The sequence below is a fragment of the Phalacrocorax carbo genome, chromosome 4, assembly GCF_963921805.1.
Source record: "Phalacrocorax carbo chromosome 4, bPhaCar2.1, whole genome shotgun sequence".
Classification (NCBI taxonomy): domain Eukaryota; kingdom Metazoa; phylum Chordata; class Aves; order Suliformes; family Phalacrocoracidae; genus Phalacrocorax; species Phalacrocorax carbo.
Genome location: NC_087516.1, coordinates 64,454,350 through 64,526,438, shown reverse-complemented (window position 1 = coordinate 64,526,438; position 72,089 = coordinate 64,454,350). Strand labels below are relative to the sequence as shown.

The 72,089-nt window shown below is 41.4% G+C and overlaps 1 protein-coding gene and 1 long non-coding RNA gene across 4 annotated transcripts; one reads left to right on the top strand and one right to left on the bottom strand.

Annotated features, from left to right (window-relative positions):
- Positions 1-29,069: 29,069 nt before the first annotated feature.
- On the bottom strand, positions 29,070-44,532 carry ZNF330 (zinc finger protein 330). Of its 2 annotated transcripts, none has more exons than XM_064450235.1 (10): positions 44,127-44,532; positions 39,324-39,453; positions 39,035-39,054; positions 38,850-38,920; positions 36,615-36,694; positions 35,171-35,297; positions 34,337-34,441; positions 31,735-31,781; positions 30,475-30,592; positions 29,070-29,805 (listed from the first exon to the last, which is right to left on the bottom strand). In XM_064450235.1, the coding sequence occupies exons 2-10, from the start codon at positions 39,441-39,443 to the stop codon at positions 29,531-29,533; spliced, it is 963 nt and encodes a 320-aa protein (XP_064306305.1). In that variant the 5' UTR covers positions 39,444-39,453; positions 44,127-44,532; the 3' UTR covers positions 29,070-29,530. The 2 variants fall into 2 exon arrangements, with proteins under 2 accessions (XP_064306305.1, XP_064306303.1); XM_064450233.1 differs by having other exon boundaries at positions 44,147-44,530.
- Positions 44,533-44,599: 67 nt separating this feature from the next.
- On the top strand, positions 44,600-69,310 carry LOC135313144 (uncharacterized). 2 transcript variants are annotated; one of them, XR_010372740.1, is made up of 6 exons: positions 44,600-44,740; positions 47,143-47,241; positions 49,337-49,424; positions 58,418-58,539; positions 66,854-68,088; positions 68,189-69,310. It is a non-coding gene; the product is annotated as an uncharacterized LOC135313144 (long non-coding RNA). The 2 variants fall into 2 exon arrangements; XR_010372739.1 differs by having other exon boundaries at positions 66,854-69,310.
- Positions 69,311-72,089: the final 2,779 nt, after the last annotated feature.

Sequence of the window (72,089 nt, the reverse complement as noted above, 5' to 3'; positions counted from 1 at the left end):
TATGTAACCTACAATGGAAGAAATAACCCCTCTGGTTTGAAAGCACTAGGGAAGTAATAGGATGCACCATGGCAGATGGAGATGATTAGCCAGAGGAACTGTAAGCACATGGAGCCAATTGTATCTCCTGGAGGACGTCAGTGCTGAGAGGAGTCAACCCCCAAGTTATCCTAGGGAAGAAAGGTATGATGCCTTTGGCTTTTGTATAGCTTAGTGGTTTGTTTCCTTAACAAGATGAGAACAAAAGTCAGCTTTGGGCCAGGAATGAACAAAAAGGAACATTTTGTATTGCTTTTCATTCTCAGACAGAAAGGAAATTCTCCAGGTTGTGCTGATGTTTTTGTTGTTGAGAGGCATAGATGTGGAAACCCAATGTCTACAGGGGAAAAGGGAGTAATTTGGGGAAGGTACAAGATAGTACAAGACAACCTTGCTCCTCTTCTTGTTACAGTGCCTGAGACTGTGGATCCAAATTACAATATTATGACACTATTCATAAAAACATTCAATAGGACTGACACATGGGGCTGTGGAAGTGAAGTTAACACATAACGCATGCCTTCAAGCCATGGTCTGAAGTTTCCCCTTTGTCTTCACAAGACCATACAAATCTGGGGAAGATTAATAAAACTGAGGCTGTGAATCTGCAGACACTCTACTGACTTGAGCACAGGCTGCTGCCAAAGAGACAGACCACACATTCTGACAATACTCTGCCCATACATTTGTTCAGGGTAACCAGGGAGTTATGTCCTCAGTTAATTCAGGCTTAGTTGTTAATAGAAAATAGGGCGTTATTCTTGTTTGCATGTAAAAAGAAGCAAAAGTCACAAAGGTAATGTTTTATAAGTCCCTAAGTGCATAGATAAGATTTTCTCTTCTAGGTTTAATTCTTTCAAAAACACTAAGGTGTTTGAGACAATCTCGTCTTACCTGCTACACCCAGTTTTTGCATAAATTTGATAGTGAACATCAGCCATCATAACAGAAAAAAAAGGGGAGGAAAGATGATACTGGTAGGTTCATTTAGCCACAGAAGCCTCTTGCTAATGGATACTATGCTTGCTACGCCCATGAGGAGAGCAGTTTGTGACACTGTCCTGTCACATCTGTCCTGCTTGAAAGTTCGCATCTTCATGGTACTGCCAGCTCAAAGGGATGCACAGACTTCAGGAGAGGTACAGACACAAGTTATTCTATAATTAGCATAAGAGAGGTACAAATCCAGAGAAATCAGACAAAACCACTCCAGATTACTTTACGTATTCCCTTGCATGAGTTTTTCACGCGCTTGTAGGGCATTCAGTAAATTTAAATCAAACTGAGGAAAATGTTTGTTCTCCTGATCCCTGCATGCACAGTTTCTTTTTTTTCTTGAAATGCAGTCTCGTTCTCCAGTACAACCAGTTTGTTTCTTCTCTGTTAATTGTCAACACACCCCACACCAGATCATTCTTTTTTCTTGGTAGTGTCTTTGATGGTATCCCCTTGACATCTTCAGGCAAATACCTGAAGTGATGCCTCCAGCTGATGAGATCTTTTGGTAAAAGCCTCTCAACATACAAAACATTAAAACAGCGTAAAGGACAGATGAAGGTGTACACACTACTGCTAACTATCCAAAAGATACACATTCTGTGATCGGTTGGGGCTTTATTTTGTCACCCCTTCTCCTGCCATTCCATTTTATACATGTCTGTATTTATCCATGTTAGATCCTTTTCTTTATTATCTGCCCAACACACTTGTACAAGTGTGCGTAGACAGAAAGCAGCACTATCGCTGATGGAAGGCTGTGCACTAGAAGGACTTGAGAAAGGAGTATGGGCAAAACAGATCTAAAGCAAGCACGAGACTAGTTCTGAGTAAAAGGTTGAAAGAGTGAGAGCCTGGGCAGTGTTTAATTCTGTGGAGCAATACCTATCCTAACAAAAAACCTTCCTAGAGCTTCTCTTTTCCTGAGAGAGGGATAGAGCTTGAAATAGTGGAACAGTATCATTAGGCACAACACCATAAATGCAAGCTAAATGGGTCACCACAAAGGAATTTAGGTCACTGGCTTTGAGGTTTGCAAATACAGTACATAGGAGAACTGCAGGCGCTCATGTGTTCCCTGTTTGTGGTGGCTGACTTGGTGAGGTTTCAAACAAAAGGAAATTCGTCAATGTTCTCTCTCTTCAGCTCTACTTCACTACACAAAGTGATTTTGCTTTTTCCACCTACAAAGTAGAATAAAATGGTTTTGTCCCCCTTTAACATTTTCTTTTGTGGTGATGCCTGAAAAAGCTCTAATAGCAGGCCACGTACCACAGAACGGCCTGCCTTACTGATCTCTGCTGTCTCGTGTTCTCACCATCTCTTGATTTGTGTTTTACGAAAGGTGTGAAGCAGAGATTATCTGCGTACAAAACCTAGCAGAGTATGGCTTTGATCTGTGACCACCTTTTATTATTAAACTCATTAATAATATCGTGGTATTCCTTGAGCACAGTTTTTTGTGGAATGCTGTTGCCAGAGGGAGTTAGCATATAATTTCCCCAGTGTCTAAAGGAGGCTGTCACTCAACAGGTGCACAAACAACATTCCTCTTTTCTTCCTGACAACCTACTTTCATGAAACATGCTGAAAGATAAACCACAAAAGACTTTTCCGTCTCTGTCAAGTTGAATTACAGCTGGCCAGAGGTTCAGAATGATGAAGGTGGGAATTGAGAAACACCAGAACAGTGACTTATGTTTTACCTTCAGACCCACTAAGCTAAAAATGCGCTGCTTTATTTCCAATTAAGGACGAATGAAACTGGGATGATACCATAGCAAGCAGTGTGCAGAACTAGTGTAAAATAGGCTACAGAGCAAAAGGCTACTATGCTGTAGGTGTAATGCTGTTCTGGGGTGTGGGACTCTGTTGTTGTTGTTGTTGTTGTTTTGGGTTTTTTTGTGTTGGGGTTTGGTTTTTTTTGAGTGCTGTGACCATGACTCTGGAAATTTTTTAGTCCTAAGATGTAGGCACCTCTTCAGCTTTCCTGCACAGTGTAATGCATTGCCAGTAGTGCATCTTTCTGTTAAGAGTGCAATATAGAAAAGTGAACATGCACATACGAAGTCTACTCTTCTGCAAGTGTGAATTCAAGACATTTTTCCTTTGCTTCTTCATGTTAAGTCAGATCCATGTTTCTGGAATTCTTGTGTTTCATATTAAATCCTAAAGTATTTATGGACAAGTCAGTGATGAGGATACCCCAAATCACAGCCCTTGTGAAAACCTGCTTCTCTCCATACCAAGTCACTGCCTTCATACTGAGCTTTTTTTGAAGAAAAATCTAGAGGAAGTAAAATGCGATCTCACTATCTCCACGTTTTCCCAGCTTCTCAGAAATAGTTCTATTAGAAGACAATAATTTCGGCAATTTAAAACCTGGTTTTAGGGGTTATTTGAAAGATTTGCTTTGCTTCATAAGAATGTGCTTCAAGTTCCTCATGCAGAGATGGGAGAAAAAAGTCATGCTGCCTCATAGTCTGCAGTACTGATCGAGCGAATGCTGAGGAGGCAGGCCAGCATTTTATGGTTTTTGGCTGGTTAATCAGCAATGGGATAACCAGTCAAGTAAACAAGTAATAATACTATTTTTCTATCTTGGTTAGATTTGGATTGGGTAGGGATTAAATAGGAAACACCTGAGCATAAGCTTTCCTTAAGTGCACGGCAGCCACCGATATTCACATTCTGTGCTCTGGGTGAGAGAAGATTTCCCATTTGTCATTACTACTGCAGTGCTCCTGTTGGCAGAGCAGCTGCATCTCTTGTCCCTCTACAGCAGTTGCAGCGTATGCAACAACAGCAGCCAGCAGCACTGTAACATAAATATGTCTAAAATCATACTTCATTTTAATTACCTATAAAACTTGTTCTATGAAAGAGGGGAAAAAAGAATTCACTATTGCTTTCCTTAAATAGATCAAATTTCAGTAATAATCCTGAAAGTTCCTTTCCCTTTGATTTAAAGAATGGAGGAGAGGCCTGGGTAGTCTCTAAATCAGCTGTCCACTAGTAGAAGGAGCTTGGTACTGCAGCAGAGATTCAGTGCTCTAATTAAAAAGTCTCAAGCTATTAGAGTTTTCCATTATGAAAACAGAATGTCTGTTTGCCTCACAATTATGATGTTATCTTCACTTGTCTCATGTATCACAGAGATATGGAAATTGATTTGGGAGAGGGAAATTTAAAATGTGTTCTTTTGCGCCATTCTCTTTTGAGAAGGTGGGGGAAAAAAGAGCACCGACCCTTTAAAGCTCCTAAAATTTGTTTCCAGTGCTTTTATATTGCATGCCGGTACCTGACTTTCTTTTTTTCCCCATCAGAAAAAAATAAATGCATCTGCATTTCTTATCTTCCTTAAGAGCTGCAATCCTGTAGAAGCTATAAAAGGCTTAAAATCTCTGCTTAGACTACAAAATATTCCAGTTTTCTGGGTGTAGGGCTCTGTACTATTGCCTGTATTTTCTCTGAGCAACATAGTCCAAGTTGGTTTCCATTCAAAAGAACCTCTTCCATTTGAAAGCATGGTTTCTTTTGTTCCTTTCTGAAAAATTCTTGGAGGTCATATCTCTAAATTATGTAGGCAAATCTCCACAGAAAAGGTAGATCCTATCAGGAATCAAAGTCATGGAAACAGTATTCTCTGCCAAGTGGTATCTGGGCACGTGACTGTTTAATAAAAGGGCTAGAAGGTAATACAGTCCCAAGTACTTAGGAAGTCCTGTTGAGAAGAATGGCAGAACTGAAGAATAGAGAAGCCATCTGATGATTGTGTTTTCAGCTGCAATCTGCAATACAAAATTCTCTTGCTGCATATCTTCTTTTCAAGGTCTATTATAGATATATATATAGTGTATATATAAAAAAATTTGTAAGGTATTGGAGTAAGCAGTAATTGGAGCATGGTGACTTGGCAATAATGATTACTGAGATTTAGTAAATGAGCATGTCAGAAGGTATTTTCACTCCTTTGTGAGCAAACCTCCCTCTCTCAATTATGAGAGGGCCTTTCTAAAGAAGAATAGAAACCACCCAGGTTAGACTCCTCTTCTGAATTCCCTTTCAGAGGAGCCCTTTTCTCTCTACTGAGAGCCCAGCCTCCTGATTTTGACATCATGATTAAGAATCTGAAATTGGAATACACCAGGATGAACATCCTTATAAACAGACACTTACGTGTGTAAGCCTGTGCATGTAGAAACCAATTCTGAAAATAAACTCTCCTGAAGCAGACATTGCTTTTTGTAGAGCTTATTTCATATTTTACAGTTCACTTCACCTGAAACCACCTTTTTCACATCTTCTGTGTGGTCGTTAATCACAGAAGACTGTTACAGACCTAGGCTATATCTGAATGGCAGAACTTGGGCATGGTCCCGCGCTCACAGAATTTAGCGCACATCCAGTCATATCCCAACTTATCTCAACCTAGAGACTGTCAATTTACAGTTTAGTTTCTGATGCAGGATTTTTGGCAAGTTTATGATTTGAGATTTAATTTGCTGATATCTTTAGTCTGAAATAACTTGATCTGCATTAGTAACTTCTTAAAGGAAATAGTAAATATCTTTGTTGTTAAATGTGGAGATAGTAGACTTAATTTTTCCCTGCATTTTTTTTTTTTTTTAACGTATGCCATTTCTTTTTTCATCCAATCTGAATTTTCTGTTTGGAAGAAAGGATTTCCACTTGTCTGCCACTGAATTGTCGTGAAGCTCATTACCTCCAATGAGATGAGCAGTGGTGTGGAATAATTAAACTTACTTCCTGCTTGCAAGAGGGAAATCTTTTCACCCTATTCCTTTTGATTTGACCTTTGACTAAACACTTTCCTCTTTGCTACATGGATAGTATTTTACCCCCTGGATGCAGTGTATTGCTTTATCCTAGATGAGGCAGTGATTTCTGCAGCATTGTTTTGAAAACTATGTTTGCAAGAAAGAAAATGTGATCTTTTAGATTTTTGAATGAAGACAAAATTTTGCCTGTGAAGATCCTTGTTATATAGCAACAAGGTCTGATTTTTCTGTCTATGTGAATTAATTTCCATAATGGAGTTTCAGTATTAATAGTTTTTAATGAAGTTGTGTTGCTTTGTTTATACAATGTAGTGTTTAATCATGTAAGAATATAAATCAGAGCTTTCTGGTGTAACCCACCATGTAAAGATAGCTCTTGGGATGCTTCACAGAGACCTGGGAGCTAATTGATACTGAAATGAGGAGGAATAGTGCTTCTATTATAAGTGTCTCCTTAGTTACCCATAAAAAACATCCAACATCTTAAAAAAAAAAACAAACCCTAGGCAAGAAAGCAATTTCCCTTCCTTGATTTCTCACTCTGACCCTATTTTCTTTCTCTTGTTTTTCAGTGGAGAAACTTGCCTGCCAGGGATAATAGTGGAGAATATGTGGGCTTGAGTCCCTCTGTAGCAGAGGACGGAGCATTAAACAATGGTCTGTCCAATTCTGAGGGTGTTAGCTCACCCAGCACTGATGGGAGCATTGCACTGCTTGTGATTCTCCAGCCCCAGCTGAAAAAGGCTTGTTTGCTGCTCAATTTTTGAAAGAAAGATGCTGGCACCTTTCACCTCTGGAGAATGGATGGAGGTATGTCACTGAAAATCCTACCTCTCCATGTCAGCTTTGCCTTCTGATGTGCACAGGCGTTTTCCTGGGGAGCATGGGGTACCATGCAGACTCTGCTCAGAGCTACCAACTTCAGCTCAGGTTGCCTGCCCACGTACCCCAGGGGCAGCTTGCACAAAACAAAGCTGCCTGCATCCTGTCTGGCTCTACTCTCCACCATTTATCAGCAGTCCTGGCTAACTGGGGAGGTCGCAGGCAACTGGAAGCTTGCTGATGTGATGCCCATCTCTAAGAAGGGCTGGAAGAAGGATCTGGGGGACTACAGGCCTGTCAGCCTGACCTGGGTACTCCAGGAGATTATGGAGTGATTCCTGAGTGCACTCACCACACATGTGCAGTGCAACCAGGGGATCAGGCCCAGCCACCATGGCTTCATGAAAGGCAGGTCCTGCCTGACCAACCTGATCTCCTTCTATGACCAGGTGACCCGCCTAGTGGATGAGGGAAAGGCAGTGGATCTTGTCTACCATGACTTTGGCAAAGCCTTTGACACTGTCTCCCACAGCATCCTTCTAGAGAAGCTGGCGGCTCATGGCTTAGACAGGCGTACTCTTTGATGGGTAGAAAACTGGCTGGATGGCCGCGCCCAGACAGTTGTTGAGTTAAATCCAGTTGGTGGTCGGTCACAAGGGGTGTTCCCCAGGGCTCAGTTTTGAGCCAGTCCAACTTCCTAACCTCCCCACCTTAAGAAAAAGAAACTAAAAAACAACAAAAAGAAAACCCTTTTTTTGCAATCCTGCTACACTTAGCTACTATTTACAAAAGGATTTTAGAGGTTCTTTTTGTTGTGCTTTGGGTGGGGTTTTTAAATTAAAATAACTTTAAATTAAAGATCAGTAAGCCTTGATTCAATCTAAAAGAAGTTTGATAAAATGATAATTAAATTTAGCTTTAAACAATTTAGTCCTGAGCTAGAGTGGCTTTTTAATGGAAAATAAATGGGAGCTTAAAAGATCAGGAGTTAAAAATGGAAGAGAAAGTCATCTTACGAGAAACACAAAGCACATAATTGACCTCTGACAGCTATTCAGTATTCAAAAAGATATGGACTACCTTAATTTACTAAACACTTTAAAAGGGATATAAATTCTCAGGCTTCAGAGTTAAGCCGATTTCTAATGAATGGAACAAAGAAAATAAACTTTCACTGTATATACCTGTCATTTCTTCATTGCCCATAAGGTAATTTATTGGGATTTTTCTCCAGGGCTAACCTCTGTTGGGAGCAGATTGCTGGGGCTGATTCTGGCTGGTAATTCAAGTTACACGTCTGCCATGCAGGTAACTGCAAAGTGAAGCAGATACGGTGCAGAAACAGAAAAGATGGGAAAAGAAAACAGAAATATTTCCCCCTTTGAGAAACTGGTTACAGCACCAGCATGTCTTTTAGGAAATCTTTGCACTCCTGCTGTCCTCCTAAGATGCCCTAGTTCAGAGACTGGAAAGAAGACACATCCCAAGTGACCCATTAGCAAAGAGAGGAGTTGGGAAGCACACACAGAAGAAAATAGGATCCCACAGGCCCTTTTATATTTTTTGTGTTTTGTGCAGAATTCACATCAAAGGGAGTTTTGCTTTAAAAATATATTTCTTGTTTCTATAAAACCTTCTTTGTGAGAATGCTAATATTCTGTCCATAGCAAGGAAACTTTATTTTTTTAAGCTTTGGCCAATGATCCAGTTTTTTCCAGCTCCTTTCCAATAAAGTTAGTCTTCCAAAGTCCTCAAGTGCACAAACAGGATGATAGATTGTAGTAAACTCTCTGCAGACTCTCATTTCACTGGAGTCACAAGCAATATATTCTTATCCATATATCTAGCACCAAAAGACTCTGATATGGTAATTTTTACCTCCTTTACTTCCTTTTCTCCTCCTTTCTTTGTATTCATCTCAATGTATTTAAAAGAAGAGGTGCACAGCTGTGTATATGCATTCATACTGGAGAGCTGAAAAGCATGTGTGCTACACCCACCAGAGAAAACCTGAGACTAGGGCTGGCTTAGGATATATTCAGGGTGGTCCATTTTATTAGGCACAGCAGCTGAGAAGAGCACTGGTCTGGAGAGGACCAGTCAGGCTGCTCTTGGCAGGATGCTTTGCTGGATCAAGTTTGCTGTTACCACCTTCTTTTTTTTTTAATTCCCTACCTGCCTTATAAAAGGCACCCACAGCTATCATGGACCCCTTGTAATCAGTTGAATAAGCACAGCTTCTAGTCTTTAATGTGATTCAGTTCATAGATTTTGATTTTCCTGTCAACTCAGGATTAATATTTTGGTAATACTTTCATGTACTGTCTTCCAGTGGTTCATACCCATTTATTTTTTCAAAAGCTGCTGAATGAAATTAAAATTCTAACAAATTTGGCTCCCTGGTACCTAAGTTGCTCTTGAAAACTTTAAGTTGTTACATTAAAAAAAAAAAAATCACAGTTTATATGTGCAATTTTAACAACAACAAAAAAAGAGGTATTGAAGTTACAAATTTTGACATTCATCCTGCTCGGAGAAGCAGGATTAAAACACAAATGGGCCTAAGGTCTATGTAAGCATTGCAATCAGAGCAGGCAGCTCTCTGTAATTCAATCACAGCCATGGTGCAGAAAATTTCATCTCAATTAAGAATGGGAATATTGAAGCAAGTATTTTAATTTCCTAATACCTCGTGTAACACAGAAGCAACCCTGGGATGCAAATCTGAGACTGCATAATCTGGGAATTAGCTAAAGAGACAATGGCAGTAAAGATTCTTTAAATCAAAAAGCCGAGTGTTCAAACCACATAAAAACCACTAAGGAAGTGCTACAAAAGATGAAGAGAACAAACTGCTGGCCATGTAATTATTCTCCCAGCAGGCTCATCAAACAATTCCCAGCATGCCCTCCTGCCTCTTTGGGGGATGTTTTGACTGAAGCTAACAAAATAATAGCTGCAGTCACCTCCTTTTACAGTCACTTGCGATACAAATTGGATACAGTGTCAAGTCCTTGAAGGAACTGATGGTTCTCATCAGCAGTATTTGACTGTCAGATGCAAACCACCTGGCAGACATACAAACCTTTTGAAGGCAATTGGAAAAAAACATCCTTTTTTTTTTTTTTTTCCTAGACTGAGAAATCCTCAGGGAGGAAGCATGCTGAAATATGCACTTTTGATATGTTTCTTTTTAAGAGGACAGGGATTTTTTTTAATCATTTTTGGTTATTTTAGGAAAAGGTATCAATGCTTTTGGAAACTTCTCAAGCAAATAATTCAGTTCACTCTTCCTTAGCATAGGCATCATCTTTGTCCTCATTAGGAATAAGCAAGTTGAGCAAAACTAACTTCAGAAGCTGTTTCAAGGCACTTGTCCATTTGTTACATCTTTTAATCCTAGTCATAAATATTTATTGTTTTGAGAATTTGCTTCCAAAAATTGAACTACAACTCAAAGCTTAATTACCACAAGTCTTAAACATGAACATGATTCTCAGCTGTAACACACCTTGCTGAGACTTGAACTGTTAATATAAATGTTTCTTTCATCCTCTCCGTGGCAAACCCAGAAAGTAAGTGAGAGCCAGAGCTTCACAGTTAGTTAGGTCTTTCACACCCATTGGCCTCACAGCACAGTTTTCATAACTACGGACACGTTTTATGCCTGAGTAGCATATAACAATGGCAGCAATTTTAGCAACTCACAGGTTTTAACTGTAGAAAAAGCTGTAACATCTCCCAGAAAAATAACAGCATGATAAAGTTGCAAGGTGAGGTGTGATACCTCTGTGTCTTTTTGTACACTACCAGACATAAACATAAAGCAGTCTTCCGACTCCTTTAGGTCATAAGAAGTTGAAAAAAACTTCTCAGTTGCCCTCCTTGATGTACAGAAGTCTCAGTCTCCACTAATAATCAGCAGTACAAGTTCACACAGCTCTTAGTCAGATTTTTCTGGATTTGAATGAGGAACATCTTTGAAATCAGCTTTTACTATTGGACATGAGCTTCAGAGCACCTCACCTTCATTGTCCTAAATACAAGGCTACATGCCTATCTGTTAGTGGGAGAGGAGAAGGCACTGCCTAAAATATCTGAGTGAGATCATGGTGGTCAAGATCTAAAGTTGATTTGTTGTTACACGGGGAAGCTGCAAGGCTACAGTACGCATCCGTGCGACTTTAGGGTAGAGCTGGTATGGAATCCCATTTAGGTTTGGAGGCTTTAGCCCTAATGTATTATGAACATGTCTACTACTGGAGATTTCTACTAGTCTTGGATAGGCGTCAAAATGCATTTCTCCCTTTCCCTCTACAGACATGGAGCTGAAGCAGCACCTGTGGCCTAAGTCAAAGTGGTCCTGTAGAAATCAGTTACCTCTGAGAGAGAAAAAACACGATTCCTACTGTATGTGCTATCTATGTCTTGTCATACTTTTGTCAGGGAGAAAAGTTATGAATCTCTTGGTGTTTCTGACCACAAATTCATGTCCTTTAAGGTGAAGACGGACCATTAGTCTCTCAATCTCCTGACTGTGCCTCACATGGGTCACAGCTCCTCATTACCAGTGCAGCAAGGCATGTAACTTGCAAGTTAGGAGTAAGGACAAAATACATCAGCCAGAATGAAAGCCCTGGGGTGTTCCTCCTGCTGCATCCCTCGACTGCCCACCCAGAACAGGCAATGAGCCCACACCTCTTCCAGCCCAGGCAAGAGGCTCTGGCTGCCCCATTCTAGGTAGTCTGAGGTAGAGAGGGAGCTATGCTTCTAGAAATGCTTGTGAAAAGATTATGAAGTGGAAAATGTTATTTTAAAAACCTCTTTATATCACTGAATCCTCGTAAAGCAGAATATTTTAGTTTTCTTCATTATTTTTCCTTGATTCTACATGGATTACAAGCTTAGGATGGCTGAAAAATCCAACTTGTCTTTGGAGAAAGCTGTTTTCACTGGTGACAATTTAAAATGTTAGACTTATTCAAAACATGACATTTGCATGCCTAAGTGGATAGATCAGTTTTACTGTGTGAGTTAGAAAGTCTGCTCTCATCTGTCATTGAGTTTATGGGAGTGTATGTTCTTGGAACAGGTTTCTCTTTTTTTTTTTTTTTTTTTTTTTTACGGTCCTTACCCACAAACTTCACCATCTTAAGTTACAAAACCAATACTGTGCTGACATAGTTTACTGTGGTTTTTTTAGGGTAGTATGTTGGATAAGGGATGATTTGCTCCAGATTTCATTGTAAGAGCAAGTTAACAACAGGGTCACCCATAACATTCCTCCTTTACACTACTTCAAGAATTGCGAATATTTTTTCTATACTAACAAACAAATAGAAATATGATCCCTAGCCTTTGCGAAGCTCAACTCCATGTGAGCTAACCAGCAATTTCCTACACCTTCCAGAAAGATTCCTTATCTTCTTCAGTCCTTAAGAGATCTATTTCTCTTTTGTCTGGCCTGCACCACCACCTTTTCCTGGTCACATTTGCAATGTTAGGGTTGGTTCTGTCTCTGCTGTCGCTTCTCATTCTGGATCTAACAGAGCCAGCCCTGGGACCAAATTAATTAACGTGAGCATATGGCTGCAACCCTTCCCAGATCTCCTGCCTGCGGGAGAACAGGTCCTGCAGGACTCACCTGCATGTCACCTTCTAGCACAGCTGCACCACAGTCCCAGGCTTTTTGCTGTCCCCAGAAAAGGACATTTTTCTATTCTCACTTAAATCAGTAGAGCTGGGATTTGGCAGTTGCTGCTTCTGCTCAGTCCTCAGAAACTTGTGTCTGTAGGTATAAACATCATGGGTTCAGGCTGGACAATTTCTTCTGTCAGGATGGCCAGGAGCACAGGTTACAATGACAATGAACGGTGCATGAAGGCAAGTCCTTGCCGCCTTCCTTGCACTCACAGAAACCCAGCCCTGCTCCATCTCTGCCTGCTGCAGCTGAAGGCAGAGCCAATCGCTCCATCTTTCCAGCCTTACAGTCATTCCCCTCAGGTCCCAAAGGCATTGACCTACTGTTTTATGTGAAAACTTCTAGTTTAAGATGTGGTCTGAGAAAAAAGAGCATTCCTTTTCTTTGGGGTATATATTTCCCCCTGCACGTCTCATTACAGCCTGGTCTGTTTAAACATCAAAAGTGCTTGTGTAAATATATACAACGAGGCTAAGTGATTAGAATAATCTAATGCAAATTTCAAAGACTCTGAGCAGATCTGAGAAATCAACACTGTCATAAGTTTTATTTCCACAGCTGAATGGAAACAACATAACTAAAATACAGGTTGTACTTCAAAGAAAACCAGTGTTGACATTCTAATAAGTAAGAGGATTGCTCGAAGGTGGGGAGGGGAACATGGCAGGTGGGGGAGATACTCTTTCCCCAGTTGTAGATGTGGTCTGCAGCTTCCTCACAAGGGGAGGAGGAGGGGCAGGCGCTGATCACTTCTCTCTGGTGACTACGACAGGACCCCAGGGAGCAGCAGGAAGATGTGCCAGGGGAGGTTTAGGGTGGATATTAGGGAAAGGTTCTTCCCCCAGAGGGTGGTGGAGCACTGGAACAGGCTCCCCAGGGAGGCATCACGGCACCAAGCCTGGCGATATTCAAGAAGCACTTGGACAACACCTTCAGAGATATGGTGTGAATTTGTGGCTGTTCTGTGCAGGGACAGGTGTTGGACTTGATGATTCTTGTGGGTCCTTTTCAGCTCAGGCCATTCTATGATTCTATGGTTTGTTCATAAACACCTTAAAAATGTGATATAGTCTCCATGAGCAATGAGGCATGCTTTTCCATTAACTTTTGCCATATACGATTTTCACACATCCTCATTCATCCCCCGAGCCTGACTCCAGCTTCACAGGCAGTCCCTCCTGGGGCCATCACCTGGCCTCTCCCTACAGCACTGGCTGCAGCCACCGCAACCGCTGAGGGCAAGAGCCATCTAAAGGTGTCCTGGCAAAGCAAAGCGCTCTTCCAGGCAGCACCCTGCCACCAGCCACCCATTTCCCAGAGGCAAGGATCCCTCTTCAGCAAAACAAAACCTAGCAGAAATGCAAAATATGGTGCACAGGTGACCTGGAGGCAAGAAAGGGCAGTGGTGGCTAAGCCTCTGCCAGATGCCATGAATCTGAAGTGTTTGCGGTCTGTCTGTCCTGTCCCCCTCGTGTCCCTGATGTGGCAGCATGCGTCACCGCTGAAGGAGATGGTGGAGAAGGGAGTTAAGGTGTAGAGGCACCACACATCCCATCTGATGGGGACGTGAGGGAGCCTCGTTAAAACATACATTTCAGGGTCAAGCTTCCACGAGGGTGCACAACTTTGCCTGCCAGCTGCGAGCAGCAAGTTGAAAAAAATTTCCCGGGCTCTGGAGCCACCAAACAGAAGCAGCTGCCTTCCTGTGAGGGAAATGTGGTACAGAGCAGATGTTACATCTGGTCCCTGAGCTGGGGCTCAGTCTCCCACTTCCTTTCCCTCTGCATTATCCACTGAGACCCGGGGCAGCTCTAGAGCCCAAAGTGCTCATTGTCATCACTTCTCCCCAAAGTGCAGTGGGCACCTCATCAGGGAGCTGATGGAGAGGTCCACATCAAGGCTAGGAGTATGTCTTTTTTTAATTCTGAGGACAGGCATTTGCATGAGAAAAAAGGCACATGTTCAGATCAATAATAGGTGAACTGTTCAGAAATAAAAGCCTTTCCCTTAGAAATGCAAATCATTTGGACTGCTCTAACATCTTCAGGGCTCTAATGATCTTAGAGCACTGCCTTTTTGCTGTCTGCAAAGCAATCGTAGCTTCACCTGTGAAGGACAATTTCATTTCAAGTGACCTGGGGAAGCAATAAAAATGCAAAGACAAAGTGGAAAGAAATATTTATTTGAACACTCAGGGTACTATTTTTATTTGCATCATAGAGATCATCGACCAGTTCTGTATGGTCTTTCTGCTCCCTAGAAATTGCAATGGTCTACTGTAGCAAATGCACAGAGTTTAAGGTCAATGTTGAGTCATAAAACAGCTACAAGTACAATTTAAGCATTTGCAATTATAGGCAAAACAAGAAAAAAAGTACTTCGTACTCCATCTGGAATTCTACTCACTCTGTACAGAGAGTTAATAAAATACAGATGCAGTGGTAATTAACATCAGAAGCTGTTCAGTGGCCTGTATGAAGAGTATTTTGTTGGTCTTAGCCCAGTGCCCATTAGACAGACATCTACATTACAGCCAGAGCCTTTGTGTCATTGGCAAGGACCAAGGGCTTGTAATGCATTTTCTCACTGAATTCCCCTTTTGGATGTGGAGCTAATCACTTTTGGATACCGTGGGGTCCCTCCTCCCCAGCACTGCTCATGCTCATAACATCTGTGGTCCCTCAGGGTAGAACATCTATCTGCAGGGCTGCTGGGTAAATAATAAAATGTAGATATGTGTGGGCCAAACGAGAGCGCTGTGACTGATGTAAGTGCAGCAAGTAAAAAGTATCAGACTGTTTTATACGGAGATGGGTGGTATCTTTTCACCACCTGCCCATCCAGAATCAGTCCCATGTGCTGACTGCAAAGGCATTGCTGCAGACGAAAGACGCAGTGTGCCCGCAAAGCACTGTGCACGACATCCAGCATGGTCAGGGCCTCGCTAGCTAATGGAATTCTAATCAATTAGAAGAAAAAGATTTGTAAGCACAGCTCTCTTCTCTGCCGTGCAACTTCTTCCTAACCTGTCTGTGAGTTTTTTCTCCATGAGAAGGTGCTAAACTCAGAGCTTAATACTGAGGCAACATCTCCCATACCACCCTCTCTGGTTTGTCCTGCTCTCCATAAACCAGACTTTACTTGCATTTGGCATGAGGGAGACATCAGTTTCCAGTCCACATTTTGCAGGATCACCCCTTTTGAGAGAGTCATTTGCTGCCAGCAGAGCGTGCCTCAGCCCTCTGCTCAGCCCAGCTTTCAAGCCTCATTGGATCCATATGCTTCAAATGATCAGGGTGATTTTTCTCCCAGTTCCTGCATGGGTTTGACTTGTGGCTATCTCATCCACGCAACGATGGCCATATGCTCTTGGGTACCAGCAGAAGCATGAGAGAAAAGATTATGATCTTCAGAGAACATTAGCACAGCTGCCACCGTAACAGTACAGGGCTGGTGAGCTTCAAGTTTTTCTGTTAAGACTTTCTTTTCTATGACATGACCTTTTACGCTTAGATTTGTCATGCACCTCACAGGTTGGCAATCATACCCTGAGTCATTAAATCCCCCAGTCCTATCTCAAATAATATGCGTTGTAGAAAAAAATTCTTGAAGGCATTTCCATGAAAATACAAGTAAATTTGTTTTTTAAGGCTGTAAGGATCTGGAAATATGTGTTCGTTCGCTAAGATGGTTTAAAAAGAGTACAAGGCTTAGCAAGTGAAGATAAAACAGGTCTGATTTATTCAGTAATACAGTAGAAAGGCTGTACAGGAAAAATGCAAATAATCATTTTAGATATGTTTATGCACATTAACTCTCTAAGTGATTATACAGTCTCTAACATCTAGATTTTCACATGGGTTTTGTAATGCTTCAAGGGAATATAGCTCAAATAGACAAGTATAAGTTTCCTTTCTCTCATTTCAGTAACAGCAAATGGTTTGGTTTTTTTTTTTGCTTTCAGAAGCTGCCTCTTCTGTCAGTTGTACTTACATTTTTGTCTGCTTTTATGCTGATAAAATTCCACTGACGTCAGCTATAGCAAACTTCATGCTTGATAAACGTGTGAGCAAGATGAGAATCAGGGTCATACTAAACAAACAAATGTCAATCATCAAGGAATAAGTGGGGGTTTTAGCCTGTTCAGGGGAAGGTAAGTGGAAGGGCCTTTGTATAACTCTTCCTCCGTGCTCAAAGGTAATATGTGGATGGCTCTAGCTAAATAAAAGCTTATTTCTTGCCTTCTTTTTTCCTTGTGTGCTCTCAGAGGAAATGGTTTGAAAAGGCTAAAGCCACTGACATTTTGGTGTTGTAAAAGAGTGAGAACGTAAGCTAGAAATAAATGGAAATGGTCCCCTAAGTATATGATCCATTAAGTTGTTTTGCTACGCTGAGAAATGAATCATAGAGTATTTTGTTAATGTCAATACACCATGGGGATGAAAGCAAGATAATGATCTTTCAGTGCAACAGGCCAAGCCCTGTCAGTAAGCATGTAGGTTTAAATCCAGAATACCTCCAGTTTAGATAAAGAAGCCACCCTGAATTCACACCAATGCAGCTGAGGACTAACCCAGGGCCTGTAACCCCACTTTGGATGTTTCTGGGCCAGTGTGCCCAATGCCCTGTGCCTGGTGTGGCAGCTCACTGGCCTGTGTGCAGAGAACTTCAGCCAGATGCATTGATGCAGGAGATCACAGACGACTCCTGTGCACTCCCAGGTGAGGGATACCTTGTTTGGCTCTAGGGTTTACTGTCATTTTCTGAGTGACTTTTGTTTTATCCTGACTGCACAGAGTTGCTTACCCTTTCAAGAAAATAAGATAGCCATTCAGTGGAGAAAAGGAATTGCATTACTATTCTGCAAATGGCATTTATAAAATTCAGTCATTAACACTTTGCCCACAGCTCTAGCACCGAAGGGTGGTGTTTCACTCTGTCCTGGCAGAACAGATGGATTACCAGTTTTTACCAGTATGTACCTTGATGTGCTGCTGCCTTTTTCCTACAACTATTGACTACCTTGACACTGTAGTTGCATTGCTCAACAGTTTCTGCTCGCTCTGCCAGGCGCTTAGCTATTCAGTTGGTGTTCCAGCATATGTTCTTCTGCTTTGCCTACAGACCTGAAGGGCAGGAAAAAGACCTCCCAGGCTTGGCCTGAGATGGATCTGAACTGGTGTTTTCAGAGGTCCTCAGTTGCAGCAGGTTTTCTTTTCAAACTCAACAAAAAGGATGAAATAAAGAAAAATAACTCTCTGGGGTTTTTCTTTACATTGCATACCTGAAACCTGAATAAAAGGGAAACAGGCATTTAAAAAGTGCCAGCTTCAGGAAATTGTTGGCACTGACAGAATGTGGCTGATCAATGATGTTTTGTTGCTACAAGGGGAGCTTTAACTGAAGCTGTTTCCCCTCAGTCTGCTGCCAGGGGTCTCTGAGGGGCTCAGGAAGGAAGGGAAAGGAGCCTGGAGGAATTCCTTTGTGGAAATGACTACAGACCACGAGAAACCTTTCAGCCATGAACATTTTTTGCAGCCAAAAGCTTAGTAAACATTAAAAGCAGGCAGTATGTTGTTGAAAAGAAAGGCAACTCAAACCTCAAATACCCTTTTCATAGTATTCTGTCTTCAGGTTTTGTGAAATGACAGGGGAGATGAAACACATCTGGAGACAGTTAGGTACCTCTCCATCTTTCCCTCTGCATTTGGCATACTGGGATCTAAAAAGTAGTATAATTATGAAGCTCTGGAGTAAGGGCTCTCTCCCCATTGTCAGTTCAACAAAAAATAAGACCTCAGCAGGGGTTTTGCCCTAGTGAGGAGTCTTACCCAAGCACAGCAAGAAGTTTGTTTATGAAGGTTAGCATGCCTCGACCTGGGATTTCCCAGATGACCCGACCCCCACGCTAGAGATGCAGCATGTCTGATGACTGCAAATACTGGCATGTGCAATGCACTCCTGGAGGACAAACATTTAGGTCCTATGCAGAGAGACCGACACTCCCAGGGCACACCAAACTTGCTCTCCTCTTCCCCTGGGGCCAAGCAATGCATATGCAGCAAGTACGGGCCTTGCTTGGGCTTTTTTAGAGGTTTCATCCTCTGCTCTGAATAAATCATGAAGCCACAGTGTCAGACTTGCAACATCAGGCCAGATGTTGAGGGATGATGTTGGCCCTACTGCACACAACACTGCTTTAGGGCACCCTGGACCTGTGACCCAGGACTGTGCCAGCTCGTACAGACATACCCAAAGGAGCTTCAACCCACCTGGCTCAGGTGCTGCATGCTGCTGCGGCACCTTGGGCTCAGGGAGCTGGGGGCTCATCCGCTGGCTTTGGGCTGGCTTTTTTACCATTTCATTAGGTTTATTTACACAAGCTAAACCCACACATGTGGACCATGCAGCTGATGTACTCCAGTTAGTGCCTCTCAGGGGCAGTAAAGGACTTATGCTGAAGTTAGCAGGCCTGCTGGTGTGACCAACAATCACATTTAGTACAGGGTAGAGTCAGGACCCCCATCATTTCAGAGACTTAAAGTAACTCTGTCTTTCCAGTCCTATCACACACTTTTTGAAGCAATGATTTTTAATTTTTTTTTTCTGGAAATAAAACAGCTGCTTTTAAAAAATAAGCAGAGCCCTTGGGTGCTGCATCTTTTTAACCTGATGATAGTGTGGCTAGAAATCATCTCTCGATATGATAACTTCTGCCTTACCTTTAAAGTAACGCATTTGCCTGATCAATCAAATATAAAAATACAATTTAAACTGGCTACGTTTGGTCTTCTGAAATTCTCTACATCTTTAGACTGTTACTCTTCTCCCCTAAGCTACAATAAAGTTTTAGTTAATAACCTTCTCCTTCACCTTGCCGTATGGTCCCATCAAGACTCCTTTCCTTCAAAAGAAACTGATCTGATTTTTTGGCTGCTAGGGGGTGAGGAGAAGGAAAAACTGACTTTGGAGAGGAAGCAGTACCGCTTTCGTGTTTTGCTTTTCTTTCTGTGCGTATAAAATTTAGACAATGAGTAAACTTTTCCCATCTGTGACTGTGCAGAAGTGGGTTACATTGCCTAGAGCAATAGCAATAACTCACTTGACACTTTTATAGAACTCTCTGCTTTATTAGTTTTATGTTGATAACTTTACAGTTACTTTCCAGGCGTATAAAAAGTAGGTAATTGAAATCACAAGGGTAGCTTCATACCTGAGTTATTGTGTAATTGTCTGGATGCATCTGAAACCAGATTAATATTATGTTAGCTCTTCCAGCTGGCCAGTGGCATAGTTTATGTATCACGTAACTGACCATTTTCTGTGTAAATTGGATAAGTGACAGAAGGACCTCTTTTCCTGACAGTGCAAGTTCTGTAATACTTGGGAGCACAAATTTAAGATCATCTGGTCAGAAGCTACTCTTCTACTGATAAAGGAGCAATGGGAAAAACCCGGAATCCTAATTTTTGGAGTAGTGGCATTGGTAAAAGCAGAAAATTCTACAAATCTGCTGGATCTTCAAAGTGTTAAAGAAATCAGGTTTATTTATATCAAAAGGTAGTGCTTTCACGGCTTACAGGCACAGATGGAGAAACAGCTTTCACCATTTCAGCCATGATGAAACCTTTCACGGTGGCTAACAGAATGCAAGAGTGAAATTAAAGACTTCTCTTTCCTTGGCAGAAATAAGAATGAAGACCAAGGATTTCTGGTGCAGCCAGATCTCAGGATTAATCTGAACTCACTAAGGATGCCAGGCAATCCCAATACCTCAAAATATATCACAGCATACAATAGACCTGGCAATTCCTTCTCCTGGCACTTCTACTTAATCCTCCACATCTTCAAAAGGAATTCCTTCAGTCAAGAGTGTGCCTGTAACAGCAAACAGATCAGCCAGGGTGCCATAAATTTCCAATTAAGGTGGCAATAGAGGTCTCAGCATGTGAAAGCTGAGTTTGGAAAAATGTGTTTTCCAGTTGGGCCCTTAGAAGCAACGTAAGGTATTTTGTTGTTCACGTAGTAACAACGGGAAGTAGATAGTTAATATCTCAGCACTTTTCTAACTTTGGTGCCCCTGTAGTTGGCACTGGTGAGGCCACACCTCGAGTATTATGTGCAGTTTTGGGCCCCTCAGTACAAGAAGGACATCGAGTTGCTGGAGCGTGTCCAGAGAAGGGCAACGAAGCTGGTGAAGGGTCTGGAGAACAAATCTTATGAGGAACAGCTGAGGGAGCTGGGGTTGTTTAGCCTGGAGAGGAGGCTGAGGGGAGACCTTATTGCTCTGTACAACTCCCTGGAAGGAGGTTGTAGCGAGGCGGGGGTTGGTCTCTTCTCCCTAGTAACAAGCGATAGGACGAGAGGAAATGGCCTCAAGCTGCACCAGGGGAAGTTTAGGTTGGACATTAGGAAAAGCTTCTTCACCGAAGGGGTTGTCAAACAGTGGAACAGGCGGCCCAGGGAGGAGGTTGAGTCTCCATCCCTGGAGGTATTTAAAAGAAGAGTAGATGTGGTGCTTGAGGATATGGTTTAGTGGTGGACTTGGCAGTGATAGGTTAGCAGTTGGACTCAAAGGTCTTAAGGTTCTTTTCCAACCTTAACGATTCTATGGTTCTATGATTTGCACAACTCCCTTAATTTAAGTGATGGGCAATTATTGTCTGTTTATTTCCTACGCTAAACACAGAGGCAATCTGACCTGAGTCTTAAGTGAGGAGTTTTCTTAAACCACGGTCACTAATTCTACATTTACATACATTCATTAATTTTTAGTCTCAGAAGGTGGACAGTCCTGTCATTAGCAGAAAACCAAAGCACACAAACAGCTTTTTGTGCTGGTCTTTCTGTTTGGCTTCAAAGAGAAACGTTGTGTGCTGTTAGCTTCGGGCTGCAGGGTTCTGCAGAGGCATTGCTCGAGGGAGTGTGGGCTCTGCAAGCAGCGGGAGCTGGTGCTCTTTGCCTTGGTCCTTGATTAGACTCGATTCTTTAGGCAGTAGTGGCTCCCTGGAAACCAGTGCCTGGTGCTGGGCTGAGATTCCTGAGACAAGTATTGCCTTCTGCTGTTCCCAGCTGCCAGCTCTGGGTAAATACAAGTGAGTTGTACTTGGCCTCTCCGTCATTTACATTACTGCAAAAGCAACTTACAAGATTTAAAATATTTGATCTGTCATACTGAATGATCAATATTAGTGCCAGAAGGAACACTAACATTGGAAAAAAGGGCAAGGTGAAGGTGCGGGCCCTGCTGCAGTTTAGAGAGGTGTGTCTGAGCCCAGCTGGGAGCGAGCAGGCAACCCCCACCAGGACCTGCAGGCTCAGGCAAAGGAGGAGGTTGTCCAGAAACCACATTTGTCCAGGCTATATTCACAGGCTATGTTTCATTGTCACCCAGCTCCTCCTAACACAGTCATGGCTTACTGGGTGCTAGACATCAGCTCCTGCAGTTCGGTTGAACCTGCCAGGGGGCAGCAGTAGGTAGGAATCAGTTGGTAGGAAGGAAGAGTGCAGAGAGTGAGATGAGCGAAGGACCGCAGCTCACCGAGTGCTGTACAGGTCCAGGAAAACCTGTCTTTTTTTCTTTTGTTGTGTCTTGGAAAACATCCCTCAGGTTTATTAATAACATGGTTTGACATTACTCCATGTATTAGAGCAAAATGCAGACACTACATTTAGTCCAGTAGAGAACATGACAGATCATTTGGCTTTTGTTCTCACCTTAGGATATTTAACCAAAGGACCTGAGCTGAGTCAGATCACTGCCTGGGCTGAACACTACTTCTCTGTCAGCTCCAGCTATATCTGTCACCCCAGGGCATGCTCTCCTGCTGGGCTGCATCTTATGAGACCAGCAATGGAGCAAGTGAAGACCTCTTAGCTTTCTCTTTGAAGTTGGAAGCAAGTTGATTATCTGAGACCCGAACATCGAACATCGCCAAGAGGACAAAGACTTTCAGATATGTCTAAATGGCACCCTAGGGGTGTGGCTCATTTTTGCTGTTAATAATCTGATACAGCTATAATATTTTTTAAAACACCCAAAGACAAATTACAGCATATAAAAGACCATGAGATTATATTTTAGTTTTCTAGAAGCTGAGATAGTTATATTAATATATTATGAAGGCATTGTAACAAGAGTGCTAGTATTTTAATGATAAAACATCCAGGGTCAGTAGAAAATATATATCATCATCTGCAAATTCATTTTAGATGTAATAAAATAGCATAGCATAGGCGATCTCTCACATTTTAAATAGGATAAATGTTATTTATACTTTATGCTGCAACATTTTATCTTTTGACACAGCAGGAAGGTGCAGCAGGACTCAGTACTTCATCACGCAGCATCTACAGGTGCGCAGAGGGGCCACGGCAACTCATCTGACAGCAACAGGCAAAGGCTGAGGTAATTGCTGGGCTCACTGATGCTGGAGGTGGGCTGCAGAGAGAGGCCATGCTCACCTGTCCTGTCAGGGAGAGGCAACTGGGCCCTGCTGAAGGGGTGCAGCTGGGGAGGAAGGTTATAAACAGAGGAGCAGGCAGGCAGGGAGGGAGGTGTGAGCTTCTATGGTGCAGGGGAATATTGGCTGGCATCCTGTTCTGGAGTCATTTTGCCTGTGGGTGAGTGACAGTTTAGCTTCCTCTACAAGGGAAGTGTGATAGTCAGGTGCAGCTGGTGGCAAGGAGAGGAGATGGTTCACAGGCCTGGAGAGGAGGAGGAAAGCTTGTGGTGGTAAGTGGTTTCCCTTGTGAGTGAGCTCTGGTGCTTTCAAGGATGGCTATGCAGGGCCGTGGGAAAGTGCTGTGTCTATGTTCTTGCGTCCTGTAGCTGAGCTTGGCGCAGGGTTTGAGCATCCTGTGGTGCGTCGTCCCTGACAGAGCCCAGGGAATGGAAGGTGTACACTTGCAGTCCAGTACCAGCAGTATGCTGGGCACAGGTCCACCTTCAGTTGACTAAAACTTACTGACTTAAACCAAGGTCAGAAATTTTGCTTCCTGGAAAGGCTTAAGCTGTTAATTTGCTGATGGCTTTGTGCAGCGTTGGATAAAAGAAGAGTAGTGTTCGTCTGAAGGTGGGGTAAACCTAGGTGGTATCTGCTGCGTTTTATGTGGGCACTATCTGCTTGGAAATTATTCCTGGTGGTAGGTCAGAGGAGTGTGCTCGCGCACTATTAGCATGTGAATGTCATGATGGGATATTTGTAATACATGTAGTGTCAAGAAAGTGGTGATAATATGCGAGGAATGCAATTTATCATCTAACTTCTAAATTATTCGTAATGGTCCAAATCTGGTCACAGTGGTTGTGCGTACTAAGTGCCTAGTAAGAAACTGTATGGTGCTCCCTTGGAACTGTTAATGCTTTGGCAAACAAAAACCCCTGCGGGTAAGCTCTGCACAATGCTTTCTTGGCCTGCACTTCCAGACTTAAGAGGAGGGTGCAGAACAAGCCAATTGTGAGCATATGGTATCGTCTTTGCATCCTGCTCTTCCAAAGCGCTTGGTACAGCTTTGTTGTTCAGCTGTTGATAGGGTAACACCTTTATTTATCTTTCTGTTGCTGTTTCTTTTTCTCACTTAAATCCATGTTCAATAGATTTTTTTTCCTAGTAAGGAAAAACCAGTAATAATGACTTCTGTATAATCTTGTGGACACACTCTGTTATCTCTGAGGAACAAGTAGAGTGAAAATACCTTCTTCATGGCATTCAGCTTTGTAGTTGTATTTTTTTCCAGCTAGCATGCATTTAAAGAGAAGTATAGGCTGCAGCACTTGGGTTTCTGCAGGCTTCCAAAGTAATCTAGGGAAAGGTCACATTTCAGTTGTTACCACCTTGAACTGGCAGGAGAGTGCACAACACTCTGAATTGATGCTGACACGAGGGCTGAGGTCCTTGCACATCTCTCCTGCTGGTGGGAAAAATCTCAAAGGGGCTCATCCTTGTCTCTGCCATCAAAATAAGGTGCTGAATCTAAATCAGACTAGAGGCAGCCCAAGGGTTTACGTGCCTGACTAGCAGTGATTCCCTTTCAAAAGAAACAACCTCTTTCTCAATTCCAAAAATAACAGTAGGAAGAGCAATGGGCAACCATAGCAGTACAATACTTGTATTACCCGCTAAAGAAATTGCGGGTCTCTGGCATTCTCACTCTCATACAAAATTAAAAAAGAAATTACTCAGTGGTTTTGTAATGTGAAAGTCTACAACAGATGTCATGTAACATCATGATGAAGTAAAAATATTACTTAGGCCCTGTAGGCACTCAGTACTTCTCACTTCAGAAGGAGACAAAAGTGAATTTCCAATCCCAGTTAAGTTTGGGGAACACTGTGGAAGAATCACTGGGTTCAGAAATGGGGTTAAAAAGAATGCAGCAAACATTTAGTGTACTTCAGTGTTAGAAAATAGTAGGACTAGGGACAGCTACAAAAGGTTTTCTCATGCTTTGCAGTTGCTTCTGTTTTCAAAGACATCATGCGGTGCGTAAAAATGGGATGGCTGTAAACAGCAAAACTGCATGCTTAGTAGTAGTAGCTTAATTTGCTGAGAGAATGAAATGTGATTCCCCCCACCCCATATTGCATGAGGATCTAACCAAGTAAATAGTTGCAGAAGACAAAGTACAGGCTTGTGAGCTTACTGCTTGTTTAGCAAAGGGAAACCAGTGCCTCTTCCATGGAATGATCCTCGCATCTGCGACTTTCTCTTGCTGACTCTTTCTTGTCTATCCTGGCTATGGATGCTAAAAACTAGGCCCTTCTTCAAATGTCACACGTGTGGTAGCTAATTACAGTACACATAATCATAATAAAGAAGTGTCCTGAGTTAGAATATACATTTAGAGTTTCACGGGTAGGAGATGGAGGGTCCAAGCTGCAAAGGGCTGTTGCCAGCTGGATGGCTCATACTGTGATTTTTGTCAATTACAGTGTTTTCTATTTATGTACCTACAATGCAGAGATGATAAAATCTGTCTGTGTCCTAATTGCCTTCAGCTTTTAGCAAATATTTATGGGCTACATGCAGACTTTCAGGAGATGAGTAATTAACTTTCTACATCTTGTTATATGTATTTTGTAGAATCTTATCTTTTCCTGCTTTAAACAGCTTCCTCCTTCAGTCTTGAAAGCACTTGTTGAAATGTAAAACAAATATTTTTATGCTAATAACACATTGACCTCATGTTAAGCTTTGCTCCATCTCCCTCACTTCAGTTTATGGTTTGTTCCAACCTCGTGTTTTGTTTCATAACGCTTCTTGATATTTTAAGATGAACTGTAGATACTAAAGATTATTAAATTGCTCCCACTTGGAAAAATGGGAGCTTTGCCATTGGTTCCTCTGGAAATAGGATCAGGACCTGGATAGATGCATGTCATGTCTTGTAAGACACGCTAATATACTTTCTGCCTGAACAAATAGGACTCTAAGTACTCCTGAAGCTTGTCCTCTAGTTCTCTGCGACATGCATGCTACTACTTGATCAACTGGAAATTGAAGCTGTTCAGTACATTACAATGATCTTCACATTAATTTGCTGGAAACAAAACCAGCAACCCTGCCACAGGATTGACCAAAGGACTCCCAGTCGCAGGTGCTAAATCACACCTGAGTATAAATGAAAACGCATTAAATCCACATAAGCACCCAATGAATTCATCATGAGCTGGTGCTGTCACCGTAACAAACTAATGCCAGACAACAGCTTACAGAAGCGGCAAGAGCTCTTGTTTTTTAGGGTCTACAAGCACAATAAATATTACTGTGATTTTGATTCAGATTCTACTTAAGCTTTGTTTAAACAGTCATTACAAAGGTGGAAAAACCTAAAGTAAGGGTAAGACTTTGTCAAGATCTTGGTTTTCTCGAGTACTATATGTAACTCTCAAGTATTCCTGATTACATGTTAAAGTTATCCTTCTCTCAGCTCAGAATTTCCTTTAATCAGAGACAGGATTTTCAAATGAAAAGTCAACGTCCTGTACAATCTCTGGATTTCAGTTATCTGACTCTTGCCCCACCAGGAAGAGCACTCTGCAGTACTGCGGTCTGAAAAACATGGAGTTATGCATGGGGTTTTTGGTGAGCCCAGGCACTAAGTCCTGGACTCCAGTGGCTTGAAAAATAACCTCTTTGACAGAAGCAGCTCAGCAGTCACCTGAAAGTACTTGGTGGATTGTGGCAGTGTCTGAACTAGCTTGAGATCCTGGGAGTTGCAAAATGTGTGTCATCAGTACCACCGCATCCTCACCTTCAGATTTAGCAACAGCTAAATCAGCTGCTGAATTCAGAAGAATAAGTAAACAGAGCACTAATTTTCATTTTAGGTGTAGAGATGACATACTGCCCTGTCAGTGCCCTACTGACATTCCTCCAAGACTTCAAAGCAGACTAATAGCAATGACGAAAAATGGAGTTGACAAGATTGGAAGTTTGCCCCAGACCTGTTTTTCAATAAAGCTAGGACAGGTGGACGTGTTTGTTCTCTGTTTCATCCTGTTCCTGCTGTTTATGTTAAGACAACCAAAATGATGTACTTTCTACAAAAGCAAGCTCTGAGGACCCATCTCCAACAGATCACATGCTTTTAACTTCACTAAATAAGCAGAGAAGGATGAAAGTGCAACCTGTAGCATCATATCCTGCCTGTCCTGTCACAAATTGACCAAATCCATGAGTAGAAAACATGGTCATATTTGTCTGTTCTAGCTTGAACCCACCAGATTACTTTAAAGCAGCTTAACCTTGCTTGTTTTGACCCCTGGAAGGCCAGCCACCGCAGGTCTAATACCTGGGCCCTATTTCCAGCCAGGTTCATAGCACAGGCATTTTCAGTGGTATGAACAGCAGTACAAAGAAGCAGCGAATAATTGCCTCTATCCCTTGAGTGGTGACCTTGTTAAAGTACAGCAGGTATCCTGAGCATCTGTTGTAGGCAGCGCTGTGGCCTTCTCTTACAACAGTGTCATAGGAACACACATTAGCTCTGGAGGACTGATCTTACAAGGATCAGCGCAAGGACATTTCAATGAGAAAACAAATAATTCTTTACTCTGATTATGATGATTAATTCTGTTACGTCAGCAGCCTTTGGCACGGCCAGTGACAGCAGCAGATTTCATATTGGAAAAACCTAACGTAAGAGCCAAGAACCTTAAAGGGGAATTTTGTGTTATTAATAACACTAATAAATGACATATAAGCAGCTATAGTTTCACGTGTATGCAGAAAGGCATATACTTTCCTCTGTATACTCTGTATACTGTATAAGACTCTGTACTGATGTATAATTGTTTTGCGTTCGAAACATCAGCCAAGATTAAAAAACTGGCATTGTTGCTAGAATCGACCAGCCACAGATGGCCTCAACTGTGGAAGTTTTTGGACCGCATGAAGTTGGGCAGAAATTCTATCACAGGTGCCAATTTCACAAATAAGTAATCACCGTTGAACTGGCAGGCATCCTACTTCCCTCACTTTGAGTTTGGTCATGCAAAAGACTAATCAAGACATCTATCAGGTACATAATTTAAGATGGGTAGGTCTTTGCTAGCATATGAAACTGGGTGGCCCTAGGGTTTCAGTTTCTGAAGGGGATTTGGCTTTCAGACAGTGCATTAGCTGGTTTCCTCTCCAGTTCCAAAGGCAAGCACTTGAAGTGCACTGATCAGGTCACGTCCTTCTCTCCAGTACAGCTTCTTCCCTCAGCTGCCATAACCAAGTTGTGCTCTTTGTCAGTTTGTTTTTTTTCTTGGATGCTTTCCAGCTGATGCCTTTTGTGCGTTTGGTATGAGTGGCATTTAGGAAGGAAGTATAAGGCCAGGTTCCCCAATCCTGTTTAGTTAGAAAATGATCATTTGGCAATCCTAACAACATTAAAAAGTATTCTCAGCAGGACGTGCTCTGCCAACATATGACCTTTAGCTGCTAAGAAACAGTAGAGAAAGCACCACAGAAGTAGGTAATTCTATAATCGGTTCAGATATTTGACAGATAGCAAGAAATGGCTCTCTTGCATTTAAGCGTGGCATTTAGAAAGCTGGAGTAACATTTCAGTTGGCTGCCCCTGTATCTTGATCTGCCTGCTGTTGAGAGGATCACAACTTTAACATTCCCCTACAGGCGGAAACTAAATACTATCACTTAGATGTGTTGATTGGTAATTAACATGTTGACTTTCAAATCGGAATTGCTGCAAACGCTTCTGCAAGTGCCACCTTCTCAGCTCAGATGTGCTGATCACTTGCTTTGTACCAGCACATTTGCACAGAACAGAATTTGAACCTGGTATTTTGAACCCCCCTGTGTTTTCTCACCTTATCAATTCATATACAGGGGTAATTTCCTATAAGGTTTTTTTTGTATTGTGCAAGGAAAAGAGTTGAAGGCTAGGCAAAGAAGAAACCAGTCTCTCTTTGATCTAATGAGAAATCATCTTATAGATTTTAGTGGCAGAGAGGATACACCAACATTTTTATTGCAATAACTTTTCATTATCTGGGGTGCACTTTTAACTGCTGCATATAGCCCCATTGATTACCTTTCCAGCATTTTTAGTATTAGATATTAATGTTCAAGCACATAGAGAACTACATTGACCTGCCTTACCTACATAAACAAGGAGGTTATTTTAGTGTCAATTTACACTTTGTATACAACCCGCTTTCCAACTATTCAAGTGAGATCGATATTTATGACAATTCATTAGAGAGTGCAGTTGACTTTTATTGTGCAGACCAAAAAAAAATGCAGTCACCAACCCACCACTACATTCATTTTATGAAATCAGTTAAAATTATTGCAAAAAATAACTTAATTTCTGACGAGCAACTGGAAATAAGTTGTACAGCTCTCCCATGTTCCTGTATTGACAGGAGAAAATGGCATTGAACTGTTATACTCAGTAACTCAAGGACAAAACCACTTCTGTTGCTTAAGGGAATAAAAATATTCCCATTTTCTCTACCAGTCCCAAACCCAGTATTGGTTTATACCAAATAAAAGAAAAAATATCCCATTTGGAGTTGCCACAGAAGTCCCACACTCTTTACTCTCTAACTTTGATATGTATTACCTGATAGAGCTACCCTACTGGCATGTACACAACTTAAGTGAAGCATGGCTTGGCTCCTTCCAAGTGTTTTTAGCTTGCCAGCATACTAAACTTAATCTTCTGGTTCCTCATAGTGTGCATACCCACTAGCGTAGGTCCTTCCTAAATTCAAATTGCTGAATACATCTGTAGTGTCAGTATCGGAATCCTTCCCTCCCTCATCATTGTCGTCGTCATCATCATCTTCTGCTTCATATTCATCATATTCATCCTCATGGTCACCTGCATCTCCGGCCTTGGAGGAGAGGCTCTTCCAGTAGGCATCATAACCAGAAGCTCCATCCGCATCTTCACCTCCAGTCTGTCGGCCAAACTTCAAAGAGCGTGCTGCAGGCAGAGAAAAACTATCATGTTCCCACCCCTCAACAGCAATTTCAGATGAGCAGCTGACATTTCTTTTCTGTCCTTTTTCAATACTCGGCAAATAGCAATGTTAGACAGCCTTTATCTAAATCTGACACTTTCAGATTTAATCCTTGCTCTGACAGAACCTTTCTGCTACACAAAGTCTGTCCCCCTGCAGCCAAGTTTGTATAAACAATAACTGCCCCCAGAGTATGACTGAGCGCTTAGGATAAACCTTTGGTACTCCAGCCAAGAAAACCTGTAACTGGATGCGCTTTGCAGACACAATACGTACTGTGATTTATTCAAGAGTGGTTGAGGTAGATTGTACGCATGTCATCAAATCACACTTTGAAGTTCATCAGCCAGCTTGTTGTGGATAAAATAAAGGCTTAAGCAGTGACTTTTCTGCAATTTTTCCGTAACTAAAATCTCAAACTAAACAAAGGCTTTCACTGTATTGGAATAAATTAATACTGATATTAAGACTGCTCAATTCTAGAGCTAAGAAACACAAAGTTCTTCCCAAAACAAAGACAGCAAAGCATTGCAAAACAATTGAAAGTAACTGGACTTTACTCAGTGTTCCTATGCAGAAAAGTAGTCACCAATGGTACCTGTATTGCTTGTTAGCTAGAGAAGCAGGCTTACTTGACATGCTCAGATCCTTTGTCTGCTGAGTTTCATGGCCACATTTAGGGCAGGGAGGCTCTTTTCCTTTTTCCTGCTTGAAAACCTTACTTCGCACGTGATCGTCACAAAAACAAGCCTGTGGGTTGAAAAGAGAATAACAACGCTAGGTATTTCAATCATAGAAGCAGACTCTTCAGCAAGAAGCAAGCAAAAAAGTGTCTAACAGCAGCAGGATTTTCTGGGTGAGATTAAACTTTAATGAGCTCTGTCTGCAGTGGAACTGGAGTCTGTGCACAGAACAACTGCTTCTGTGTTGAACGCAGCTTCATGGCTTCCTGGGGAAGAGGCTGGATGAAAGTGCTGATAAACAAGTACAGAAAGTAACATACTCCAGGACTGGATTATAGTGCTGCCCACAAGGAGCCTGGCAAACTTGGGTTTACATTGACAAGCTTAAATAAAATATAGTCAGAGAGGTATGCCAGAACATAACTATGCAGTGACCTGAAGGCAAGAATCAGAGATTTAAATTTCACATGTTGAGCACCAGGGTGCCAGTGAAGATATCTAGAGAAAGGAACAATTTTGAATATGAAATTGGTGCCGTGGGAGACTGCAGTGAAACATATGGAGGGTAAAAAGAGTAAGAGCAGGCAATGAACCACCACCTGGAGAAATCTGGGCAATGCTGCTGATGAAGCAGGTGGAACTTTTTACACAAAATTACTTATGAGTGTGTAAAACCAAAAGCCTGACATCAACAAATTAGCCTGTGCATGTGTAAAACTAGATTAGCTGTGGAGATTACTTCTATTGGGTCCAGAATGCAGTGTTTTCTGGTCGGATCATCACCTGACTGTTTAAAAAAAATAATTTAAAAAAAAAAACAACCAAACACAAAACTTTTTAAATTGTCTTAGTTCTACACTGGATCAAAACATATTCCAAAGCCTTGGACTCTGTTCAAGTCCAAGGATTTGTTTGTGGTGTTGGTTTATTTTTTTTTTAAAGGCCCAATTTAAACAGAAAAGGCTGGACAAAATGAAGATCACCTCACCTGGCACAAGGATGCACAACAATTACTTGTCATTAACAGGCAAGCACAGATAAAAGCCCTTTTGTCCCCCATAAGTCTGCCCCCAGGCTTCAGAATCTAATACAAAAGTATGAATTTTTTTATAATGTGCAGGAAGACATGATAAGACTTGATACCAGCCTTGGAGGCTAGGGAGAACAAGTCTAAAATCATAGCTACTTGCAGCTGTATTTACTCTTTACCTTACAACGCAGGCATGAATGCTGCCCAAGCCTGTTACAGGAAACACCTGTTGGGGAAAATCAATACGTAAAATTCAGTACTTGGAAAGTGCAGATCTGGGATGTTTTTAGAACATTGTAAAAGTATGTAATAATGTAATTGAGACATTTATTTTTAATTTCCTAACACAACTGCACTTTGGCAACACGAATCAGTCATTTTACCATACAGTACCATTTTACTAGGGTTTTTTTTTAAAGTCTAAGCCTCTTTGCAATAATGTAATTTGCAACAAAAAACAGAAGTTGAAAGAGGGCAAAAAGCTTTGAGTTTCCAAACTTTTAAAACCAGAAGTTTCAGAACCAATTTGGTGTGAAGTGATCATCTTGCTTTTCATTTCCTCAAATGAAGGAGTGCTAGCATTTTACAGTTACTTTAAACAATGCCATGGCAGCCTTTAATACCTTTATCTCATTTAAATTGGATGTGAGAATGCTTAAAGCTTGCAAACTTCCAAATCTAGAACAGTTGCTTTGTTCTGTATTTTCTGTCATGTCCTCTGGAAATGTACTTTACTGCACACAATTTCACATGAAAATCTAACTGCATTGAAGAACTGTAGCTGGCACACAAGCTATAAAGAGCAGAATTGGTGCTCAAATTCTAACTTGTCTTGAAGCTTCAAATTGGTTTCCTTGCTCCACTAGAGGTAGTATAGTAAAGGCAACCACACGACAATCAGCAGCAACAGGAAGCTGGGTGAATAGTTACTCTTCAAGAAGAACTAATATATATTTTATCACTGTGCAAGTACTTGTTCCCTTCCACCTTGCCTTACCCCTGTGACAACAAAGTCTTTGAATCTGAAGTAATAAATATCAGTTCTCCACACAAGCAGGACAGCCAGGGGATTTAGTGCTCTGTCATGTGTGTAAAGATGGAAATACTAATGCATAAATATTCAAACATTTCAGGAGTATCTGCACTTTAAAAAACTCTCAGATAGCGATGGAAAGTAACAATACCTTTTCCACAGCTGGAATGGGATTTAGACTACAGTTGCATGGCCGCATGTAAAGTTGGTGTATTTTGTAAAAGTTCAGGTTTTATAACCTTGTTACCGTACACTGACAAAAATCCTGCCTCTCTACCGAGACTGCGCTGTACCTCAAAACTCTGAACATGGTGAAAACCCTCAACAAAGCCATTTCTCTATGCAGGGTGTGACATCACATTTGTGCATTAAACGCTTCCAACAACCACTGAAAAAAACATTCTTGTGGAACAGCTGTTGCTGCTTCAATATTGCTATGCAGGAAGATATTCTGGCAGAATACATCAAGGGAAGCTAATCAAGGTTTAGCAAATAGCTAGCTGGGAAAAAAAAAGGATGGCAGATGAAAAGGAGATATGAGATTTCTAAAGACACAGACTGTAACACTGAAATCAACAAATATTCTGAATTAGGAGGAATCAATTAGGACAAGAGATTAGTCAGTTCTGAAGAAAACGGTCATGATAAAGAGCACCTTGAATTTCCATAAGGATTGAAAATGTTATAATGGTTAAAATACATGCATACAAGTTCTGGAAAGGACGAATGCTTGTCTCATGGGACAAACCAAAGAGTAGTTAATGGTAGGTAGAAAAGAAGTACTTCTACAAAAGATTAGTTACTTCAAACATGCATAGTCTTGGTTTGGTTTTGTGGCTTCTTTGGGTTTTTTTGTGTTGTTGGTTGTGTGTGTTTGTTTGTTTTCAACTTCCCTTGAAGTTTCCCTGTTTCAGGCAGAAATGAGTAGTGGACTAGCAAAGGCAGGCGTGGGCATTGTGTCCTCTTAAAATTACCAGTTTTGGTTTTGTCCACACAACTAATTGAAGTTCAAAAGGAAATTAAGTTTTCAGGTCACTCTTCTTTACTCAGTAAAAGTGGACATGTATCAACATTCGATACATTACTGACACATGTCCACAGTCTACTGGTCAGTGAAGAAACTAACACTGAGTTCATGCTCTGGGTGAATGCTATTTTTGTTACTTACTTCCATGCTCACCCTGTCTCACTGAATCAGATGATGACTGCTTCCTGAGTCACAGCCTTCCTCAGGACTTGCTGCTTTTGCAAAATCAGATGCAAACCCTTCACCAACTTGCAGGCCATCCACGTCAATCTGGGAAAGTTTAGCCAGACTAACACAGGTGGTATTATTTAGGGCAGCAGCTGTATTCCATGAGGAACAGGTATCTAGAAATAGCTTATCGTATGGTCAGAAGAGTGGAAGATCGCTCCTCCTTGCCCGCAGAGCTTTGTGGAGTCAAAAAAGCAGCATCAGCAGTTTTTCTGCCGTCCTGGCCACTGCCAGCACTGCAACTTCAGAGACTTCTGGCTCCTGCAAAGGCAACTTCCCATGGGAGGCCTGTAAAAGCCAGGCAGGGAAACAACTGCCATGTACAATCTGGCACAGAGGAAGGTCAGAGACAAAAGCTCTAGATAACTGGATATCAAGAGCAATCAAATAGGAAACGGGCCCCTTCCTCCAGTGGTGGTAAAAGCTATTTGGAGCACAGAGCAAGCAACTGGAGAGTCTGCTTAGCTGTGGTGACTATGAATAACCGACTTACATTTAAATGTCTCTGCTTCCAGAACTTGGCAGCTGGCTTGATGTTCAAACTGATCATCTTCACAGAGGAAATTGTGGCAAAAAGAGCAGGCAAATATTCTTCCTCCTAAAAGATTTATCAAGGCAAAATAATCAGCAATGGGCATAGGCAAAAGGTTCTGCTCTACTGGTTTAGGCAGTAGTTTTGACTGAAGACCAGTTCTCCCTTCTGTCACAAATGCTTCAACAAAACCTTAAATTAGACACTGCCATCTATTATTACACTGAAAAATACAACATAAATACAAAGCAAGTATTACTTCTAGTCCTTTTCTTCATCTTAATTCAACTATGGCATTAAGTACTTTTCGTAAATCGGATCACATTATCTCTCATCCAGTCTCCTCCCCTCCTACCTTCTCAACTCTGATGCACACTTGAAATAAACACTTTAAAGGATTCCACAAATGGAGATCAGTATGGTTTGCTAAGTGATGGGGAATCCAAATACCTGTACTATCACAGATGAATGGAGCGGGAATGGCAGAAAACTGTGACAACCCGGTGTAGTGCCTGTTTATGTGAAGCACTCGGCTGAGAGGACAGTTGATACTATAGATTACATAACCATCCCTGAGTTGAGCACTGTATGTTCTTGAGCAGGTCATCTACATTCCCCACAGCATAAGGTCTATTTTTAAAACAGGGAGAATGTCTTGCTTTGACCAAACATACTGCAAGGATTAATCAGTGAAGATTAAAAATGCTATGTTAAGAATATAGGTACAATAACTTAGGCAATGCGAGGAGAAAAGTATTGTTTAGATTTTCTTATTTTTACGTGTGAGCAACCTACCATGGTCCCAGACGCTTCTTTCACACTCAATACATTCTGCATCTGCGAGAGGGCAGATACACGCGTGTGTGCTGAGACACTTCCTCCCGTGGCACACCCAAGCTTCACAGAAATCACAGATTGCACCCTGCAGTTACAGAAAAATATTGTCTTGGGACTTCTGCAATACCTAGAGAGAGACTCTTATTCCATACCCTGAATGTATCTAAGTATCCATTCTCTCAGTGGGTTCATTTCAGTTGAGTGAGAGTATGAACCACATCTGTATTCCTATCAAGCTGCTCCACAGTTCATCTTGTTTGTTTGATATTCATTTCTGCAGGATTAAATATAATACAAAATAACTTGGTTTTCTCCTTTTCTTTTTGTTTTTCCTTTCCTATATTAAATCTTATGCATGAAAATTGTGTCCTCCAGACCTGAGATCCATAAATGATAATGTTCTGGCAAAAACGCAATTTCAAAAAAGACCAGAAAAAAATGCCACTAGATTCTTACAGCTAAAATCACTCATTCAGATTTTAAATTATGCTATATTAGAACACAAGCTCCACAGAGAGCAAAGATCGAATAACTCATTAGAAGTAAGTTAGACTCTTGTAGTTTAATCAAAATGAGAGTTAAAGATCTAGACATCAACTATCCCTTAATTGCGTAGCATTTAGGAAGCATCATCAGCCCACAGGTAACAAACTACTGTGTGCATTACACGCACACAAAACTAAGAAAACAGTGGTAAATCTAAATTAATTCTTAATGAAAATATTGCATCACTCTATGTACGGAATGAGTTTAGGAACTTCAGACTGGAAAGGCTAGCTGTGTTACTGAGAAAAGCTACTGCCAACTGCAGGTGGAAAGAAGACAGAGGTTTAGTCCACATAGCATTTAATCCAGAGGCTATGACATGTCATACCTTGCTTTCCAGAATGGAGTAACTAATTTGTCCTTCTATGAACAAAAACTCAAAGGTCAGAAGCTATGACTGTCTCTGCTAAGAGCCCAAACGATTTTTTCTAAAAATAAAATTCCCGCTAATGTCATGAAACAGATTCTTCTGTGTGATAATGATGGTCTCTGCAATACTGAGAAGACAGCGACAAAAGCCCACTAGTTTCTACAGAGTGATCCTAGATTTTAATGGAGAATGGGAATTGGCTATGGGGCATGTAAGCTCCGGTGCTGTTAATGCATGTGCTTAGGGCCTGCCACCACACAGATCTGTTAGCATCCGGCACATGTGTAAGAATTTGCAGGAGTTGAATCTAAAAATGCAAAATTTGGGCTTTCAGTCTAAGGGAAAAATCAGTGTTTGATAAGATGAGGAAAAAAAGAACTTAGCATGGTACATGCTATCATTCAAAAAATCTGCTTTATCTTTTTTTGGAAAGATTTGCATAGAATAACCTCATGTTGCAAAACCGCTGTAATATTGTATACGTACCACCATTGCTAGTCCAGTACTGTACACACCAGCATGTTTTATAACACAGTCTGAAGACTTCATCATGCATTTGGTTTTTCCTGTTTAAAAAATAGCAAGCAACCAGAAGAAAACTATATAAAATTAAAAAAAAAAATCAGAATTATGTTCAGCTGAACACCTATGCTTACTTGTAAATCTAGGTAAAAACAGTGCAAACAAATGCCTGCAACCTGCAACCCACCCTCACATCTCCCTTAGATCTAATTAATTATTGTCTCTTTTCAGCCAGTACTGAGATAATAAGGCAATGTGTTCTCTTGCTCTATGTTTTGAGGCATTGGCAAGAATTTCAAACATCAAAACAAACCAAAGAACAAAATGAAGGTGAAAGTCAAGCAATGGCATCTTAAAAAGTTGCTGCTAGTTCTGGTCCACCATAAAACCAGCATGTGTTGTGTGCAAGGCTGAAGTCCTCTGGGAAAAACAAAACAAACCAAACCCAAAAAAACCACATGCACCTGATGATTTAATCACTTACAGGTACTTGGATACTTGGTTTTTTGGCCATGGTTGTTTTTTGGTTTCTTTTTTACTTTTTTTAAATCATATATGAGATTACTTCCTAGACAAAATAATTCCTTTAAATGCAGGGAATGGTTGGGAGAAAAAGCCACAGTCTGCACTTAAAACTCATTCTGACACAAGCAAGCAGTTAAGGTGACAACTTTCCCCTATGCCTCTGACATAAATAGCTCTGCCAGAAAGATCCACGGTCTGTGTGCAGTTATACACGGAAAAAAAATATTTTGTAGCTAGCCCAGGCTACCACAGTGGAGTTTTATCACTGATTTAAGCTGCCCTGCCACAGACACCTTTGGTGCCTCCTTAAAGAAACCAACAAAACGATGTTCCCTGCAAACCCATTCAAGAGTTGACAAAACCAAATTCTACTCTGAAAATGTAATTAAATCCCAGTATGCAGCATCAGCAAACTTTTGTATTAAATCACACCTCAGATACCAATTGGCACTTGGAGGGTGAGGAAGGACGAGTGGTGGGCTGAGCTGGGCAATGTGAGGTGGTGGGGGCATTACTGCATCTGGAGCACTACAACACAGCAACCTTGCTCCCATCTCTCAGGGATTTCTCTAAGAAAGATGCTGTTAGTCTATAGGGGCTGTCTCAATGCTTGACTGAGCACCAAACAGCTCTAATGGTCTTTGTCCTGGAAAACCCTGGGACTCAATATAATTTTGTGGTTGTAATTAGGAATGCTTTTCCTCCAGAAACATACTGCAGATTAAGATAAATGCAACCCACAGGAGTCAACTTCAGATGTATAAAATACATCTGAATAGAGAGCGTGTTATTAGTACTTCACTGCGTGATGACAGAAGGAAGACTTATGAAGGATGACGCACTGCTATTGTATGCTAACAGCTTGGTTTCCAGAAATGCTCAGTATCTGCAAGTCCCAACAAAGGCACTGGAAGCTGCAGAAGTCAGCAGCTCTGAGAGTCAAACTACTAAACAGCCAAATTGCTTAATGACAAATTGAAAATTTGCAAGGATGTGTTGAAACAGTAAAACAAAAAAAATTCACCTCAAAGTATGGCCTGATTATCAACATCCCCTGCACGTAAGCAGCTGTTTAAAAACAAAAAAAAAGGGGTGGGAGGAAAAGCATTTTAGCCTGACTCTGAGCTGAGTTCTGTCATTAGGAGTCCTCTTCTGATTTGAAAGCATCAGCCCTTTAGCCCATATAACTAACATCAGCAGCATATTACATTACAAAAATCATGCAAGGTGAATAATGCACTGTTGCTTTAGTGGATATTAAACTAATCATAAATTATATTGTCCCAAAAAGCAGTATTTATTGGTGCCTTGCTGCCAGCCAGAGCGTTTTTAACCTTGCTGCTGTTATGAAACAATACCCAACATGGTCAATCTAGGGAAATGGTCAGTCAGATGTTCTCAATCCTAAAAGACAGTGAGAAATTCTTCCAAAGATCAAACACTGAAGGCAAGCCTGTGACCCAGACTTGCAAACCTCTGGGGGTCACCGGCATATGCATTAGTGCATGATCAAGCAAGACCTCTTCTCAAGGAGGATATTCACAGCAGATCCAAAGGAAACTGCTCCAAAAAAATCACAAAGGTACTTTAAGACAAAGGTACTCTAACTGCTGAGAGTTTAACAAAACAAGTGGGACTGAGGATAGCATGTTTTCCTTCATTACTTCTACTTACCACATTGTGCACAAATAGGTAATTTTTGAACAGAGTTACAGAAGTAGCAAAAAGCTCTATTCTTCTGTCGTCTAGGCACAGAGAGAAGGGGGAAAAAGAAAGCAAGCATTAAAAAAAAAAACCTGTAAAATGTTTGAAGCCAATTAATATTAAACTACTGGGTTTAGAAGGGGAAAAACACTTACCTTTGGCACTTATCACATTCCTAAAGAAAAAAAATACTGGTAATTATTTTTATTCTAGGTAAAATATATAAAATTTACAGACCCCACAGGGACTCTGAACTAGATTCTGATATGGAACCAAACATTATTCAAGTATTATAACTCTGATGCAAACATAACCCTAAATATAAAGAAAGGATAATAGGAAGAATGGCATTCTAGAGGCATTAAATAGTTAATGTAATCATCACTGGGTTTATTTTATTTAAAACCAGGTATTTTAGTATAAAAATACTTTAGGTTATTTTACCATTGAAGCGTTACAAGGATGTTTGGCTAAATCTATGTTGGCTCTTGAAGCCCTTATCTGCTTTTCACGTTCCCGACGGTTCTCAGCTTTCTTACGAGCACCGGTCTTCTTTTTAGGCATTTTTCACTATCTGTGGAGGGAAAAATGTAATGAATGCACACAAACCTATGTATGTAAATACATGGATACACTTGAAATATCCAGCACTAAAACTGGATCTTGGAGTTCCCATGTTAACTGTGTTTCAGCTCCATTTCCTTTTCTGAAAGTTTCTTTTCAAACATAGAATAAGGGGCCAGTCCCTTAGGAAAGTCATGTGATGAACCATGAAGAATCTTGTGATCTGGAAAGGACTCTACTGTCTTAAACTTTGTGCTTAACTATCTTCAAAGTGTTTTGCCTTAAAAAAAAAAAAACACCACAAACCACTGTTTTGTAGGTTTGTTTGTGATGGGCCTCCGGTTTTGGTTTGCCTTGTCTATTCAATAAGGACAATATTCAGCTCATTTTCTCTTTCTCTTCTCTCTCTTATGCTCACTAACCACTTCAATCAGTTAAAAAGCATTCTTCAGGTAAGCAAATCATGGCGTACTGCAAAAATGCAAATTTCACACTTCATGAAGGCTTAAAAAACAAAATGTCATTATATAGATTTAAGAGCTATGACAAAGGGATGTTTGTACTGCTTATTTATCATTCTAGCACATTAGCAATAATGAAGCGATGAGCACGTATTGCTTTGAAGGTGCCACTGTCTCCCGAGAAGGGTTTACACTAATTTAAGCCCATCTGGTTCAACGCATGTGCCTGTTTTAACATTCTAGGGGGGAACCAATGCAATACAGCGCTCAGACCATCAGGCAATCAATCAGACCACTGCTCCCTTGTCATGTCCACAATGAACTGTACAGTACTCACAAATGCTTAGTTTACTTTGTGTTTATAAAAAATTAGGCAAGAATTATCCTGTTCATGAAATGAACAACTGAGAGATTAACAATGTGGTTTGATGTTAGAATTTCTCTTGTCAACACAGGCACTCAAGGAGACACCCTTCCTTATGCTCTATCTTTATTATCCCCTCATTTCTGCTGATGTAACTGTTGTTGGTGTCACATTCTAAATCAGATACAGGTTAAAAACAAAACAAAAAAACCCAAACTAACAAGCACCCTCAAGACCCAGATTACCACAATCTGAAGAGGGAAGATAGTTGAAAGAGTCAGCAGTGGTATTTGCTTAGCAAGCATGGGAATGAGAAAGCAAGCATGGGACAAAAGAAGAGGCAAGAACCTCTCCACTGACAAAAAAATTGCCTTTTTGAACATAGCCCCAAAAAACCACAAAACCATAAACAAAACCACTCCCAAGTGTATGGCCCAGGGGGAACACACTTCTTTGTGCTGTAGATACCAAACCATACTTCAGATGACAAAACGTCTGAATGCTTGGAAGTGTTTAGCTCTTATTTTGGTACCTCACTAAAGTGCTTGTTTTGAAAACCTGGCCTCTCTAGCAAGTTGCCACAACATGTATTGCACTGTACAACTAATCCACAGTTCTTTTAGCTACAAGTACACCTAACGGTGCTCCTTGCTCTGCCTCTGATTTCCCAAACTGCAGAAATATACTTTCAAATAACTGACAACTAAGACTCAAGTGTCATCTTAAAATCTCAATTTCCATTTAGGGAATTTGAAGAAAACCACTACAGACTTGGGGCTCAGCAGAAATCCATCCACATGATGGGACTGCTCTGCCCAGTCAAAGTTCCACTAATTCCAGTACGTATCTGGATGGCTACCAGGGGTCACTGGCCTGAGGAAATGGGAGGTACCTACTCTCCCCAGCCTCATCCCTAACTCCAAGCAGACATGTAGGCATGCACGCTGGCATTTGTAAGTAGAGCTGCACCATCAACAGGCAGTGAACTGTAGCAGCTTAAACTTGGAAGAAAAATCAGTATATTCGTTCCAAGGGTCTTATAAAATAAACTCAACAATCCTAACTTTCCCAAACAAAGAAATACACTGTCCTGACCAAATAATAAAATTTGGTTTTGATAGCACACATAAATCAGTTTGCTCACCCCACAGCATTTTGCACCATGTTTAAATTTTATTACTGTCATATTTTGTAGTCAAAATTGTATTGCTGAGCTGCCTGCTGGCAACTGTCATTATTCCAGAGTGTGACATTTCTGACACTGGGAGTCCAATATGAGGTTGCACACCAATTTTCAAAATGTTTGAATGTTGATTTAACAACAGAATCTAATGGTTAGTATTTTTACCTTGACTTCTTCACATTACCTCATAATCAAAAGCACCAGAATGACAAACTGTCTTCATGAAAAACATAAGAAATTGTAAGAAATCTTTAAGATGGTAGTTTTTAGAAAGGTGCACTAAACCAAACAACAACAAATCTGCAATGTCAGGTCCTTTTAAGAAAGCTATCAAGTCAATCCTGGCTTTCAAACACCATCCAATAAACAACAACATCCTATAGATCAGTATTCTATCACTCCTTCCCTCTGAGCCTTCACTTAAAATGTTTGTTGTCTTTGCCCCAAAGTTCTAAATTTTTAGGGAGTTTACCATCTTTTCATTTTCTGACTAGAGCTTAATGGTGTTATGATGCCAAAAATAATGATAGTGGAAACTTTGTTACCTGCAATTCCTTTCAAATCAGGGTATCTTACCTTTGAAAAGCACTAATCAGTATTTAAAATGCCTCTGCAGTATGTTCTACCTCCACTTCTGGCAATACTTCCGTAATCTGAGGCTGATGGATGACCCAAAAATGTATTTAGGCACCACAACATTGTTACCAAATGCTCAGACAGGAAAGACCCAGTGGAACCTGTCTTCAGTCCAGCTCCCCTGCAGGGTGCACAGGAGAGAAAGGTGCCTCTGGGTGACCTGAAACTACAGGTCCAATCATCAAGGAAACGCCTACAGTGAGCTACCCACTTAAGAACTACTGGAAAGAGTGTGTCAACCTTTTGCTTAAACAGAGTCTTTTTGCTGAAGGCAGAGATTTATGGCCATGTTAGTAGCATCCTCCTTTTCATCCACGATGCTGTTGTAGGAGAAATTGCTCAGGACACAGCAGTTCCATGCCTGGTTCCCTCCTCAGCCCCTGAAGGTCCTGCTGTCCTACAGAGCGTCTAAGCTCTTGAACCAGGAGCAGTTCTGCACAATGGGGTTTTCTCCACTTGAAGTTTTCTACCCAGGAGCAAAATGCTCCAGCGCGCCTGGGTCAGAGCAGAAGCATGAGCAATCGTGACTCTCCAATTTAACAGCTGATGCTGTGGCACAGAAAGCATGGAGTTCAGATATCAGGAGGCTGTGCCTGAGGTGAGCAGTAGTTCAAAGGAAAAGTCCTATAATGTGTTGTGTGCATGCTGGGTCCCCAGCACCGTGTGTTCATTCTGGAATTTTCACCTGCTGTTCCTCATGTGCTGCATTATTTGATAAGGGAAGCACAGGCAAGGACAGAAGAATTCCCATCACAGCTCCAAACACTGCTTGTGTATTTTACCTGATGCTCTGTAAAACACCTAAACAATGCCTGGCACCTAAATTCTGTTGAGGTCATAGCATGTCTATTCAAATTTTTCCCCTCTTGAAGTAGGGAACTACTTGATAAGGTCCCAAAGACACACACTAAGTTTGCAGCAGACAGCAAAGCAGATTTCTGGACCTTCTGTGCTGAGCATGACATCCCCTTTTGTCACATTATCTTGTCTTACGTGATACACTAACCACCCTGCTGTCACAAACATAATGAACAGCTGTAAGGAGCTATTCATCCGGGGGGCAGAGGAACTATCAGGTGACTCCTGTCACGCTACACAAATATGCCATCACAGAATCATAAAATGGCCTGAGCTGAAAAGGACCCACAAGAATCATCAAGTCCAACACCTGTCCCTGCACAGAACAGCCACAAATTCACGCCATATCTCTGAAGGTGTTGTCCAAGTGCTTCTTGAATATCGCCAGGCTTGGTGCCGTGATGCCTCCCTGGGGAGCCTGTTCCAGTGCTCCACCACCCTCTGGGGGAAGAACCTTTCCCTAATATCCACCCTAAACCTCCCCTGGCACATCTTCCTGCTGCTCCCTGGGGTCCTGTCGTAGTCACCAGAGAGAAGCGATCAGCGCCTGCCCCTCCTCCTCCCCTTGTGAGGAAGCTGCAGACCACATCTACAACTGGGGAAAGAGTATCTCCCCCACCTGCCATGTTCCCCTCCCCACCTTCGAGCAAATAGCTTCTACCTTATGCACATTCACCCGAAGAGGAATCATGGTAAATTTGCTGGGTCACACCTGATTCCATCCAGAATTCAACAAAGTTTTACCACTTTGCAAGCATTACACAGGATTACAATATTTTAAAAAATTCCATATTAACAGTATGTCATATTTATGTCATTCCAGTCCGTGATTCCTTCTAACAATGAGCTCGCCTTCAAGGCGCTGTGATTTCAAGGAATTACTCTATCTTTTAGCAGCATGGAGGCTAACTGTACCCTGCGACCGCAGCGTCGCGGGGCTGCTGCGCCGGCTGGGGCCCGGATGGGCAGGGGCTTCCTCGGGCACGTCTCGGACCGGTGCCCTCCTCTGGAAACGCACCGGTAACGGCTGACCCCGCCGGTAACGGCCGCCGAGCGTGAGGCCGACGCGCTCCCACGACATGATTTAAGGCCGTTACGTGAAACGCCAGCGGCAGGCTAGCTTTTCGGCGAACACAAGTACACGCACGTACTGCAGTTTTTTCCGGCTGTCGGTATTTTACCTTATTTTTAGTGTTTTTACCTAGGGCCCCGAACCGTGTCGCAACACGTTTCCAACCCGGATCGCCGTGTTTCTCGGCACTTATCTCTGGGGACGCCGGCGACAAGCTTCGCTTGCTCACACGGGAGAGCCGGGGCGGGATGGGGTGTCCAGTACCGCCGCCGCCGCCCCCTCAGCGCCCCCCGCACCCCCGGGCTCCAGCGGCCGTGCGGAAGCCGGAAGCGGCGCGGTGCGGCGCGGTGCGCTGCCCTCCCGGCCCCGCGCGGCGCGGCGAGAAGGTTCCGAGGGCGGCCTCCTCAGGCCCCCGTCCCGGCGGGCAGCCGCCTTCGCCCGGTTCTCCCGTCCCGTCCCGTCCCGGCGGCGGGAGGCGCCGCACGCCCGGCAGGCAGCCGCGGGGAGGGCTGGGCTGAAGGGACAAACCGGGAAGTGAGCAGCAACGGGGGCTGAGGGAGGCGGGAAGGGCCGGGGCTCTGCCAGTACGCGCCAAACAGCAGGTCTGGGCTTCTTCCTCACAGAATTGCGGCGTCCGCGGGTTGGGAACCGAGAAAGGGCACGATTTCCACGCTGCAGGGAAAGGTGTTGCCGGACTTTTGGAAGGAGACATCGTAAAAAATGGTGACTATATGGATACCAAAGTCAGAACTCTTAAGCAGAAGTAGTTAGCACCTGCATCTTGGGTACTACTAAGCACTTGGTGTTATAACACAAACTGATTTGCATGCGCTTGCATCTTCTTGAGGGGGGTGGGAAAAACCAACAAACAAAACCACCCCAAACTGCTATCTCTACATGAATGTCTGCGTCATGAAGAGAAATTAGGGGGAAAAAAAATCTCTTGGTGTTATTTTGGGGGTCCTAAGTAACATCTTTCTCCTCACTTAAAATATGCTGTTGGTTTCACTGTGGTTGGAAAATCATTGAAAATTTTTTTAAAAGCTGTTTGCATGGATGTTGTGCCATCCTCAGCTTCTGCTTGCTTTTGTAGTGATTTTCCAGCAACTTTCACTCGACAGGGACCAAATGTTAGGGCATAGTAATTCCAACGATTAGTTGTGACTATAACTGATTAGGGTTAGCACCTGAAAAGTTATCTCTGAAATCTTTCATCAGTGGCCCCACCTGTTTTCAAACTAAAGTATGGTTTAATCATAATGATAGGGATACAATGTAGATTAAAAGGGGAAACAGTGTCCATGCCATGAGAAAAGCCTTTACACAGCTCTGCCTTGCCTAGGGCTATGCACGTCGTGCTGTGCCTTGCAAACAGATCGACTTGCCTTTCAGAAGGGGAGTTCAGTCTTTCTCCGCAATTTCTGCTCGTCTCCCGACTCAGCCACCTAGAGCTCTGTAGCCTGGTGGTGCCTGCATGACTTCTGCAAAAGCTGCAATCTCTGGAGCTTGGTTTGGTTGGTGCATGTGAAAGATACCACATGAGGTCTGAAGGGTTATGATGTATGCGGTGAAGGCAGCTGTAGGCCTCACTGCTCCCTTTTCTTTGTACGATGAGCCCTTGCTTAACTCCTCCTCATAAATGGCATACAATACAAGTAGAAACATAAGGATGTCTTTGATTCATTTTAATATCGAAAGTTCTTCCTACAAGCATAAGTATTGCTATTGTGCAATACTTAGGAAACCCTTTGTGAAGACCATTAGATGCTGTCTCTTGTCGATATTTCAGTGAAGGTGAGTGCAAGGATCACGGGGCAGTTACATTCCAGTGTATTTCTTAGTCTTTTGCCTAGGAAGGGTTTTAATATATATTTCATATAAATAAGCCCCAGGACACTGTTTTATTTCTTGTGTGCTTTGATCATGTGTTCACTCAGGTGTGGTGTATTGCCTCACGTTGTACTAGGTCCTGCACTTCTTCCTGAAGGCTGGCTGCTATTTATGGAATGTGATTTTGGCTTAATGAGAGAGGCAGGTACTCACTGGCTACCGTTGCCTTTCCAGGAAGACTCTTTTAACTTTCATGAGGCCAGGGTTGTATCTCACACAACAAATTGTTTGCTTGTCATGATTTTCCATTGAGATGTAATCTTCACACCAGGGTAGTGGGATACACAGTAAACAGCATTATTGTTTAAGATAAAAATTCATGATGATCGCTTGACTGGACATTTTTCCTTTGTAAGAAAGCGTGTGGAGAAGTAATTTTTAACTATTGTCAGTAGCCATGGTTACATGCTATTTAGCTAACAACATAGGTAGAAAATACAATCTTTTGTAAGACCTTAGATATTTTTTGTGTCATTCTCACTTTTCTTACTGCTTTTAGTTATTAATATTCTTTTGTTCTTGTGGTGACCATTCTGGTCTGTTTTAGGCAACCATGAATGCAAGAACAAAATGAGAATAAATTATATATCATTGGAAGAAATACAAACAGAAAGTTTTAATCTATTTTAGAATAAGTATCCTAGTCAGCTAATCTACTTTCATGAATGAGTGGAGCTGTTGATGAAAGAAATCATATACCTCCACAGAGGTGTCGATTGTCCTCCCATTTGAATGGGCGTTTTTATGTAAACAAACACACGAGTGAAAAAGAGGGAAAAACCTAGAAAAAACCCAAGGAGACAAGCAGGTACTGAGATTTTTATCTTAGTCTCACTTAAATATCTCTTAAGCTGTTGTTTTATTTTATCCTGTGAAACTGCATCTGCCTTGGTTGTGTTCCAGAAACCACCCTCTAGATGGCAGGAGTAAGTCACTTCACTCATGAACAGTAAAGTATCTTCTTTTCAGAATCGGTGAAGTGGCCTAGGGCTGTAATAGAAGTGAATAAAAGAAATTGGATGAGAATAGCCAATTTAGAGCATACAGAATTTCCGTTGGCAATACTGGACTACTCTCTGGGGAACTGTTGCAGACTATTGTTGTTTCAAAGATACGTGCAGAAAGTAGTTAGTCACCCTCGTTTTTAAAGGTATTTTCAGTGACCTTTGTAAGAGAAGCCATGGAAGGACAGTGCATGTGTCTCTCAACTCTCATCATTCCATATTACCTCACAGGGAATTGGAACTGTCATGTTTTTCTTAATGGCCACTATCTGTCTGGCTGAGAAAACAGGACAAGACTCTGCGAGGGCCTCACTACAATGACTGACGAAGGTATGTGACTAGTCAAGAGCTTTCATGACAGCACAAATATTGGTGACTAGCTTAACCCGAAGCTGTGCTACCTGCAGATTAAAAGCTGTACACTAGAGAGAACTGGCAGTGAAAGTCACTCTTGTAAACTAAATGATGCAATGACAGCACAGCCGTCTTGGTTGGTATTTACAAGTTAAAGGCATACCCTGCGGCATGCATTGTTTTTCACTCCTGTTTTACTCTGTCACACTGTCATGCATCTTATGAAGTTAGTTTCACGTATGCAAAGGGCCACAGGATACTAATAAATCAGAATCACTCCAAAATAAATTGTTGTCCAGGGCGCAGAAAAACTAAATGTTGGGCAATCTCTCTCCGCCTCCTTTTTTGCTCACGTTTTGGAGTCATGTGGCAGGGCATAGCAGGAGCACTCTGGATTACATACTGACTGCTGGTCAGATACATATTTTTAAGGCAGTAAATTCACAAACACTTTAAACAGGAGTAGTTCAGCAAAAAGAAGCATTAGGAACAGTTGTCTGAGAGAAGGTGAGGGTTGCTTTTTCCAGTGACAAAGCCGAGTGGTACCATTGCAGCACAGTCTACCCAGCTCATGAGGACACTAACCATCTTCAGAATTGCCCTGCTCATGCCTTTGTCTGCTTATCTCATTGAAATTCTTCCTTTCCAGTCAGGGCACATTTCAGGGATGGACACTTATTTATTACTTAAACTTCTCCGGTAATAACAAAGGATTCGTGCCATCTCATTTCTACTATTGAAAATTATTGAGATCCGAAAGGAAAATCAGGAAATTAAGTGTGTGCACGGCCTCTATCAGAATGGCAATATTCTGGGAGAGATAGGACCTTCATATGCAGTTACGCTGGACTGTGCTGGATGACAATGAAACATTTTTACTGTCTTTTGCTGTAATACGTCAGTCCCTTTAAAGATGCAATAAAGAGCGTTAACTATCAACTTGAAATAAATACTGACCTGAGTTGTTGTAATTTACTTTTAATTTAATACACTGTGATTTCTTTTCTCTAAATAACATGCTTGTTCTGATCTAATTAATCCCCTATTACCTACTTACCTATTACGGTAATTATCTTCATTATCGCAATGTCTCCTTGCAGCATTCAATATCTTTGCCTCCCTGGGGGTTGCATTGTAAAATGGGTGCAGCCTATACCTTTCTAACTGACCTTTGAAATGGCATACATCAAATTTAATTTGTTTTTAAATCCTGGCCTTGCAGCAGCTGACCTTAAAAGTCATGTCAATATTTGTTTGATGGAAGATAATTTTGTCTGTAGACATTTATCTTTGCTGATTTAACTACATAAAGAAAAGGACTTGAGGCAAAAATCTTTACTGATGTCTACAGAATTGGCATGTTCAAATATAATATTTTAAAATAGGCTTTCTTGAATTAGATGTTGGAAGGATTTTTTTTTTCTGTGTGTGTTTTCTTTTCCCCCGCTATTATAACTGATGCTTACAATCATTAATCTTAGTCCTGGAAAATTATTCCCTAAGAAATTTCTAAATAGTTATTTTGTCCGGTCAATGTTTGTGAAATGTTTCAAAAGGGAAAAGAAAAGAAAAAAAAAAGATAGAAAAGAAAAAGAGAGAATTTGCTGTTAGGTGATTAGAGTCCTGATTCAGGGAGCCCACTCAGTTGTTAACTTCTTTAATAAAGTCTATTCATCTTTCCTATGATAGTCTAGTTGTATATTTTCACATTTCTTCCATGACTTCAGCAAAGAACTGAACAGCATTTTATCGTGGTAATTTGTTGGGGCTTTTTTTGTTTGTTTTTGAAGATGAAAGACATGCAGTAAAGCTAATGCTGGGATTTCTGTAATGCATTCTGTGTGGTATCATATGTTAATTAAGATTGCTGAGGTGAGGGGATAGTGTGAGACTAATCATTTACTCGTTTTCTAACAAAAGGGGTAAATAATAATTACTTGTGGTGAAAGAAGAACTTGTTGGCCGGTATCAAGTCATTAGTATTGTTTTTCCATTATGAGATTGTAATGTCATAAATTATCTTGTTTCTCTTCTCTGTGGCTGGCACGTGGTGATAAATTTGCTGCATTAGTGACACTGGGAGACTTTGTGTATGAAGAAGAAGAGGGAGAAACCCGATAGAAATAAACAGGAGCACCTGTGTGACAGAAATGGAAAAGGTAAAAAAAACAATTCAAGGTCAGACAGCGGATGACTGATGACAAGAATTTCTCTGCAGTGCTGGAGGCTTGTCAGGTGGAAGTGACAGAGAGGAATGGAAAATGTGAATATTTTAATTGGTTACAGGACATGAGATTAATTCAGCTGTGTGATGATGAGCTTGTGGGTCTGAGGTTGTTCTAATCAACAGAGAGAGATGGGCACCTGAAGGAGGTCAACCATCTCTCTCAGGACAGAATGATCACTTTTTTCAGACACCTAAAGCTAGGTGCTGTGAAAACTGCCCAGGGTGCCTACCAGCTGTCTGTCCCAAAGAAAGTAGGGTTCTAGGGTATATGGAAGGTGGTGTTTCCAACAGGGCTAGGGAAGATAGTGGTATCAAAAATGTCTCACAAGACATTATGTAGAATACTTGGTACAGTTACGTGAGTTCAGCCCTGGTCTAAAATGGGGGCTGCACAGCTGCAGCCATACCACATGAGTTAAGAGATGTGTTACACTGGAGGGTGCTAAAGCAGAGAGGAAGGAGAAAGAGGGGCTGAAGTTCCTGTAGACTTCCCGCAAGTCCCCCTGTAAGAACAGACCAGTTAATACCCATTTATCCTTGTTCAGGATAAAGAGTTCATACAGCCACATGGAAGAAAATTTTGCCAAGGTGATCAGGAAACTAAGAAGCTTGCCACATAAGAGGAGGCTAAAAAGATGTGCCATATCTGGCAAAATGAAAGGTCAAAATGGAGTAGGAAGGTTTTCTCTGTGTGCCTTACTGTGCCAAGTAAGGGGGGAGAGCAAAATGCCCATTCTGGCACAAGAGCAAGTGGGTATGAAACTTTACAGCCTAGGGCCACATGGTGCGAGAGACATTACAACAGTGGGTGAGTGTCAAGGTTTGGGGCTGTAGTTGTGTAATCTATGAAGAGAGCTGAGGTTGTTTAATCTGGAGAAGGGAAGGCTGAAAAGACCTGATTGCTGTCTTCAAGGACCTAAAGGGAATTTATAGAGAAGACAGAGCCAGACTCTTCTCAAGGGTACACAGTGAAAGCATGAGAGGCAACAGTTAGAAGTTGCAGCAAGGGGAATTATGACTGGTATATAGAAAAAAAATGTTTGAAGTGAGAGTGGTTAAGCAATGGAAAAGCTGTGCTGGAGCCTCATACATTGACAGTAAGAAACTCTCATGTAATTTAGAATGGATATTATTAAAATAACACAATTAATTAGATTGGAAGGGACCTCTGGAGGTCACCTAGCCAAGCCTCCTGCTGAAAATTTCCACATCAAATAAGGTTGGCCAGGGCCTTGTCTAGCTACATCTTAAATGTTGCCAAGGATGGAGATTGCACAACTGCTCCAGGCAACCTTTTCCCAGGCTTAACAATTCTCCTTGCAAAGATCCTGAATAGGAGGATCCTGTTGACTTCAAAGGCAGTCAGATTATGGCCTAGATGAAGCAGAGTATTTGTTTGCCATCTTTTTCTGAAATATCTGTGCTAACAAATTCAGCATTTCAGCTGTTCCATGTTTTTCCTCAGTTACTGAGCTGTGTGACATGTTCCTCTTTTGTGTCACTTCTTATCTAGATAGCAATTTTTCTCCTTTAATTATGGCTTTTCCTTGTTCAGTAGAACTCTGTTGTAGAAATCTTATGCAAATACAAACTGAATGGTTTTCCTGTCTAATTATAGCTCCATTTAGATGAGACTAATATCAGTGGTACTGAGCACTGGCTGAACTAAATACTGAATTTATTCAGCTAATGAGAGCTGAAAGACAGACTGTTTGCTTTATGGTCTACAACATGGGTGGTTTAGCTGTTGGTTCAGAGGATTGAAAGAGAATTTTTGCATCAACAGTTCACTTCCCTGATATAGCAGGGAGATCTCTCTTATCACCTCTTTCCCAAACTTAACAAGCTCCCATCTTATTTGCCATCACCATGTTTTTGAAGAGCATTGTGTATAAAGAACTGGTTTATACCCAGTGTTTATAATAGCATAACGCAGCAATTCATCACATACTGAACTTCATATTGTAGATGATATAATACCTGTATTATAAAAAAGATGGTTGAATGCAGGTAATCAAGTGTCAAATCATATGCTTCTGGCACTATGAATAACAAGACTTGGAACCATTTCTAGGCAAGGACATCAATCCTCAATATTCTGATAGATTTAGAAAACCCGTATGATTATGCTCCAGTGCTGTTAATTGATATTCTGACAATAATTTCTATTCATTCTCATTTGTATTTTACTTGTTAGATTTCATTTATAGTACAACATTGTAATAACAGTTCTATTGCTTCTCAAGTACCTGTACATTTAAAGTTATTGAAGTGTCACTATAAATAGCCATGTGCTCACAACATTGCCTACTCTTATTATTTACATTTATCGTGGAGTAACAAATCTGTAGTCCTACTCTGAGCTAGAGCTTATCAACGGGTGATGTATGGTGAAATACATTTTCATTTTATAATAGGTGTTCTAAGTGTGGTGGTGTTAAGAAGCAGAGCAAAACCCTTTTGATGGTGTATAAGGGGGAACTGAAGAGTTTGTTTCAATTATTTTACTGTATTTATGTATTATTTAAAACGCAGGTGGAAAACTGCAACACTGATGTACCTAAGGTAAAACTCCAAAAGAAGGACAAGAAAAAAGCAGTTTCTGGAAACAGCATCCTGGATTGGTTTCTTTTACTGGTTCTCTTACTGATTTTCACTAGTTTATAGTTCCTTCTGACAGGATGGAGTTATCTCTAACTCATTGTAGATGTGCAGTCTCCACATGGAATGCATGTCTGATGGGTCATTGGAGGTGTCATCAAGGTGTTTGAGGAGTTGTTTGCTTGTTTGATTATATTTCTTGCTGTTGTTGTCATGTCACTGGACAGTCTGATGCCATCTACAGGTAGGATGTGGCTATATATTTTGTATGAAGTTAAATATGTTTCTACAAGGAATAGGGCCTTGAGGCTTTGAATTTTCTATTTGCATGAGAATGAGTGACGTTAGATAGCACTAACTTTTGGTCACGGCCAGCTTCTTTTGGTCTGACCCACTCTGAGCTTGAAGACCTTCCAGGCATCCTACAAAAGCTAGTTGTGTAATAGATTGAGGCTGGAAGATGGATGGGGTGCCCCTGGTAGCTGGTATGATTCCAGAGCATTTCCATTTGTATCAGTACCCAGCTGAAGTAAAATGTTACTTCCATTTGTTTTTTTTTCAGGTGGCTGCTTGGTGAAGTTTATTTCCATAGTGGTATATTTGTCACTGGTCAGTTCATTTTAAATCTAATTAATTTCAGAGAGCTCAGACCTTTTAAATGAGCACGCTTTTTTCCAACATTAAATCCAGCTAAAACAGCCTAGAATGAATTGGAGCAGTGGCCTAGAAAGGAAAGGCTTCACAGCCCATTACCAATCCCCTGAGCCATCTCATCCCCTTGACTGTCATGTAATGTTTGTTTAACATGAAATATCCATATAAAACAAAACAAAATAAAACCCGAAAAGCAGAAGAGCAGCTCTTACGCATTAAGATATTAAAATGTGAAAGTAGCGAAAATGAGATTTCCTTTCCTAAGTGCATTAGCGACCTTAGGGGAACCCTCAGCAGGGAAATGCCACAGTGGTGAGAAAAGGCTCAACTTGGAGAAGGAGGTGGATGAGCGCATTTGGCAGTGTGGGCTGGAGTCGCTGGGGAGTTTTGTTTTCAGCTTCAAGGGAGACGAGGCCCTTGTGGGAGCCTGCGAGGATTTCTAAAATAAGTGCTCTGGGCCAGTCTGTCACTGTGCATGTTACCAAGTGTGTCTGGGCAGGAGTGTGTCACTATGTTACTGAGGATTGCTATGCATAAGTAAGCACGTAATTTCGTGAGTCACTGAGGATTTCTATGCATGAGTGACTGTTTCTGTGCTCCAATATGAATAAATAACATCCAGAGCCCCTAGTCATTCTAAAAAGGTTTATTCAAGGCTATCAGATAACTGCATTGTCAAAAAACATAGCTTGCTGAATTTATTCATGAGGTTCCAGGGACTGAAGTAAATTCAGCATCCCAGTAGTTTCTCCCAGGTCTTTTAAAGTTCCCAGGAAGATCAAAGACCTCTAATTAAGATTCTTAAAAATGTAAAACCAAAATGGGATCACTTGTGTGAAAAGTGGAAGCGATGTGTTCAGAGTCCTGCGCACATACCCCCTGTTGTGGGATGCTTTCAAGCTCAACAAGTGCCTCCGCGGTCGCTGGCGGATCTGTAGCTCTGCATGGTATCAAGCATTGACTGTAACTTTCATCCATTGGTGGGTTGGGGACTGGAGGTACTTGGCAATGAGGAGAGTACGTGTAAAATGTGAGTGACAGTCTGCAAATACTTGCTGAAGGTACTGGGAGAATGCAAGGGACAGAATTTCAGAGCTCTCCTGCTGAGCATATGTTAATGTTACTCTTTACCTAGTTGCATTTTCACACAGGCTTACCGAGTCTTGTGCTTTCTGTGAGACACTCACCCAGTCTGCCCCTGCATCCCCTGCTGTCATCCTGGCCTTGCCTTACCTCCGCCTCCTGCTGTGACCCAGGGGCATGTTTGTGTCATAGCCTCCCCTGCTTGCAGGTCTGTCATTTCATCTTAATCTCTCAGATGCCATCACTCCCACTCCCCACGGTGTGGCACAAATCAAGTTAAATGAGATGAGTAGGCCGTTCTGTAGATGAATATAAAGACATTCAGGAATGAATGCAATAGAAAGAATTAAGTCACCTGGAGGCTATCCACAGAGGTCAAGTTAGGAAGAAATGAATGGCTGAAAGGTTTACACAGCAGCCTTCAGACACAAATTGTCATGGTATCTGTAGAATCAGCAGAGCCGATTGGGTCCTGTGGCAGGGCGAGAGGCAGAGCACCCAGCACAGCTGCGGCACTTGCGGGCTGTACAAAGGCCTGAGCACTGCAGCCAGCCAGGCTGTCTCCCAGCAGGGCACGCTGGGTCCACTCCATCGCAGACTTTTCCCACTGCGGGCTTTCACAACGGGAAGCTCTGAAGTCACCCTCTGCTCCCAGGGGAACTGGCTACTTCTGCAGAACACTTGCAGCAGGCTGAGCTCTGTGTAAATGGACCTCTGCTGTGAACTTATTAGAGCTTTTCTAAAAGGCTATTTTTTTCACCACGGGTATCACAAAGTTGGTGGTTGTGTCCAAGTTTGACCCCGAGAAGGCAAGAAGCAGTACTTGTTAGAGAAAGGTGTCTTTTTTTTTCATTTCATAACTGGGTAGGCACAAACATAGGGAGTCTCAGTGAATATCTGTGCTATGCATCTGTTAAAGAGCACTCTGAGCGTGTCCTGAAAGAAAGCTAAGGGAATGATACACTCTTTCCTCTCGGTAACCCAATCTGCCATTACATCAGACTTCCTTGGATTCAACTTCCACAGCCTGGTGCTGATCTCCTCCAAATGTTTGGGTAGCTGGCAGATGGCATTGTTTGCATCTGAGGTGAAGCTGATGTAAAGTTTGGAGTGATTTTCTTATCGCTGATACTTTATCCTTGCTATGTAGCAGCGCACACTAGAGGCTTACAGAGAACTCTGTGTGACACAGCCCATCTAGGAACAGAGCTGGAATTGAGGTGCTAAAATAAAAGCAGTTATTGGAAGCTAGTCAAATATTATCTGCAGAGAGTTTTCTGCCCTATCTCTGTTGTGCAGCTACATCTCTTGTGGAGCAATTGCCGCTAATAAATAGGGTGCGGGAATGCTACAGACATCCTTGGAAAAGAAGGACGCAGAGATAAATGCAGATAAACGTGAAATAAAATTATCCAGCTTGGAAATGGGTTGCCACAAAATTCTTATTGCCCTTTCTTTAGGGAATTTTACAGAAACAGGCCTTCCACTTTGACTGTCTGATAGAAGATGGCACCTCCCATAGCCTAATACACATTAGCAGCCCTCAAAAGCTTTTTTTTATTATTGACAGAAAGAAAAATCCTTGCTGCCTACCAAATCACTGACTGACAGGGCTGAAAGGTTTTTCCCTAGCTGAGGCTTGTTGGCAGTTAACTGATGAGCTAAACCTCTCGGCCAGCCCTGTATAATCCCAGGGGTGCCCCTGCTGCGACTGGCAGCTGGGGGGTTTTGCTTTTACAGGGCAGGCGATAGAGGTCTCCTGGCTGGGCAGCAGCTGGAGCTCATGGTGGCCGTGCCATGTCTGTTGGCTCACATCCTGGTTTCTGTCCTGAGCTCATGGGACTGGACTGTTATCACAGTTTTTGTTTCTGGCCATGGGTCCTTGGTGATATAGCCTTGCTCCAGCCCTTGTCCCTAACAAGCGGGCAAAACTCGTTGCACGGCCTAAGGCTGGCCCTTCAATCCCCTCTCAGCCCACATAGTTATAGGGTTGTAGTGGTAAATCCTTGGTCGCTTGTTGGTCTGCACACCTTAATCCTTTTTGTGTGTTTTCAGCTCCTAGCTGTGTTTGCCTTTCCTGTTGCAGCTTTTTATGCCTTTCATGCTGATTTCAGAGCTGATTCCTACAAACTGGAGGAAAAGTAAAATTGCAGTTCTTCTTATGTGAGAAATTCGAATTGCTGAATACCTTGGGTTTGGGTTGTTTTGGTTTTGGTTTTTTGGTTTTTTTTCTTTGAAAGAGTAGCTCATTCAACAAAACTGAGCAAAGTAAAACTGTGGAAGAGAGAGGGAGAGAGAAGGAAGTCCCCAGAATATGCTAAGTGTTTGAGTGCTTCCATAAGCTGTGTGAGAGAAAAGGGCAAGATATGCAGTCCCCGGTCATCTCGAGCTGGGGAACATGCAAAGATCTCAGCTGTGGAAAGTCATCACACAGAAAGACAGAAAGCAGGAGACTTCTTTTCCCGTTGTTTTGAAACACATTGGATTAAATGTTTGGCACTAACAGATGGGACTTCCAACCCCTCCCTTTGCAATGGCTTAATGAAGTCATATTTCTGAGTAACATGTACCTAATATTTCAGGTGCACCACTCAAAGCAGAGGCAACAGCCTAAACCCATGGTACACAGCAGCAAGCTAGAGTACAGCATGGCCACATGTAGCATGTCTGCAGTGGCCAAGTCCTGTAACAGAGGCATAATGTAAAGCAGGAGGAGAAGAAACACAGTTTCTTAAAGTGGCACAAGCTAAACCAGGGTATGGTGTAGTCTTTATAGCACCCCTTTCCCTTATCACTTGGGATTCTTTGCCACCTTCCCTGGTGTAGTTATTCCTGTAAAACTTGATAATGCAGGGAAAGCTTGTGTGGCTTTGAGAGCTGAACCCAGCTATGCTTTTTGGCTCCTTATCTAGCCAACTGCAGGGAATCAACAGACGGAACAGATAAGCTGAGAGAAGATGCGACAAAGGATTACTAGATCCAGCTAAGACAGACAGTTACTTTGGGTAGGAGATGCTTGGGGTCAAATGCTGAAGTGAAGCCATGAGCAGAGAAATTTTGAGGGAGGGGCTTCCCTTGAACACAGAAGGAATCAAGGTTTTATATAGGATTTGTAAATAAAAAGGGGTGAAAACTCATCAAATTTTCCTCATTTCATGAAATGTGCGGGGGTATTGAACTTTGAACTACCTAAAAGGGCCTGGATTCACTGCTGCTTGCAGAGCTGTGCTGGATTCATCTGTCTGACTATAAAATAATGGATTTAGCAGAGTGATGAAAGCTACCATGCTTTTGTAACGCTTGGGTGTTAATTAACAGAATATCTGCGCATATGCATAATATGCTTTAGCAGGCAATGTTCATTTGATAGAAGGTGGAAGAGCGTAATCTTATGTTAAAGCTAATAGTTGGTATAAGAATTAAGAGAACTTTGCCTGTGTAAAGTATGTTGCAATTTTCATGGAAACACAGTACAGATGTAAAACAATTAGAGTTGTTTTTTACACTACAGAAAGTAGCCATAATAAGTTTTTTAGATGGCGTATTTTTTAATCACATTCTTCTTGATGTAACATAAAAATGTGTTTTGTCATGTCTAGTAATCTGGTTAGAGTATTCACAGTAGTTGAACGTTAGATTGTGATTCACATAGTGTAAAATAACTAACTCTCTACATGAGGAGAAAGTATTTGATAGAGCTAGTCAGTATATTACATCTTTCAGATGTAAGCCACAATACTGTGCTTTTCTTATACATTTGTTGTATACAATTATGCAGAATATCTAAAACTTTTTGTCTGTACTGCAAGTTGAACATACATCAGTAGTACATTTATTTCCCCAGCATAATTATTTTTCAGTTTGAATCACTGTTTCTCTAATGTTAGTTAACAGCAATGCTGGTTAGAAAAAGTGCGATGAGGACAGTCATGGCTAAAATATTAAATAAATATTAATTGTGGAATTCTTTGTTAAAAGAATTCTAAAGTACAATGACAAATATACTCTATAGATAGCTAAAAAATTTGCACGTTATAGTATATCTATGCAGTTAATGAATTGGTTTTCTTTCCTTTTTCAGTATCTGTCCTGCAAGCTTTTAGTATCTCAATAAATCGTAGCTGCTCGCGAGAGTAGCCTGACACTGGTGCTAATTGAATGCTACTGGATTGTTAGCTTTGATCTGTGATGAGGTTTCCATGGTGATATCACCAGATGAGACTATGGCCACTACAACAATTTCTTTGTGCTGATGTGATTCTGAACTGCCTACCTAGCCGAGGATGAAATCCCAGCTCTGATTAAAATCTGTGGAGTTTGCTGTTGATTTCAGTGAATTTGATACTGTCTCTGTCATGACTGGATTTGGAAACATGCTCTGGAATCACAGAAGTCCTAAATGAAGGCAGTCAAGATAATACTTTTGTTTTAAACTGTTCACTGTGTTACTCGAAACCAGATGGAATTCGCTGACATTCAAACCCATTCCCAGACTGACCATGTCTCCACATTAAATAAGTTATGCAAGCCATTTCCCTCATATCTTAAACCCTTAATCTGTGCTTATTTGATTTCATTGCATGGAAGACCTGAGAATGGAGTGGGACGGTATTGCATAAAGGATCATAAAAATACAGAAGATGGTTCCCCTTCAAAGAGCTTACAGCTGGATACAGATGAGTTTATGAGAAAGACTGGGAAAGAATGAGGTAAGGAGAACTGGCAGTCATCAAAGCAAATCGGCTGCCTGACTACATTGCATTTGATATTTTGCCATTTGAATAATTGGCATTGGTTTTACAGAGGCTTTTGAAGGAAGACATTTGTTCTTCTGTGTGAAGCAGGTGGAAGAAAGCATGGCAGTGCTTTCTAGAAATTGAGTGGGCAGCAGAGACTGGCAGCATAGGCAAAGGGATGGCAAGGTGGGTGAGGATGCAGCAGTGGCAAACCCAAGAGAGACCACAATGCCCCTCAGGGTGCAGTTGGTAGCAAAAGTTTTGTGTGACCAGAAGGAAGAGCTAGTATAGGAATATAAAGAAAGGGGGGAAAAGGGCCAAGATAAGATTATGATCTTATTTTAACAGTACTCTGAATTGGCCTAAATATGGCAAGATTGCATTTGTCAGGACAAGACAAAAGGAAGGTTCTGTGAATACATGAGATGGGTGAAGCTCCTGTTAGGACATGAGATGGGTTCCTAGTAAAGAAATTTTAGGTGCAAGTGTGGTTAAGAAAGTCTGTAATTTTCAAGAGATTACATGGAAAGAAGTTGGCAAGCTTTAGATGTAATCAGGGTAAGAGAATCTCTGGAGGGCTCTGAGTATAAAACAGTTTTCAAACTTTTCTACCTCCTTATGCTAGTAAGACAGCCTTATATCATGTAACAAAGTAGAGAGAGAAGCATTTCTGTAATATTTCAACTATTTTAGAAAGTTGAGAATGGGACAAGGGACAGCATTGACTGTAGAAGGTCAAAAGATCTCTTAAGGAAGGAAGGGAGCTGTGATTTTTTTTTTTTTAACATCCATTCTTTTGGACTGATAAGTAGCTGTTGCTCCTAGCAAAAAGAATGTCCCAAAGAATATCCCCTTCCTCGATCCTTGTGTTAAAGCTGAACTCTGAGTGTGTGGAAAGGTTCAGGAAAGAAATTTATGGAAATTGAGAAAAGATGTGTTAAAGATAAAGGTATATAAGAAATCGCTTTGAATTTATTGCAGAAACATTTTTTTTAAATTAAAAAGGCAAAACAATCTCAATTGTGTCAGTTTTGTGTTTAGTTCTTTAGCTCATGTAAATATTGATTAAATTCAATACACTTGAGAAGACACTAGTGTTTTTCTTACTACACTGCAGAGAAACTGTTCTCATGGAGCAATGATGACCTCCTGTGGTCATCTGGTAAAGCTTCAGGTTTGTCCCATGTATAAAGGAGTTCGAATTTTTATTAAATTCAGAAGAGTCACAACATTGGCTGCAACACAGACTGTTCCTATACAAGTCCTTTATTTAAGTGGGGAGTACAAGCTCACTCTCAGAGAGTATGGTTTTGCCTCTTTGCTAGAATTTCACTCATGTTGAGGTTAATGTTCTAAGCTGAAATGGTATGTTTTTTTAAAAAACATAAAAGTAAAACAAAAAAAGCAAATAAACTTCATGCCATTAAAGCCTTCTAGGTAAATGTTCCTATCAGTCTAAATGTGTGCAACCCAAAAGTTGAGGCACTGCTAGTATCCAGGAAAGTACCATATTTTCACTGTTTATGCTGACTCAAGTACAGAGACTAAACATTCTGCATCAGCTGGTGAAAAATGTATTTCTAGAATTGCTTTCTTATAAGTAATCTAACTTACATTCACATTGGCTAGTGTTTTTAATGCTACTCCCTGGTCACAATGTTCCCTTAGAGTTACTAAATTACCTTTAATCATGAAAAATAGCTTGTATTATTTAAGTTGAAATTCTGTATGTTCAACCACGGTCTGAAAGTTAAAAATCTTTTGACTGACTTGAAATGTGGTTTAAACCATCACTGGGTTTGAGGAAGGAAACAATCTCTTGTATAGCATCAAAATCATTGCTAGACTTCCTTTCTGCTTCTGCTAGGTAGTGCGGTATGCTGTGAAATGTGATGTGTAAGTAGCTCTTAGCGGCTGCGTACCTAAGGTATGTCGTCGTTCTTTTGTTACACGTTGCCAACATTAATATGAAAACTGTAGCTTGAAGATTGGGAAGTCAATGTAAAAAAAAATTAATCTCAATGTATCAGTGAAGGAGCACATCTAAACTTCTCAATAACCTTGGGAAGAAAGGCTTGATTAGAAATATACAGACTTCATTACCATGAGATGTCATTGTAACTGAGAGGGTTGGAAAACTCAGAGGCTGGACTGTGAGGTATTTCAGTGTGCATCTTTCTGGTGGTTGATGCTAGCACAAAGCAAAGATCTTGTGCTTCAAGATTTAAGACAGTCATTTCTGGAAGGCAGTATAGTATGAGCTGGAGACATTGATGAGAGGACAAATGACCTCACATTAGCTTATCATAGGGCTTTTTGTACCTTCCAATGTGTTTCCTTGTTTCGACCTTTCAGAGGTGGGATGCTGATTCAGACAGATTGTATATCTACTAAAATACATCCATTTCCAAGGTCCTATTAATAAATCACTGGGTTGAGTATCATAAAAAATAGACCATCAGAAAAAGCAGTTTTCTTTGTGCACAAATTCCTCTGATATGCATGAAGGCAACACAAATATTTCCTAAATAGTGTAGAAATGTTGCTAGTACCTGTGGATTGCAGCACATCAAGTGATATGTTTATTTTCCACCTACCCTGGTTGCTGTATCTCTGTGGTTAGTGGGCACAATATTCTAGCAGTGTTACTTGGCCTGTTGTCCAGGCCTAATCAGCGTCCACAGGACACAAGAAGGTCTGCAAGAAAACCAAATTTAGAAACCACCACATGCACATTACTACACAGTCAATCAGGCATGAAGCAGTGCCTACACGCAAGTATTGTCATGTTCTGCTCCTAACCCATGTCAGTGACAGACATGTCAGTCCCTACTCTCAGGTTGCCAACAGGCATGGGACATGATGGATTTTCTTCTTTTGGTTTGGTTTTCTTTTTTCTAGGAGTCAGTAGCTCTCCAGTTCTGAAAGGCAGAAAAATGTTCCGCTATGTCTACTGCTTGTAAGCTCCCATCTTGATTTAAAGTAGTGTGGGGGAACACTGGTCAAATCTCTGGGGTCAGCAGTAAAAACACAAGAGCAGCCTGAAGTAACTTATAAGAGTAGTCAGTTCCTCAGGGGCTGACCCACATTCACAGATTAACTCTGAGGATGTTGATCGAGTGCTTCCTTGTACTGAGGGACTGGCTAGCTACCAGGTACCACATAACTGCCCTAAAAGTTTTAACTACATATTTACAGAGGAAGTGGAGCATTTTCATTTTGGTGTACTTTTCCTTCTGCTTTAAAATAGAAAAGGAAGGTACAGATGATTCCTGCTCAGAGAGAGGACTTGTCCAGAATACCTTTCAGCAACATGAAAGGTGGCAAATGAATCCCCTCATCCTAAAAGATAATAAGAACAAATAATGTTTTTTTTTAAAGAGCAGAAATGGCAGAAAACCCACAAGTATAAGCTACCTCTGTAAAAATAGCACGCTTACATATCAGCAATCATATGATCTTCTACCACTCTTGAGAGTGTGAAGTAGTATACCCCAGTCACAGCCTCCTTTCCCTCTGTCCCTGCAGTGCAGAGCACTAACTTGCCCAGTGTGGTGAGGAGAGGAGGCTGTGAGGCTTCTTCTGCCCCAAAGTGGAGGGGAAGTCTCTGTTTGCTTTCTCTGACCATTTTGGAGGTCCTAACAGACAAAAGGGGTTGAGGGCTTCCTGACAAATCATTTCAGCCTCTTATCTTTCAAAACCTCACCTGAAGGCTGATTTTCTAAAAGCTGGACCATGGAAGGCTTGATATTTGAGAAATATAATAAGATATTTCTCTTAGACCTTTCCAGGCTATTTGGAAGAAGCAGGCATTTGGGGAGAAAACTTCTTGTTAGCTTATATGTGTCTATATGTGTCAGAACAGGTAGTTGCATTCAGTTACTAAATGAAGCACTCCATTTAGGGCTGAAGTATTCAAGGTAAAGAAAGCAGAACAAGGCCATGCTATGCCTAGAGAAAAGAACCTTAGTTCTTCTCTAAATGCATGTTTTATATTTATATATACTTTTTGTCATGCACAACATGAGCAGAGCAGCCTTACTGCCTATTGAAACGTTTTGCTATTTTTTACTGATGGTTTGGATAGTAAGAGGAAAATGATTTATAGTGGAAGTAACCTTTGTCTATGTTCATGGGTAGCTTAGGAGTCAACTAATTAATTTCTAAAAACTTGTTTGAAGCTAAAAAATTAGCCTGTAAAGTTTGAGAAGTGTAATGGAATACAAACCCTATGTAAATTCTTGAAACGCTAACAGATTGAAAAATTAGGGGGTTTTATGTCTAATAAAACACAGATCTAGGAATGATATCTGATATTAAAAACAATATTAACAATTTAAATGTTAATAACATCATTAGCATTGTAGGAAATCGGAATAGGTGATCATAATGGACCCTCTTACAGGAATCCTAATTAGTCTTTCAAATCTGTAACAAAAACAAACAAACCCATACTGACTCCAGAAAAGCCTTTTCTTCTCCCACGATGATGTTATAATGAACCATTACATTGACTTGTATGACAAAAAAAACTTTGTCTCTTTACAAAAAGAAGCTTTTAGACAAGATATTGACTAAAGCATATGCCAAATAAGGTACAATGTAATAAAGGGATTTGAGCAATTTGAGTTTTATTCTGTCAGACTGCTGTTTAGCAGTGTTACTGCAAACTGCTGTTTTCGATTCCATATTAGAGACAAAAGCCCACATCAGAGATTAGAGCTGGAACTTGATGAGCAAACTTCCTTGAGCAAGTTTTTTGCTAAAAGTACTTATAAATCATTCATCGGTTCTTACCCTGCATGGACCATTTTGCTGTCGTTCTAATTGTAGTGGTAAACAGTTTATAAATGTATGAGATAAGAGGACACAATAAAAATGATAGGGCTATTATCTAAATTCTAAATGCAGTGTCTGAAGTATTTGAGTGATGAATTCAAAACACCCACTTTTAAATACTAGCCTTATAGGAGGACAGAAATCTAAAGCAAAGCAGATGAGAAGTGGTAGTACCCCAAAATTAATAAAACCCAGCTGAGCTCTATGAAATTTTTAAGTAACAGCTATGTGTACTTTTCCTTTAACTCTGTGTTCAAAGTCTTTATAGGCTGTAGTCTCAGTCACAGTCCAGGTGACAAATATCCTTCCACTTAATTTAAAGAAAGATCCACTGAAGGAAATAAGAAAATGAGACAGCAAAATCCTGGGCTCTCATCTTTTTCATGTGCTTGGCATCCCTAGGATTCAGTGTACTTTTTATTCAACGCAGTGGTAAAAATACCATTTGAAGAGGAATTTTAATATCTAGATATGAAAGTGCTGCCTCTGAGCAGTAGCACTGCTTCTAATAACCTGTTGAGTCACAGATTTGAGCAGCAAACTTTAATAACATATGCAGGAACATCATAAAATACACTTAATGTCATACAGCTGCACAGCATTTTGGCCATAACCTGTAAAAATGGAAGTCTGGATCTACTGAGCTTATAAAATTTTCTGTGACGGCACCATCTGGTGTCTTCCAATAATACTATTTATGTTATTTTTAGGGGAGGGAAACGAAAGAAATATCCTGTCACCTTTTAAAGCTAAGTTTGGATATAGGCAAAAGGGGATGTCCTTGATCATCTAGTCCAAACCTTGCTGTTGCAAGCAGTCATTTAATAATTCCTTCACATCAGTTTATTATGTCTTCTTTAATTCCAGTTAGGTAATCAGAAAATTTCACAGATCTGTTAATTAAAAACCTTCCTCCATTTCTTGTGTATTCATTTATATATGACCAACTTGCAGTCTTTTTCTTAGGTGCTAAATCCTAAATTGCTGTTTTCCTTCCACTGCATTTAGCCTTCCTGATACACCAGCAAAGAGCAATTACATCCTCTTCGGCCTGCCCTTTGTTGCCAAGCTTTTATCTTTTTAATAAATAATTCTTCATTCCTCACTCTTCTAGCTGTCCCTTTCTGCATCTTCTACGAGTGCAGTGCTTGTTACTCATAACTCCAGGTGGGCTTTCTTGAGGCCTCGTGTGAGAATATTTGTGTGCTCGCCATCACTGCTGGTCCTGTCTGCCAATGCATTTTAAGGCCACATTGGGAGGGGGGGCAGTATCCCATCCAATGAGCTTCCAGTTAAGAGCAGAAATACGTATTTTTAGTCTGTAAGTTCATGACCTGGCATTATGTACTATTGAATTTCATCACATCTCAGTCAGATCAATAAGGTTCTCCTGTATTCCATACATGTCTTTGTTGCCAATGGCACCTTCTTTTATGTCATCAATGAATTTCCCATTTTGTTTGTATGCACTATGCTCATTAATGATCATACTAAATATGATCAGTCCCAGAAATCACTCTTGGAAAACCTCCATTAGTAACCTCACACATCTGTTTTCGGTGTAACCTATTACTATCTTCCATTTGGCCAAGCACCTGTATTTGCCGCCTGTGTGGCACTGTATAAATGCTCTATTGAAGTTCATCAGCAAGGCTTATTAGTGTAGGAAAATGCCCAGTTAATTCAGGTATATGCTTCCTCACTCTCTAGCAAGACCAGGAATCTCTGCATGCGTCTGAATTGGGCCACATAAACATTCCCACTGTTAACCTGGGTATATCTGTGTTTCATAATTCCATTCAGAGACTTGTTGGTGGAAGTCTTGACAAACAGTAGCATCTCAGTGTCACTGGGTACATTCAGCTTTTGGTCTGAGTGTGGTAGCTTTATGGAAGTGTAACACTGTGAAGGAAATACCACTTGTCAGCACAGTCTCTGAATTGTAGCGAGGATGTGCAATGTAGCTAGCTTCTTCTCACACACTTCCTATGCTGGCAATTAATAGCTTAATTTTGGCAATGGTGGAAGAATTTTAGGGGTGTCCTTTCAAAAGCTGAGCCTCCCACTAGGAAGCCTTTCGGTGTGACTGCCACTCAGAACTTGTGGTGTAGCCTTGGTGAGGTGAACATTGTATTTTGTAGCTCTGCACCCTCATCTGCTGGTGATTGCTTAAGGAGCAAGATGCAGGATGTCTGTTGAGCAAGTAACTTTGTGTGAGTACTACCGCTTCTGCAGCATGTTCGCTGATATGATTCAACCAAAATAGCGCGAAGCAGGACTCTGCCACTAATTTGAAAACTGCACTAATATTTAATATATACTTTCCACAATAGACAGTGTGGTTTTCTGCACAGAGATTGAAGTCTGTATTTCTTTTAGGCATTAGAGAGTGGCATGTAGCTGGCAACCTCCACTTCCAAGATTTATCATTATACCACAGAAGTTATGAGCCACCTAACTAGCACTTAACATGACTCTTTTCATTCCAGATCAAATGAACTTCCAGCATGAGGCAGATGATTGCTAATCACACATTTCTATGCAGCTTCTGCAGCAAGTTCCATTCTTCACACAATCTTGTCTAATACATTTCCAATTTGTCTGGTTTTTTGGAGAGAATCTCTTTTATAAGTTACATGCTTCTGTTAAGTTCTTCACAGTATTTCCCTTGGAAGATGATTAAAACACTAAGAATTGGCACCGTTTTGGAGCTTGAATTCTTGTGTGTTAAGAAATTCTGCTTCAGCAGGACTGCACTTCACTCTGTGTGTGTCTGTCAACACCAGAACAGCTAGCACAGACACAGATACAAATTTGAGTCTTATTCCACACTTCAGCTAAAGACTGTCTTCAGTCAGTCCAACTGACCATTCAAGAGGAAGATGGAGATACTTGGATCTGATGCTAGTCACAGTAGTTCCCTCCCTTCCCCCATGCTGTAGGCTATGGAAGATGGTAAGCTTAATAATAGTACCTTATTAGGTCCTTTGATGTATTTGGTTACACGTGCTCTGCCTTGGGAAGAGTCAGGTAGGAAAGGAGCAGTAAGTAAGGTGAGCACTTGTAGTCAAGTTACTGGTTTATGCAGGAGAAACAGCCCAGTTTGGATGGCAGGAAATGCTGGCCCAGTGCTGACACCGTGGCTAACCTGCAGAGCTGGGGCTGGATGTTGTCAGTTCACTTATTCTCCAGGTAAGATGTTTAAATAACTCCCTTTATAGGACAGCAAGGAAAATAACCTAGTAACAGGAGGAAACTGTCTTTCTGATATTTTTACATTGCAAAGGAAAAGCCAGTATTTTGACTGAGAGCTTAGTAAGTCTCTACATGCGAGTAATGAGAAATGCGGAAAATGCTGAAAGTTTAAGGGAGCTGAGTGAGCTATTACAGAAGAGAAAGAAATTGCAGAAAGGAGACATGTTTCTTTCAAATGTTCTTTATTTTTCAGAAGCTATAACAGAAGAAGGAAGAGGCAGAAAGATGTTCAGCAGCAGCAATCTCCTGGGTTCTTGTAGTTTACAAAAATATCTCTGTAACAAAAGCAGATGCTAAACAAACATGATAAGACATGGCAATTTTTGCCTCTGGCACACAGGGAGCACCGTCTCACTTTGAAAACTTAATAAAGATCAAACAAGATAAAGCTGCTTTGAACTCTCTTAATAATTTTTAAATGAAAATGTCACTTTCCCTATAAATTCTATCGAACCTTTCCTATAGCTCCCATGAGGAGTTTATCTTGGCTGGAACACACCTTTTTTTCTGGAACTTTACTCTGAAGATTTCTTTAAAGCATCAGAGCTTTATCAAGAACATTAAATTGACCTAAGTAAATGAAACCAGAACTACAGTAGCAACTATAGTAATCCAAACAATGTTACCGAAGAATGAAGCAGTGTTCCATTCTAAGTCAGGATTCTGTAACAAAGTCAGTGACAGGCAATACAGCTATTAGCATATGAATAGGAAGATGGATGGAGTATTAACAACGGCAGTTAGGTCAAGAAAAGATGTATTGCTCAATTAACTCTCTAAATGAACAAACTTGCTGGGCTTTTTTAACTCAAAGCACGGTATTGGCAGCAAACAGGTGAGGCGATGGTATTGCTTTATCCTTTGTGTGATCTCCCGGTGTTAACATCTCTTCTGTTCTTCTCCAGCTGTAAACAAGAATCAATTTCAATCTCATTGCTAGGGATGGCAAAAGAACTCGTTTTCCTGAGCACCTGCAGAGAGATCGTATTTCAGTCAACTTTTCCTGCTGTCCATCAGCATCAAGAAACCTTCAGGCTGCACTGAAGTTAGGTCTAACCCCAAGTCTCCCAGCTAGCACCTGCTGGGGTCCTACCCCCGTGGGGACTCATCACACTCAGTGCAGAGTGAACTGAGGTGCCGACCAAAGCCTCCTGGGAGTAGAGAGAGGGGTGGGTTTTCTCACCTACCCTCTCGTGTGTATTTTCCATCGGTTTGCTTTTGCCTGTGCCCAGCTCAACACAGGTTCATTGACCTTTGGGTGTATCTAGGTCCTATACGCAATACGGCATCAAGTTTGCACGCTCTGAACGGCTTGCTGGAGGATCTTCCCATTAATGGTGAAGGGAGCCAACGCACCTAATTTAGGCTTTTTCAATACCCTGCGATGCCATCTTCAGTATTCTTCTGGTTAAGATTCCTAACTTCCAGGTAAATCCCTACTACAGCGGACTTTAGGCAGCCTAATCTTTAAAAGCCTGGCTTTTAAACCCTTTGCCATTTTACCTCTTGGAAATGACTGTCCCAACAGGCTGACATAGAGGTCTACAAAACACCATGGGATTCCATAACAGAGGGGCTTAGCGACCTGGAAGAGATTCCTCATCTTTAACTGAAGCAATTTCTGGCCATTGCCTTTAAGATTGTTTGAAATTTTGGCCACCGGGACACTATCCAGCACCATCGAAGCGTAACAAGGTACCTTATAAACCAAAAAGGGTATAAACTAACGAATTTGACCATGTGAAAGGGCAATCTAACAGTGTTGTGGCACACATTAGAGGTAGTCATGTAGTGAATTTCAATGTGTCATTTGCTCATTATCAACTGTTACCTAATCCAGCTTCTGAGTTTCTGTATATCAAGAATCTGAGGCTGGAGGTCCCCACATGCCACTTCTCTTCTACTTATTGACCACATTTCACACACTCAAGTTTGAATATGATGGTCTTGTAACTTTCTGCAAGATATAGTTCAGCTGGAATTATTTTCACTTCAGAAGTGTGGAAAAGAGAGAGGAGGATTTGTAACATATTAGTAAAGCCATAAATAACATCCAAAATTCAGAGATACACCTCCCCACCCAAATGCTACAGATACTGTAAAATTACTTTCACTAGCATATAAAAGTAGGGATTGTGTTTTCACTGTAACCCAGGCAAGGTGTTTTGTGATCATGCTGGATGAGTGCCTTGTATATTTCTGTGGAGGCTGGAGTGGGACAAAAGTCACAGGGTTTTGTTGTTTCGAAGGAGAGGGCATCAGCTAGGGTAAGGTGGTGGCAAATCTTTTGCTGGCCTGAAAGGAGACATATTTACAGCTGCTTGGATGTCCACTGAAAGTACGGCGTTCTTGTGCCAGGACCAGAGCAGAGCTCTGGGGAGCCAGGCAAAGGGAGAACCTCAGATGTTCCTGTGAACAGAAACAAAAACTATGGGAAGAACCACCGTTAACTCTTACACCAAACTGGGTGATTACAAGTCAAACCATTGACCTGGGTAACTGTAGTTCAGCTTTCAGCCATAAAAGTAATCAAATATTCTGTTGTTTGTATTCAGGAGTACTTGTAAGGTGAGAAACGACCACTAGATTATAAATTAATTGTGAAGAATTTAATATCTTGCACTTAAATAAAGCATGCTTTCCAGTGGTATTTGCTTGCTTGTTTGTTTAATTTTAATATAGGAGTAGATTGTCTTCCACTTCCCAGGACAGTCTCACTTCTGAATTTCCTCCAATGAACAATCACTGTTTAATCAGTTACTTTTGCTTTAAGTTGCATTGTCTAGTATAAACTTTGGTTCTTGTTGTGCCTTTGTCCACTAGCTTAACGGGCCTATTAGAACCTGCTGCTATATCCCTGTGATGGTACTTATACGATGTAATCATACCGCCTCTTTCCTTGAAAAGCTGAATAGATTGGGCACCTGAAATCTCTCCCCGGAGAGGAATTACCTCAAATTATTTTTAGGGTTCCTTTCTTAACCTTCTCTAGTATTTCAATATCCTTTTTAAAATGCAGATACCAAAATTGGACAGCTTCCAATATCTGTCTCACTGCTGCTTCACGCAGAGAGAAAATCGCTTCCCTGCTCCTACTTGTTACTCCTCTGAAACATCTGAGGATAGCTTCATCCTCTTTAGGCCCCTTCTCCCTCAGAGTATGGCACAATTCCTTCTTCCTCTGACCCCCAAATCCTCCCCTGTGTGCAGAGCAAACCACACGCTCCCCAGTTCTGCTCCAGAGTGGCTGGCAGTTTCGGTCACCTGTATTTTCATATGTATTTTCATAGAATCATAGAGTTATAGAATCATTAGGTTTGGAAAAGACCTCTAGGATCATCAAGTCCAACTGTCAAGCCAACACTACCGTGTCTCCTAAATCATGTCCTGAAGTGCCACGTCTACACATCTTTCAAATACCCCCAGGGATGGTGACTCCGCCACCTCTCTGGGCAGCCTGTTCCAGTGCCTGACCACTCCTTCCGTACAGAATTTTTTCCTAATATCCAACCTAAACCTCCCCTGGCGCAGCTTGAAGCCGTTTCCCTCAATTTTTGCATTGAGTTCTATTAAAAGGCATTCTGATTCAACTAAGCTCATCTTCTCTGGTCCTTGATAGGTGACACGTGTAATGAGGGTGTCATGTGTCATTGGATAACACACTTTTCATAAACCTGTTACGGCCATGGCTGTGTAATTTTACTAACCACAGTGATAATTTCCTCACAAAAACGCGAGTAGTGTTCGCTTGGCAGGCCACTTCCCATAAAAACAAACTTTATCCATGCATTGGATTTTTTTCTCTCATGGTTTTTTTGGGGGTTGGTTAATGTTAGGCCACCAGCCCACAACTGCCCGGTCACCATACTTAGTTTTTCTGAATCTTATCAGGAAACTGAACACTCAATCTTCCCAGATTTTCCCGTTCTGCCAAGTTTTACTTGAAGCAGTGTCAGAGAGCTGGTTATTCTCTCCTCCCTCCTGCCCACTCTTTTGGGATTCATGTGTGCCATGTTTCCGGGTCTGCTGGCTTTTGTATGTTCTTAGGACATGCTTCTTCATCTCTCTTTTATGACTCAATAATCTGGCAAACACGTCCTCCCTTTCTTTCCAAATGTAAACCTGAAAAATTTATTGAGCATTTACACCTTTTTTTGGCCTTCTCTTCTAATAATACCTCTCACGTTTCCAAATATACAGATGCTTTATTGCCCATAGCCCTTCCAGGCATGGATTTTCCCCTTCCGGCTTTGGCTTCCCTTATGAAATCTCAACACTTTCTAATTAATGTTGATTGCCATCTACTTCTGTCTGTCAGTGTTAGTTCCACATCGTCATTTTTTCTTCTCAGTTGCTGACTTTGCTTCTCCAGGAACGGGCTTTCAATGAAAGTTATCCTCTTGCTTGATGGTAGACTTTTTGACAACCCACCATATTTCCCTGTAAACTTCTCTATTTTATTTCCCTGTTCACCTGTGCATTTTTCTCCCAAATTCACTTTTTTCAACTTCGGGGAAATAACTTCTCTAAAGCTCCGTGTGTGTGTGTGTGTGTGTGAAAATATGGGTAAGGCTGTCGTCTGTTTGCTTAGATCAAAGGCAGCTATGAACATAAACTGGAAACAGGCAAATATTGACACTAGCGAGATAACTCAGGCATCTCATCTAAATGAAAGGGAATGGTATTTCTAGCAGCAGATTTTAATAACGAGGCGGCTAAAATAGGCAATATCTATTGATCGTGCGAGACATCCCTCTGTTAGTGAACACAGTTATGGAAAAGCAGAATTTTTGCTGCTCAGGTGCGCTAGGGTAGACAAACGTAGAGCCAGGCGTGTTTTGACCCTTTTGAAAGGCATTTGAGTCTTGGCCAAAATTCTTTTGGGGTGTTGTACACATTAAAAATCCCCAAATCTGGGCTTTCAGTGAGCCAAAATGAAACTATTCTTTTCTGTCCATGCCCGTGGAGTTCGAGCGTTTCCAGAGAGCGGCTCTGTCGTTCTTTGAGGTTTCACCTTCACGGTTCTCTGTCTTCCCATCCGTTGGACACCCGATTTTGGCAAACGCGCCTGTCAGCGCCATTCAGAAACGTATACTAAGACATTTATTTGCTTTGTATTTTAAAGCCTGATAGACAAGCGATTATCCCTCTGAGCTCTGTGCCGTGATGCCATTATAATATTCACATTTGCCTTTTTTTTACCTTATCCTACAGCAGTCGGGGGGAAAAAAACAAAACAAAACGAAGCAAAGCAATGACAGTTAAAGCTGTGGGAACCGGAGGTGTGACCGGCTAATTGCAGAGCACCCCGCACCCGGGCTGCCGGGGCTCCGCTCTCCCCCCGGCGCCGGCCCCCGCCCCGGCGGCCCCCCCGCGCTGCCGCCCCCGGCCGGCAGGTGTCGCTGTCGCGCCGCCCCGGCGGCCGCTCC

What these genes read in the sequence shown, in the direction of transcription:
- ZNF330 (XM_064450235.1), bottom strand. Translation starts at nt 39,443, where the DNA reads ATGCCTAAAAAGAAGACCGGTGCTCGTAAGAAAGCTGAGAACCGTCGG. An exon ending in ATCCTTGTAACGCTTCAATG is followed by an intron (nt 39,055 to 39,323) that starts GTAAAATAACCT and finishes TTTTTTCTTTAG; the next exon opens with GAATGTGATAAGTGCCAAAG. An exon ending in GTACTGGACTAGCAATGGTG is followed by an intron (nt 35,298 to 36,614) that starts GTACGTATACAA and finishes CTGTAACTGCAG; the next exon opens with GGTGCAATCTGTGATTTCTG.